The following is a 72089-nucleotide window of genomic DNA, read 5'->3' on the forward strand; positions in this document are numbered from 1 at the left end:
TAGTGTCTCCCACCCGCCCTCCTCCTCTAACCTAATAATAAAACCCATTGGTCTGAGGTAAGTACCATATTTTATTATATTATTATTATTTTTTATAAAAAATTTAATTTAGTTGTTAGCCAGATCTTGGTAGAAAGTTAGAGGAATGGCAGGGAAGGGAGTGCAATGTTCCTCCTGCAGGATGTTTGAGGTGAGGGATGCAGTTAGTGTCCCTGCTGATTTTACCTGCAGGAAGTGCTGCCATCTCCAGCTCCTCCAAGACCGAGTTAGGGAACTGGAGCTGGAGTTGGAAGAACTTTGGATCATTCGGGAGGCAGAAGGGGTCATGGATAGCAGCTTCAGGGAATTAGTTACACCAAAGATTGGAGATAGGTGGGTAACTGTAAGAGGGACTGGGAAAAAGCAGTCAGTGCAGGGATCCCCTGCGGTTGTTCCCCTGAGAAACAAGTATACCGCTTTGGATACTTGTGGGGGGGACGACTTACCAGGGGTAAGCCATGGGGTACAGGCCTCTGGCACGGAGTCTGTCCCTGTTGCTCAGAAGGGAAGGGGGGAGAAGAGCAGAACATTAGTAATTGGGGACTCTATAGTCAGGGGCACAGATAGGAGATTTTGTGGGAGCGTGAGAGACTCACGTTTGGTATGTTGCCTCCCAGGTGCAAGGGTACGTGATGTCTCGGATCGTGTTTTCCGGGTCCTTAGGGGGAGGGGGAGCAGCCCCAAGTCGTGGTCCACATTGGCACTAACGACATAGGTAGGAAAGGGGACAAGGATGTCAGGCAGGCTTTCAGGGAGCTAGGATGGAAGCTCAGAACTAGAACAAACAGAGTTGTTATCTCTGGGTTGTTGCCCGTGCCACGTGATAGTGAGATGAGGAATAGGGAGAGAGAGCATTTAAACACGTGGCTACAGGGATGGTGCAGTCGGGAGGGATTCAGATTTCTGGATAACTGGGGCTCTTTCTGGGGAAGGTGGGACCTCTACAGACAGGATGGTCTACATCTGAACCTGAGGGGCACAAATATCCTGGGGGCGAGATTTGTTAGTGCTCTTTGGGGGGGTTTAAACTAATGCAGCAGGGGCATGGGAACCTGGATTGTAGTTTTAGGGTAAGGGAGAATGAGAGTATAGAGGTCAGGAGCACAGATTTGACGTCGCAGGAGGGGGCCAGTGTTCAGGTAGGTGGTTTGAAGTGTGTCTACTTCAATGCCAGGAGTATACGAAACAAGGTAGGGGAACTGGCAGCATGGGTTGGTACCTGGGACTTTGATGTTTTGGCCATTTCGGAGACATGGATAGAGCAGGGACAGGAATGGATGTTGCAGGTTCCGGGGTTTAGGTGTTTTAGTAAGCTCAGAGAAGGAGGCAAAAGAGGGGGAGGTGTGGCGCTGCTAGTCAAGAGCAGTATTACGGTGGCTGAGAGGATGCTAGATGGGGACTCATCTTCCGAGGTAGTATGGGCTGAGGTTAGAAACATGAAAGGAGAGGTCACACTGTTGGGAGTCTTCTATAGGCCTCCAAATAGTTCTAGGGATGTAGAGGAAAGGATGGCGAAGATGATTCTGGATAAGAGCGAAACTAACAGGGTAGTTATTATGGGAGACTTTAACTTTCCAAGTATTGACTGGAAAAGATATAGTTCGAGTACAATAGATGGGTCGTTTTTTGTACAGTGTGTGCAGGAGGGTTTCCTGAAACAATATGTTGACAGGCCAACAAGAGGCGAGGCCACGTTGGATTTGGTTTTGGGTAATGAACCAGGCCAGGTGTTGGATTTGGAGGTAGGAGAGCACTTTGGGGACAGTGACCACAATTCGGTGACGTTTACGTTAATGATGGAAAGGGATAAGTATACACCGCAGGGCAAGAGTTATAGCTGGGGGAAGGGCAATTATGATGCCATCAGACGTGACTTGGGGGGGATAAGGTGGAGAAGTAGGCTGCAAGTGTTGGGCACACTGGATAAGTGGGGCTTGTTCAAGGATCAGCAACTGCGTGTTCTTGATAAGTATGTACTGGTCAGGCAGGGAGGAAGGCGTCGAGCGAGGGAACCGTGGTTTACCAAGGAAGTGGAATCTCTTGTTAAGAGGAAGAAGGAGGCCTATGTGAAGATGAGGTGTGAAGTTTCAGTTGGGGCGATGGATAGTTACAAGGTAGCGAGGAAGGATCTAAAGAGAGAGCTAAGACGAGCAAGGAGGGGACATGAGAAGTATTTGGCAGGAAGGATCAAGGAAAACCCAAAAGCTTTCTATAGGTATGTCAGGAATAAGCGAATGACTAGGGAAAGAGTAGGACCAGTCAAGGACAGGGATGGGAAATTGTGTGTGGAGTCTGAAGAGATAGGCGAGATACTAAATGAATATTTTTCGTCAGTATTCACTCAGGAAAAAGATAATGTTGTGGAGGAGAATGCTGAGCCCCAGGCTAATAGAATAGATGGCATTGAGGTACGTAGGGAAGAGGTGTTGGCAATTCTGGACAGGCTGAAAATAGATAAGTCCCCGGGACCTGATGGGACTTATCCTAGGATTCTCTGAGAGGCTAGGGAAGAGATTGCTGGACCTTTGGCTTTGATTTTTATGTCATCATTGGCTACAGGAATAGTGCCAGAGGACTGGAGGACAGCAAATGTGGTCCCTTTGTTCAAAAAGGGGAGCAGAGACAACCCCGGCAACTATAGACCGGTGAGCCTCACGTCTATAGTGGGTAAAGTCTTGGAGGGGATTATAAGAGACAAGATTTATAATCATCTAGATAGGAATAATATGATCAGGGATAGTCAGCATGGCTTTGTGAAGGGTAGGTCATGCCTCACAAACCTTATTGAGTTATTTGAGAAGGTGACTGAACAGGTAGATGAGGGTAGAGCAGTTGATGTGGTGTATATGGATTTCAGCAAAGCGTTTGATAAGGTTCCCCACGGTAGGCTATTGCAGAAAATACGGAGGCTGGGGATTGAGGGTGATTTAGAGATGTGGATCAGAAATTGGCTAGCTGAAAGAAGACAGAGGGTGGTGGTTGATGGGAAATGTTCAGAATGGAGTACAGTCACAAGTGGAGTACCACAAGGATCTGTTCTGGGGCCGTTGCTATTTGTCATTTTTATCAATGACCTAGAGGAAGGCGCAGAAGGGTGGGTGAGTAAATTTGCAGACGATACTAAAGTCGGTGGTGTTGTCGATAGTGTGGAAGGATGTAGCAGGTTACAGAGGGATATAGATAAGCTGCAGAGCTGGGCTGAGAGGTGGCAAATGGAGTTTAATGTAGAGAAGTGTGAGGTGATTCACTTTGGAAGGAATAACAGGAATGCGGAATATTTGGCTAATGGTAAAGTTCTTGAAAGTGTGGATGAGCAGAGGGATCTAGGTGTCCATGTACATAGATCCCTGAAAGTTGCCACCCAGGTTGATAGGGTTGTGAAGAAGGCCTATGGAGTGTTGGCCTTTATTGGTAGAGGGATTGAGTTCCGGAGTCGGGAGGTCATGTTGCAGCTGTACAGAACTCTGGTACGGCTGCATTTGGAGTATTGCGTACAGTTCTGGTCACCGCATTATAGGAAGGACGTGGAGGCTTTGGAGCGGGTGCAGAGGAGATTTACCAGGATGTTGCCTGGTATGGAGGGAAAATCTTATGAGGAAAGGCTGATGGACTTGAGGTTGTTTTCGTTGGAGAGAAGAAGGTTAAGAGGAGACTTAATAGAGGCATACAAAATGATCAGGGGGTTGGATAGGGTGGACAGTGAGAGCCTTCTCCCGCGGATGGAAATGGCTGGCACGAGGGGACATAACTTTAAACTGAGGGGTAATAGATATAGGACAGAGGTCAGAGGTAGGTTCTTTACGCAAAGAGTAGTGAGGCCGTGGAATGCCCTACCTGCTACAGTAGTGAACTCGCCAACATTGAGGGCATTTAAAAGTTTATTGGCTAAACATATGGATGATAATGGCATAGTGTAGGTTGGATGGCTTTTGTTTCGGTGCAACATTGTGGGCTGAAGGGCCTGTACTGCGCTGTATTGTTCTATGTTCTATGTTCTATGTTCTTTTCCGATTGAATTTATATCCGGAAAAGGAGCCAAAGCACCTCAGTTGTTCCATTATAACACCCATAGTGGGGACCAGTTCCGTCAGGTAAAGTAAAACCCATTCAGAACTTCACACGTTTCGCTGAAATCGGCTCCCGTTTTCTCTATCGCGTCTTGAGTGTATTGGCACAATTTACTCAGCCTCTCATCATAAGACAAACTTCACATCCCAGGAACAAATTTGGTGAACTTTCGCTGCGCTGTCTCCAAGGTAAGTATATCCTTACTTAGATGTGGAGAGACCAAAACTGTGCACAGGACTCCAGGTATAATCTCACCAAAGCCCTGTACAATTATAGCAAAACTTCCCCGTTTTTGTTCTTCAATCGCCTTGCAATAAAGGTCAACATGCTATTTGCCTTCATAATTGCTTGCTGTACTTGCATGCTAATTTTCTGTTTCATGAGTACTCACAAGTCTCTTTTAGCATCAACATCTAGGAGTTTCATAGCTTGAAAAAATATTCTGCTTTTCTGTTCTTGCAAAGTGAATAAACTCACACTTCCTCCCCGCATCATATTCCATCTGCCACCTTGTTGTTTGCTCACTTAATCTGTGTGTATTTCCCTCACAGCCTTTTTGTGTCCATCTCACAGCTTATGTTCCCACCTAGTTTTGTATCATTAGTTGGATATGTTACTCTGGTCTGTCTGTCTTAGTTATTAATATGGATGGTAAATAGCTGAGGACGCAGCACTGATTCTTGTGACATTCCACTAGTTACAGATTGCCAACTTGAAACTGGCCCATTTATACCACTCTCTGCTTCCTGTCAGTTAACCAATCCCTATTTGTGTTGATATCTTACCCCGAACTTCATGAGACCTTATCTTGCATATTAATCTTTTATCTGATGACTTGTCAAATGTCTTTTGGAAATCTATGTATACTACATCTACTGGCTTCATTTTATCTACCCTACTACATCCCCTTCCTTTTCTTCCTTCCTCTGCACACAGCTTCTACTCTCTGCCTGTGCTCCATTTCAGGAATGGATGGCAGGAAATTGCTATATCCCAGTGGTCACTGCAGAAGATCCTCCAGTCTGTCCATGGTGATCTGGAATGAGGTGGCAGCGGAGGTTAGCATCCCTGGGGACCAGCAGTGCAGCAATAGGGGGCAGGATTCTCTGATCCTGAGGCTAAGTGTTGACGCCGTCGTAAACAGTGTCTGGTTTCTCGACGGTGTCAACATGGCCTCAGGAGCAACAATTCTGACCCCTAGAGTGGGCCAGCATGGCACTGGCGTGACCCACGCCGCTCCAGCTGCCGATCCCCGGCATCAGATGCATGCGCAGTGGGGTCAGCGGCAATGCACGCATGCGTAGTGGGACCGGCGCAAATGCGCGCGCAGTGGCTCCGTTCTCCGCGCTGACCCCGACGCCACATGGCGTAGGGCTACAGGGGCCGGCGCAGAACGAAAGAGGCCCTCAGTCCGAGAGGCTGGCCCGCCGATCGGTAGGCACCGATCGCGGGCCAGGCTACAGCGGAGGCCCCCCGGGGATCGGACCGCCCTCTCCTCCCACCAGGCCGCCCCCAGATGCATCCACGCCGAGGTCCCATCGGGTAAGAGCAGGTGTGGCCGGCGCCGGCGGGACTCGGCTTTTTTAGCGTGACTGCTCTGCCCATCCCGAGCCGAGAATCACCGGGGGGGGAGCCCTGTAGAGCAGCCCCCGACCAGCGCCGCGTCAACTGCGCCGGCGCCAATTCTCCACTATCCGGAGAATCGGCAGACCGGCATCGGGGCAGTGTGGCACGATTGCCGCCGGTCCCAGTGATCCTCCGGCCGGGCCCCGGGGTGAGAGAATCCCGCCCAGGATGAATGATCAGCCAGAATAAGTGGCACGATCAACTCACTGCAAAGTGACAATCACATGGGCATCAGGCAGTGTAAGCCTGCAAGAGCAGGGGGTGTCAGGCAGGAGTTTGGGTTGCAGGACCCAGCAGCAGATGAGACATGTGCACTGACTGTGTGGCAGCCACTTGATGCTTTCAAGTTTCTATCAGTTGCAGGATATTCTGCTTGTTCATCACTTACTTGGGAGGGTGCAGCAACTGCCATAGTCATAGAAACATAGAAAATAGGAGCAGGAAGAGACCATTTGGTCCTTCGAGCCTTCTCCGCTATTCATTATGATCATTGCTGCTCATCCAACTCAATAGCCTAAACTTGCTTTCCCCCCAGATCCTTTGATCCCCTTCGCCCCAAGTGCTGCATTTAATTGCTTCTTGAAAAAATACAGGGCTGGATTCTCCGATTCTGCGGCTATGTCTGCAGGATCCGTCTGGTCTTACGACCAAATAGTCGGCAACGCCCCGCATCGATTCTCCGCCCGTGGGGGGTTGGTAGCCGCACCACATCAAGCTCCCGGCTTTACCTGCCGATACAGATGCAGAATTGCCGGGTCCGTGGCTGCACATGCGCACAGCGGTGGCCTGTGGCAGCTGCGCCGTACAGCACGGCGCCGGCCGCACGCGGACCAGGCCTGCCAAAAACTGCCCCCCTGTAACCCCCCTCGGCACCCCGGACCACCTCCGCACCATGTCCTTCCAGCCCCGCCGAAGCCCCTCCTGCCAGCGGAACGGCTCCCCCACTGACTGCGGCGCTGGACACAGTCCGTCCCGCCATGCCAGATTTACGAAAAGTGAGGACATGTGTACCACAAGTCGGCCCATCGACGGCAGAGCATTGGGGGAGGGCCTCAGGTGACGTCCTGAGGGCGTCCTAATGGCGTCCGGCATACTCCTCGAGTACGCCGTTTTTTGAGGGGCGGAGCATCAGAAAACACCTGCGATTTCAGCGTAAAAATGGATTCTTCAGCCGATCGCCGAACGTGATTTCAGTGTCGGCGATCGGAGAATCCCGCCCACAATGTTTTAGCCTCAACTATTTCCTGCGGTGATAAATTCCAGAGACTCATCACTCTCTAGGTGAAGAAATTTCTCCTCATCTCTCTCCTAAATGGTCTACCCCATATCTTCAGACTGTGACCCTCGGTTCTGGACTCACCCACCATCAGGATCATCCTTCCTGCATCTTCCCTGTCCAGTCCTGTTAGAATTTTGTAGGTTTCTATGAGATCCCCCCTCATTCTTCTGAACTCCAGTGAATACAATCCTAACGAATCAATCTCTCCTCACATGTCAGTCCCGCAGTCCCAGGAATCAGTCTGGTAAACCTTCACTGCACTCCCTCTGGAGAAAGAACATCCTTCCTCAGATAGGCAGACCAAAACTGCACACAATATTCTAGGTGTGGCCTCACCAAGGCCCTGTATAACTGCAACAAGACATCCCTGCTCCGGACTCTGATCCTCTCGCTATGAATGCTAACATACCATTTGCCTCCTTTAACGCCTGTTGTACCTGCATGCTTACCTTCAGTGACTGGTATACGAGGACACACAGGTCTCATTGCACATTCCCCTCTCCTAATTTATGGCTATTCAGATAATAGCCTGCCTTCTTGTTTTTGCTACCAAAGTGGAAAACCTCACATTTCTCCAAATTATACTGCATCTGCCATTCATTTGCCCACTCACTCAATTTGTGCAAATCACACTGAAGGATCTCTGCATCCTGCTCACACCCTGCCACCCAACCTGGTGCCATCTACAAATTTGGAGATATTACATTTTGTTCCTTCATCGAAATAATTAATATATATTTCGAACAGCTGGGGTCCCAGCACCAATCTCTGCGATACCACAGTGGTTACTGCCTGTCAATTTGAAAAAGACCTGTTTAATCCTACTCTTTCTTTCCTCTCTGCCAACCAACTTTCTGTCACCGCCACGAAGAGTCATGCATGCCCATGCATCTATTGGGTTCGAAACCCACTTCTTCCATCTGTCTGCAGGACAAAAACTCTCACAAAAAAAGGGAGTAGGCCAATACCAAAGTGGTATTCCAGACATTCAACTTCTCACCAATATTGAGGAAGATGCCATTAAGCTTGCCAGGGTGGAGCAGGACAGTGCCTGTGCTGAGGGAGAGATAGGGGCGGAGTTCTCTGAAAATGGGGCTATGTCCCCACGCTGGCGGGATAACCTGCGCCAATGACTCCGGCGTCAATGGCCCCCCAAGGTGAGGAATTCCCACCTTTCTAGGGGGCTAGGTTGCCGCGGAACGGCCAGCGTGGTCTCGCGCATTTCCGCGCATGCGCGGGGGTTCTCTTCTACGCGCCGGCCCCTGGGTAATATGGCGGAGGCCCCACAGGGGCCCGGCGTGGAGAAAAAAGGCCCCCATGGAAACAGCCCGCCCGCAGGATCGGTAGGCCCCAATCGCGGGCTAGGCCACCGTGCCCCCCCCCCCCCAGGGATCGGATCCCCCTGTGCCACCCCCAGGACTGCCCCCGCATACTCATCTGCCAGGTCCCGCCGTGCGTGAGGTGAGTAATTCATGCCGGACTGCCACTCGGCCCATCGTGGCCCGGAGAATTGCCAGGGGGGGGCCCACTCTCAACGGCCCCCGATCGGCGTGGCGAGAAACATGTCACCGCCCGAAAAACGGCACTGGGGAATGGGCAGCTGGCAGCGGGGCAGGATTCGCGCCTCCCCCTGGGATTCACAGACCCAACGGGGAGGTCGGAGAATCCTGGCCAGGATTCCTCAGGAAGCCAGTGAGGATAATTGCAGTCTACAGATGTCAGCTGCGCTCATAGAGTGAAGCATTGGTTTAAATAAGGAGCCTGCTGAGGCAATCACTATATCTTTTTTTTCTCAACTCCAGGTGCCAACAACAAAAAAAACAACGTAGACCACACACAGTCCATGTCGAATCCCACCTTTGAGGAGGATGCCTCAGAAGCTTCAGAAGAGTCACCATCACAGCATCCACCTCCTCCCTTCACCAGCCCAGAGACATTCACTGCAGTGGGTCTAAGTTTTAGAATACGCTTGGGGTTACAATCTGGTGAGCACACTGACAGGGGTCCTCAGCTGGCAGAGGCAGTGACAGTCGCGGTATCTGGAAACCAGGCCCCTGCTCAGCCACATGCAGATGACAAGACTTTGGACTCGGTCATAAGAGTCCAGTTGGAGTTCACGAAATAAGCAAAGGAACATCAGGTAGAGATGTCAGGGGCCATGCACAGAGTGGAATAAAGACTGGACTGCTCTGTTCACATTCTTTCTGCTGTAGTGGCTCTGGCATGCAAGAGTTGGTTGCCTCCTTGGAAAGGGCGGTGACCGTCATCAAGACCCAGGTCAAGCCAGGACACACAGTGGTTGCCAGATATCTGCTCAGATCTGCACTCCATCAATCTAGCCATGTGTGCAGTGTAAAAGTGACTATGCAATAAGAGGATGACGCACCTTGACCTTCCTCCAGGTTCCCCTTCTCCTGAAGGATTCAGGAAGGTGTCACCAGGCATCCACAAGGAGGAAGATTACCAGGAAGGCTCCCTGGGGATTTTATTCCAGGAGTGCCTACTCCTCTACATCCCCTCTGCCAGTGACCCCATTACCTCCAGCAGGTCAGGCGAAGGAGGGAGCAAATGAACTTGAGCAGGAGACCCTTAGCAGGCCAGGGAACTCCAGACCTCAGGTTACCCACCAAAGATCACACAGTCAACAGGGCATAGCAGTCAGTAGGCTGCCTCCACCTCAACTTTCGGAGACAACAGAAAGCTACTAAAAAAGCTATAAAGAAGAGTAAGGTAAACTATGAAAGTAAACTGGCTCAGAACATAAAAGCAGATAGTAAAAGCTTCTACAAATATATAAGACTAAAAAGAGTGGCTAAGGTAAATATTGGTCCTTTGGAAGATGAGAAGGGAGATTTAATAATAGGAGACGGGGAAATGGCTGAGGAGCTGAACAGGTTTTTTGGGTCAGTCTTCACAGTGGAAGACACAAATAACATGTCGGTGACTGATGGAAATAAAGATATGATAGGTGAGGACCTGGAGATGATTGTAATCACTAAGGAGGCAGTATTGGGAAAGCTAATGGGGCTAAAGGTAGACAAGTCTCCTGGCCTTGATAGGATGCATCTCAGAGTGTTAAAAGAGATGGCTAGGGAAATTGTAAACGCACTAGTGATAATTTATCAAAATTCACTAAACTCTGGGGTGGTCCCAGAGGATTGGAAAGTAGCAAACGTGACACCACTGTTTAAAAAAGGAGGTCGGCAGAAAGCGGGTAATTATAGGCCGGTAAGCTTAACTTCGGTTGTAGGGAAAATGCTGGAATCTATCATTAAGGAGGAAATAGCGGGGCACCTGGAGGGAAATTGTCCCATTGGGCAGACGCAGCATGGGTTCACAAAGGGTAGGTCGTTTCTGACTAATTTGGTAGAATTTTTTGAGGACGTTACCAGAGCAGGAGATAACGGGGAGCCAATGGATGTGGTATATCTGGATTTCCAGAAAGCTTTTGACAAGGTGCCACACAAAAGGTTGCTGCATAAACTAAAGATGCATGGCATTGAGGGTAAAGTGGTAGCATGGGTAGAGGATTGGTTAACTAACAGAAAGCAGAGAGTGGGGATAAATGGGTGTTTCTCTGGTTGGCAACCTGTAACTAGTGGGGTCCCTCAAGGATCAGTGTTGGGCCCGCAGTTGTTCACAATTTACATAGATGATTTGGAGTTGGGGACCAAGTGCAATGTGGCAAAGTTTGCAGACGACACTAAGATGTGTGGTAAAGCAAAAAGTGCAGAGGATACCGGAAGTCTGCAGAAGGATTTGGGTAGGTTAGGTAAATGGGCTAGGGTCTGGCAGATGGAATTCAATGTTGCCAAGTGTGACGCTATCCATTTTGGGAGGAATAACAGCAGAATGGATTATTATTTAAACGGTAAGATGTTAAAACATGCTGCTGTGCAGAGGGACCTGGGTGTGCTGGTGCACGAGTCGCAAAATGTTGGTGTGCAGGTGCAACAGGTGATTAAGAAGGCTAATCGAGTTTTGTCTTTCATTGCTAGAGGGATGGAGTTCAAGACTAGGGAGGTTATGCTGCAATTGTATAAGGTGTTGGTGAGGCCACATCTGGAGTATTGTGTTCAGTTTTGGTCTCCTTACCTGAGAAAGGACATCTTGGCACTGGAGGGAGTGCAGAGGAGATTCACTAGGTTGATCCCAGAGTTGAGGGGATTAGATTATGACGAGAGGTTGAGTAGACTGGGACTGTACTCATTGGAGTTTAGAATGATGCAGGGGGATTTTATTGAAACATATATAATTATGAAGGGAATAGATAGGATAGATGCGGGCAGGTTGTTTCCACTGGTCAGGGAAAGCAGAACTAGGGGGCATAGCCTCAAAATAAGGGGAAGTAGATTTAGGACCGAGTTTAGGAGGAACTTCTTCACCCAAAGGGTTGTGAATCTCTGGAATTCCTTGCCCAGTGAAGCAGTTGAGGCTCCTTCTTTAAACGTTTTTAAGAAAAAGATAGATACCTTTCTAAAGAATAAAGGGATTCGGGGATATGATGTACGGGCCGGAGAGTGGGGCTGAGTCCACAAAGATCAGCCATGATCTCATTGAATGGCGGAGCAGGCTCGAGGGGCCAGATGGCCTCCTCCTGTTCCTAGTTCTTATGTTCTTATGTTCAACTGTGGATGTCAGGACTGCACCCAGTAATAGTAATAGAAAAAGAAAGATAAAGAAACAGGAGGCCCATGTGTATAGATACATGGTGGTGAGTGGGTGTTGGCAGGCACGCCGGTGGTGTTAGTGAACATATATGCACCAAATAGGAAGGACACGGACTTTATCAAGAAGGTGTTGACCATTCCCAAGCTAGATTTGCATCAATTGATGATGGGGGGAGATTTCAATTGTGTAGTAGACCCAAGGATGGATAGGTCGAGCCCCAAGTTCTTTGTAACTTTGGAATGTCAAAGGTTTTTTTTGAGCAAGATTGAATTTTTAACATTTAACAAAACATAATAAACATTGGCAAATGGAGTGACCTTTCTGAATCTAACACCATTGTGGTGGTCAAGCTGCCAAGACCCTCAGGACACACCGGCTCGGAGTCGCCGGTCGGTGCTACGTGTGTCCGACGGGGGGTTTCATGGAGCAGATACAGGGTGTGGATCCGTGGAGGTTTAGATACCCGAGGAGAGGGAGTTTTCCTTCTTCTCGCACGTGCACTGGGTCTACTCCCGAATAGATTTTTCTGCGGTGGGGAAATGGTTACTCCCGGGAGTGGTGGGACTGGGTATTCGGTGATTGTGATATCGGACCACGCCCCACACTATGTGGAAATGCGGCTGCAGACCTGCAGCCCCCTCCACCCCCCCCACCACCACCCCCCACCCGTGAATGTTGAGCACGATGCTCCAGCAGATAAGGGGTTTTGTGAAATGGTGGCTTCTGTCATCGGGGACTATGTTGGATTCAATAAGAATGGGGAGGTCTCACCCTCGACGTTCTGGGAAGTGTTGAAAGCGGTGGTCAGGATGGAAATAATTTGGTGGAAAGGCAGAGATTGGTTGACTTCATTCTGGAGGTGGACCGGCAATACTCCACGGCCCTGACGGCGGAGTTGTTGGCGGAGGGCAAGAAGCTACAGATGGAGTTCTATGAGTTCGAGCTTGTTTCGACAGGGAAAGTGGTGAACCAACTCCATTGTTTGTGAGAGGCATTTTATGAGTATGGTGAGAAGGCCAGCCGGTTTTTGGCTTACCAGTTGAGCCGGTAGGCAGCCACACGGGAGATGGTTCAGATTAAGGACCAAGAGGGAGGGCTGGTTACTGCTCCAGATAGGATTAATGGGGCAATTGAGGCTTTCTACCAGGGGCTGTACAAATCTGAGTCTCTGGAGGATGCCTTGGAAATGGGGCAGTTTTTGGACTTTGAAAATGAAATGAAATGAATATCGCTTATTGTCACAAGTAGGCTTCAAATGAAGTTACTGTGAAAAGCCCCTAGTCGCCACATTCCGGCTCCTGTTCGGGGAGGCTGGTACGGGAATTGAACCGTGCTGCTGGCCTGCCTTGGTCTGCTTTAAAAGCCAGCTATTTAGCCCAGTGTGCTAAACCAGCCCCTCAGGACTTTCAGGTGAGGATAGGGAGAGGAGACAGAGACTGGAGGCACTGTTGGGGTTGGAGGAGTTTATGGACTGTATCTGTCCCATGCAGCCAGGAAAAGCACCGGGGCCAGATGGTTTCCCAATGGAATTCTATAAGCAGCTTGTGGCCTTGTTGGCCTTATTGGGGATGTCCTAAGACTCTTTGTCTTCGGAGGCGTTGCAAACCACGCTGGCGTAGGTGTCGTTCTCTTTGATCCCGAAGGAGAAAGATCCCTTGGAAATATGAAAAAATGTGAAAGATCCCTTGGAAAAGTGTGAAACTTACAGGCCTGTCTCACTGTTAAATACTGACGTAAAGGGGCTAGCTAAGGAAATGGCGACGTGTCTGGTGGGATACTTGCTGGAGGCAGTATCTGAGGCCCAGACGGGGTTTGTCAAGGCCCGACCAGTTGTCGGCCGATATCAGGAGACTTTTAAATGTGGTCCTGTCGCCTTCCTTGAGGACTACTCCAGAGGTAACCTTCTCCATGGACTCAGAGAAGGCATTTGATTTGGTGGAGCGGAATTACCTCTTCGAGAATTTGGAACGATTGTGGTTTGGGTCAACATTTATCTCTTGGGCGAAACTGTTGTATAATGTCTCCATGGCTAGTGTCAAAACCAAACGTGGTAAGTTCAGGGTACTTCCCATTGCACAAGGCCGAGATGCCCGCTGTCCCCATTACTGTATGTGCTGCCGATTGAGCCACTGGCCATCATTCTTAGATTGTCAGGTGAGTAGAGGGGTATGGAGAGGGGGGAGGTGGTGAGGAACATAGGGTGCCCTTTTATGGGGACGACTTGCTGCTTTACATTTCAAACCCTCTCTTTCATGTGAGGAAGATAATGGTGCTGCTGAGGAAATTTGGTTCCTTCTCAGAGTACAAACTGAATGCGAGTAAGAGTGCGATCTTCACAGTGAATCCCCTGAGGAAGGAAGCAGATTTAGGGAGGATGCCGTTTAGGCTGGCCAAGACGAGATTCAGGTGTTTAGGGATACTGGTGCCGCATGATTGGACCTTGCTACATAAATTGAACCTGGCTAGTCCGGTGGAGAAGGTGAAGGAGGACTTGAAGAAGTGGAATGTCCTCCCTCATCCGTGGCGGAGAGAGTGCAGAACGTCAAAATGAACAGGCTTCCAAGGTTCTTATTTAAGTTCCAGTGTCTCCTGATCTTTCTCCCTAAATCTTTTTTGGTTAGGGTTGAAAAGTTAATTTCAGCCTTTAGTTGGACGGTTAAGACCCCCAGGATTGAAAAGCCATCCTGCAAAGGGAGAGACAATCGAGAAGGCAGGCGCTCCCGAATCTGATATTTTATTGTTGGGCGGTGAACATAAAGAAAATGTGGGGGGTGGATGAAGGAGCCGGGCCGAGGTGGGGGCCAGTGGAGGTGGCTTCCTGTGTAGATTCATGTCTAAGGGTGCGGGTTACAGCCCCCCCTCTGCTCTCTCCAGCTAGGTTCTCCATGAGCTGGTGCTGGTGACCCGAAGAATTTGAAGCCCAATTCAGGCAACATTTTAAATTGGGAGTGATGTGACTACTGTCACCAACGTGTGGGAATGATAGGTCTGTGCCGTCTGGGACAGATGTAATGTATAGGATTTGGAGGGAGGGAGGGTTCGAAAGACTCAGGGATTTGTTTGTGGAGGGTAGGTCAGCGGGGTGGAGGAGATATTTCACCTCCCGAGGGAGATTTTGTTCAGCTAAATGCAGGTGCAAAGCTTTGTTCATAAGGAACATTTCCTCGACTACTGGGACCTACACTTATGGACAAGGTGCTATCTCTAGATGAAATAGGGGAAGGGAAGATATCCGATATCGATTGGCGGTTGTTGTAGATGGGGAGAGCACCGTTAGAGGGAGTTAAGTGGCAGTGGGAGGCGGAGCTGGGCCTGGGGCGGGAGGGAGGGGTGTGGAGCGAAATCTTGAACAGAGTGAATGCCATCTATTCTTGTGCCAGGCTGAGCTTGATACAGTTCAAAGTAGCTCATAGGGTACACTTAACTAGAGCTCCCATGCGTGGGTTGTTCCCCTGAATGGAAGACAAGCGTGAGCAATGTCTAAGGGGGTCGGTGAACCATTCACACGTTATGGTCCTGCCTGAAATTGTTTGAGTTTTGGTCTCCTTTTTTGGGACTATGGAGCCGTGTCCATTGGTGGTAATCTTTGGGATGTTGGACTTGCCTGTGCTTCTGGAGTGTAAGAAGGCTGATGTCCTGACCTTCGTCCCTCTGATTTCCCGGAGACGAGTCCTGCTTGGATGGAGGTCGCCAACTCCACCAAAGGCCTCGGTGTGGTTGGAGGACTTGTGGGGGGGGAGGGGAGTGGGGTATTCTTGGGGGGGAGGGGGGATTAGGGGCATTATTCCAATTACAAGTAGTATATATTTTGTTGGACTGTTTTGCATGTGATAAACTGATAATTCTTTGAATAAAAATATTTACTAAAAAAATAGTGATTACTCAATAATCTCACATGCACATGGTCAAGCACTGGCTGTCATTTGTGAGTGCGCTGCCTGGCCCCACAACAGGCAAGTTATTACTTTCAGCTCACCATGTTCTGACCTCTGAAAATGTGTCCAATGAGGTCACTCCACCTCCTGCTGTCTTGATGTCAAGTGCATGGACACATGGAGTACTCAAGGAGTTAAACCTGTTCTGTGAGTGTCAAGGAACACTGTAGATACGGTTTCAGGTTTAATCAGTTATCTGAATTTATCAGCAGACTGCAAAGATTGAAAGAAAAAAAGCAGACATCAAAAGGAAGAATATGTTGATTTAAATATCAAGGAGTTGCTCTCTTTACAGCTATTTTGAAGCTCTACACTGTCTTCCCAACAGCAGAAATCCAGGGGCTTCCCTCCATGTCTGGGGGAAGCTGTGTTGGGCACATTCAATTGTTAATGGCCTTCCTTGGTGTTTTGTTATTTTGAGTTCACAAGCAGATGAATGCAGTGAGTAAAGAGGCAAAGGCCAAGTTCGCCTTGACTGCAAGAGAGGCTGAGTGAAGGATTAAAGAGATGTGTGTGCATTTGACTGCTGCCGTTGCCAGACCTCACATGGAGATTTGTTTGGTCTGCTCGTCTCCTCATCGAGGATGACAGTAGGCCTCAGACAAAGGTGTCATGTAAGAGTACCTTTAAGAACTGGATGTTTAAGCAATGTACCTTTAAGAAAACAGTGATGTCATAGAGTGGGTGGAGCTCAGCTCAGTTCAGCCATTTTGAAGTTTCAGTTTGAAAAGTGCCTGGTTGGTTTTGCTGAGAGCAGTTTAAAAGTCGAAAGCCAGTTTGAGACAGGCTCTGCTATTCTACAGAAAAAATATATATCCTTTAACCTGATGTGATACTGTTTAAAGGTGTTAAGTCTCTTGGAAGTTTGAAGGAACATTTTAAGGAATAATTTACTGTTGCAATATTTTCTGAGTTATCTTTGAAGTAAGGGGTGTTAAGAGATCCAATGTTTATTTAAGATATTAAGTTGAGTTCATGGAATAAACAGTGTTTTGTGTTTAAAAACCCACGTGTCCATAATTGTAATCCCACACCTAGGGAAAAGGCCGTGTGCTCGGAAAAGCAACAAATACATTAAAGGGAGAGGTTGGTTGAACTCCATGATACATTGTGGGATTCTGAAAACGCTTCGCCCATAACAAAGGGTTTGCAACCAAAGTGCATCGGGCATCATTGAAGGACTGAGGTCTTAGACCATGAGGTGAGAGAGTAGAATGAGCCTATGTGCTGGATCGTGCTGAGGACTGTGAGGCTATTCATGTGAAGCATCAGCAGCTCCATCAGGGCTCTGCAGGGTCCATACAGGAAATATGTTTACCTCGGCTGAGGTGTCCAGAATGATAGATCATAGTTTCACATTAATACTCAGGTCATCTAGGACTGAGACTTTAGGAGTCTCCATGATTGGAGGATCCAGGGAGTGGTTGCTACTCAGCAGCCCTTAGTGCAGGTGAGGCACTCTCAGTGAGTGGAATCCAAAATGAACTCAAAACCTTTCGGCATGATAAAGATGTTAAGGGCTTTGGGTTTCCAATGGGTGAGTGGTAATTGGGGGTAGGAACACAATCTTCCCTGCTCAATCTGCAGGGAGGAGTGACCTTGAGGAGCCAAATGATTTTCTCATGCTGCTCCTCCCTGTGGACGTATCCATCTGGTTCCGCCTATTGTGTTGTAATGATATGAAGGCACCAATTGCTCACGAGGGATTGTGTAACCATGTTGTGGGTTCATTTTGTGAGATGAGATACATGGAAACAGACATGGGCAGGTATATAGAATTAGGGCACAGATCAGCCATGATCTTATTGAATGGTGGGACAGGCTCGAGAGGTTGAATTGTCTATTCCTGTTCCGACGATTCCTATGATACATGGATATGAAGCCTGAAGACATCAGAGCTGTAAAGCTGTGTGTATGTGCTCTGCTGAAAGTGGACACACTTCCTTTTTAATGAATGGCATACTATCCTTGAAAGGCATATTGCAACGCAGCCTGAAGGAGCTCTCTGCAAGTTCTTGCCCCCATTAGTGAGGAGGACATGAATGTATCCATGCCATGATACAAATTGATATGGTGTCCAAGTTACCACACACACACACAGAGGGCATGGGAAAACACTCAATTCTACTTGCAGATTCTTGGGGTTGCCGGAGAATGGAGTACTTTCAAGTTCCAATACACACATTTAGTGCCAAGGTTCAGTATATCAGCAGTGTGGTGCATGCAAAAGATTAAACCACTAGTAGTGCAATTTAATTCCGCTATCACAAATTAAGATACATTAGAGCAAAATATAATACAAACAAGGAGCGGAGTAGGTCATTCAGCTCCCCGATCGTGCTCCCATTTAATAAAATCATAGCTGAACTGACAATAACCTCAACTCTGCACCCACCTATCCCCCGATAACCTATCACCCCCTTGCTTACCAAGAATCTTTCCACCTCTGCCTTAAAAATATTCATTGATTCTGATTCCACCACATTTTCAGGAAGAGAGTTCGAAAGACTCTGACCTTCTGAGTGAAAGAAATTTGCCTTATCTCATTTTAAATGGGAGGCCCTTTATTTTTAAACGGTGTCCCCTGGTTCTAGATTCTCCTACAAGAGGAACCATTCTCTCCACGTCACCCTGTCAAGACCCCTCAAGATTTTGTATGTTTCAATAAATCCCCTTTTACTCTTCTAAACTCCAGCAATTACAAGCTTAACCTGTCCAACATTCCCTTGATGTGGAGATGCCAGCGTTGGACTGGGGTGAGAACAGTAAGAAGTCTTACAACACCAGGTTTGTTTTGATGTCACTAGCTTTCGGAGCGCTGCTCCTTCCTCAGGTGAATGAAGAGGTATGTTCCAGAAACATACATATAGACACAGTCATAGATGCCAGACAATGCTTGGAATGCGACAACGAATGAACGGACATTGCGCGACAATCACCAGGCAGGAATATTCCCTTCCAGTCGGGGAACACTTCAGCAGTCAAGGGCATTCAGCCTCTGATCTCCGGGTAAGCGTTCTCCAAGGCGGCCTTCAGGACGCGCGACAACGCAGAATCGCCGAGCAGAAACTTATAGCCAAGTTCCGCACATATGAGTGCGGCCTCAACTGGGACCTGGGATTCATGTTGCATTACATTCATCCCCCACCATCTGGCCTGCGAAATCCGACCAACTGTCCTGGCTTGACACAATTCACACCTCTTTAACCTGGGGTTACCCCATCTCTGGATCTGTAAAGATTTAATCACCTGCTAATGCTCGTATTCCAAGCATTGTCTGGCATCTTTGAATCTGTCTATATATATATGTTTCTGGAACATACCTCTTCATTCACCTGAGGAAGGAGCAGCGCTCCGAAAGCTAGTGACATCGAAACAAACCAGTTGGACTTTAACCTGGTGTTGTACAACATTCCCTTGTAAGACAATCCACACATTCCAGGTAATTATTATTATGGGCGGCATGGTAGCACAGTGGTTAGCACAGTTGCTTCACAGCAAAGAGTCCCAGGTTCGATTTCCGGCTTGGGTCACTGTCTGTGCGGAGTCTGCACGTTCTCCCCATGTCTGTGTGGGTTCCCTCTGGGTGCTCTGGTTTCCTCACACAGTCCAAAGATGTGCAGGTTAGGTGGATTGGCAATGCTAAATTGCCCTTAGTGTCCAAAAAGGTTCGGTGGGGTTACTGGGTTACGAGGATAGGGTTGAGGTGTGGGCGTGGGTAGTGTGCTCTTTTCGGGGGCTGGTGCAGACTAGATGGGCCGAATGGCCTCCTTCTGCACTGTAAGTTCTATGATTCTATGATTATTCTGGTAAGTCTTTTGTGAACTGCTTCCAACACATGTATATCTTTCCTTCAATAAGGTGGCCATATACTGTACACAGTACTCTAAATGTGACCTCACTAGTGCCCGATACAGCAGAAGCAGAGTCACCCTACTTTTATATTCAATATCTATAACCAAAATGAAGCTCGGGGGCACTGCCAGGGTGCCTGCGGAACTGCCACAGTGCCAGGCTGGTAATGACATGTGCCTGGGTGCCGGGTTGGCACTGCCAGGAGTTGGGCCGAGGCCCAGGGGGGCCTTTCTCATTAGAGGGGGAGTGAGGGAAGGGGTCTCCAGGGGCCTCGAGAAGGTGGGGGGGGGGGTTAAGGAGGGCTTCCAGAAAGTGTGAGGGTGGCCTGATGGGGGGGCGGTGTGGAGATCGGGGCTGCCGATCAAATTGCGCCCCGATCTGAAAGGAGCCAATCCTGTTGGTGAGCGCATGCCTCTGCAGTGGCCTCTGCATGTGGCTCCAGGACATCCTGGTCCACATCATCACCAATGCCTTCATCATCCACGTCATCAGAGGAGACTCTAAGTTCTCCACGTTTTCCTCAGCCACGACATCCCTTTATTTGGGTGAGAGTTTACAGGGCACAGCTGACAATGAGGATCTGGGGCACTCTCTGTGATGACTATTGGAAAGCCTCACCTGAGTAGTCTAAACATCTGAACCTCATCTTCAAGAGGCCTATTATCTACTCAATCGAATGTTGTGGCGGCATGGCACCTCTCCTCAACAGCTCTCTGTGGATGATGAACTGGATTGATCTGCCATGTCTTTGTGGGTTATCCCTTGTCCCCAAGGAGTCAGCCTGGCCATCGCTGAGGCCCATCAAACGCCTGTTGCACCCAGGAATGGGTCTGAATGTCGGCATCATGAGAATTTCCTGGGAACCGACCACAAACATGAAGGATTTTCCTTCTGTGATCACATATCAGCTGCATTTTCAAAGAATGGATTCCTTTCCTAATGATAAATATGACTGACTGTTACCAGAAAGCTCTCAAGGCCACATTTGTACAGTCAATGCGCCTTGCACTCACAGGAAACTTTTTGGGATAGAAGAATTGGACAAATTGATCCGTTCTCCTGAACGGGGCATCTGTCACCCCCTAGATGCACTTGTGTCTTGCTGACTGTGAGATGCTGCGCAGGTCCTCAGTGGAACCCTGGAACAAGCCATTGACAAAGAAGTTTAAGGCAGCAGCAACTTTTAATGCCACTAGCGTAAGATTGCCTCCAAGTTCTTGTGGCGTCAGGTCATAGAATCATAGAATACCAACAGTGCAGAAGGAGGCCATTCAGCCAATTGAGTCTGCACCGACCCTCTGAAAGAGCACCCTACCGAGGCCTGCTCCTCTATTCAATCCCCGTAACTCTACCTAATCGCTGAACACTAAGGGGCAATTTAGCATGGACAATCTACCTGACCTGCACATCTCTGAACTGTGGGAGGAAGCCGGAGCTCCCGGAGGAAACCCACACAGACATGGGGAGAACATGCAAACTCCTCACAGACCGTCACCCAAGGACAGAATTGAATCCGGGCCCCTGGCGCTGTGAGCTAGAAGTGTTAACCATTGTGTCACCATGCTGCCCATCATGGTCATCATGGAGAAGCTGCCGGATGTGAGTAAACAAATTCCAATACATTCTAGGGTGCTTTCGACATTGTCTTTCATTCATCTGCAGACAGCTACACTGCCTGCGATGGCTCAGTGGTGAGGCCAATGCTGGCTGTTGCAAAGGCTCTGGTTGCCAGCACCATGACCTTCTTGAGTTCCTGCTGCCCCTTGTTGCAAGTCCCATTTCCGAGATTTGAGCACCAAAATTTAAGCTGTCATTTCAGTGTAATAATGATAGAGTGCTGCATGGTCTCAGGTACCATTTTTCAGATGAGATATTAAACTGTGGCTCTATCTGCCCCTTCAGGTAGATGGTAATGATCTCTTGATCCTACATTGAGGAAAAGTAACTGAATTATCCCCAGTGTCTTGACCAATAGGAGTGCAAATTGGACTGCTGCGTTTTCTACATTAAAACAGTGACTACATGTTAAAAAATTGCCATCGGCTGTAAGGTGCTTGGGGATGATGTGAGGTTCTGAAAGGTCCTATACAAATGTAAGTCTGTCTTTCTTTATCCTCACAGCCAGAGATATTTCACTAAACCTTCTGAAACTTTGGTGGCAAGCTGGAATAGAGGAGGTCATTGCTTCCCTTTGGAAAACATTCCTGGTTCTCCTGACCCACTAGGAAATATGACTTTCAAAAAAGCTTACCTTGTTGGCCTCTTCTCACCCTTGCTGCTATTTCCGGCGTAGTTTTTCAAGCAGAGAAGCCACAACATAATTTGAGAATATTTAAAGAGGACCTTGCTGGCTTAGGGCTGGTTTCGTACAATTTAAAACGCAAATCCAGGTAGAAAAAGAGTGACCAAGTGCCTCGCTTCATCTTAGTTACCCATTTCCCTTTTGCTTGAACAAAATTTAACATTTTTTTTCTTAAATTGAGATGGTTGGAGAATCGCCGGGCCCCATGTTGCACATGCGCAGGGCTGAGGAGCTGCAACCACGTGTCCGCCTGCACCCCCTACATATGCACCAATCGCACCGGACAGGTGCCCACCCCGATCCCACAGCCCACCTCCTGGCCACCCCCCATCATTCCCCCAACCCTGGAAGTGGTCTCCTGGCCAGCAGCACTGTCCGCACGCCCTCTCTCTCTCTCCGCAGCTGGCACACCAGGCTCCCAACCGCTGAGACCACACGTGGCCCGCGCCATCGGGAACTCGGGCCATCGAAGGCGGAGCATAGTGGGCAGGCCGGCCAAGGACATTCCAACAGGGTTACGACTGCGCACGGCAAGCGGCCTGATGCCGCCGATTTGGAGGGTGGAGGAGCAGCACGATCAGGCTTCAAACTGCTACCTTCCCCGATTTCGACGTCGGGAACCATTCTCAGTCCGATCGCCATTCCTGATTTCGCCATCGGGCAACAGAGAATCCCACCCAATATCTATAACAAAATCAAGAAATATCTTTCCTGTAAATTTCAGGCATTATATTGTATTGCAACAGGGCTTGCAAAAGACCCCAGCAACAACATACTTATTTTAACAATGCTTCCTCCATGAATGTTTAATAAAAGGAAAGATGTGTTACAAGAAACAAAAGGTTATAGCAGAAATTAATGTATTTTCTTTCATTTGTTTGTTTTCAACTAAAACTTCCAAATCATATGGTAGACTAATTAGATCTGCTGGGTGACAGCACAATGATTGCTCAACAAAACAGGTAGCACAAATGTTGCTTATGGCAATTATATTCTCCCTGTGACAGTGCTTTCTATGCAGTGGAAGTGTGATAGAGCTACTTTACATATACAGTATTTTCACCACCTTGATCATCTTCAGCTTTGCTGCATGTCACTTTTCAACAGTCCCCATGCACCTTCAGTTTTCTGGAGTTTAGAACACCTAGTCAGGTCCTAAATGCATATTTTTTTCACTTTCAAGAAACAACAGCAATTTCATTACCCTTTACATATAAAATGGAGAGAAAATAAATCCCTGTGCTTGTCTCATCTTGGCTGCCTTTCTGAAGGATCTGGTGTGAAAGTATGCATGCAGCATAAACAGACTTTTAGCTACTAAACTGACAACAAAGAATGTTGATGTTTTAAAATTATGGGCATTGCTGGGCTTTCTAAAGTCGTATTTCTAAACAGAATTATTTATGAAGGATAAAATGAGCACTTAATGCTGTAATATTACACAGCATAAGAGATGTTGATGAATGGCAAAACTGATCATTTGTTTTTGATTCTCTCACACAATGTTTGCCCATTAGCAAGTGTCCGTCGATCGATGATTTAGGGAAACTACCAGACAAGAATATATTGTTATTGGAAAACAAAAACAAAATCAGAATGTATCACTTAAATTTTAAGGTTAATTATATTTTAATACAAAATGAAATTGTAAGAATAAAATCCTGAATTTATCAAGGGCACTGCACTGTCCTTAACTTGTTTACTATATGTAGCATTTTCCTAAATCAGGATTACAGCGACACTTTAGCAAAGGATCTGTTTTCGTTTTTGCACTACTTCTTACGGAGACAAACTCGAATAACTGTCATGTTTATTTTGTCAATTCCATATTATGTTAGCAAGTAGAGAATTTAATCTGGGGCCCAGAATGAACAATTGTATGTTACACTTAAATGTCTAAGCATTCAATGAATCAATGTCATGCTTCAATCATGAATTTTACATACAGGTACGCTAGTCTTTGTAATTCTTTTCCATCATTTTTTTGAACAACTTCTCTGGGCTATAAGAACATTGCAGAAGCTTCTTATTGTTGAATTCTTTGACAGCTGTTGCATGATAAATCAGTGTAATAAATCTTTCCCACTCCAGTTTCATCTCTAGACTCTGGGAATCATGTTAGGTTTTTTTCATTTTATATTTTACTGTTTCCTTTCTCCCTGTGCATGTCTTTGTACTGTATATTTACATGTATTTTGTAACAGCGATTGTGTCAAGGGAACACAATTTTTGCAGTCTGAGTGTTTTCTGTAAACAGCTGGTTCGAAGTATTTTTTTCAAGAGCTGATCTTTTCTCCTTCTTCATAAATGTCTCTTCATCAGTTAAACAACTAAATTGCGTTTTGCTTTATCCATATTAGCAACTTTAACTATTTCCATTGCACTATAGCAAGCATTAATTCATATAGCTTGAGCCGCTGCCTTGTTAATCTGAGCATTGGCTTTACCAATGATTTCAATTATCTTCCAGTTGCCTCTTTCCTTTTGAGATAATTGGTTTTAACCAAAAATAAAACTTAGTGATCAAGATTTTCTGCATATTCCTGTTGATTAGCAACCTGTGCTTGTGCCCTCTATGTTTAATCAGGTGTTTGCATGTAATCATTGTTTAAACATTTCAGAAAATTGCTCAATACACTTTTTGTGTTCTGCTTGACATACTGACAGATTTCCAATCAGTAACAGATGCTTTTTCACACAGATATTAGTGACACTGGCATCACAATAATGTAGAAATGTCTTCCTTCTACTGTAGTAAAGCTGCCAACCCTCAACCTACAATTTTTTATAGAGTTCCTCTATGACCTCACCTGAGCCAATGTGCACCCTTAGAACTATGAGCTACACCTAGAGGGGTAATATATTGAGTTTAATAGGAAGACAGTTAATAACCTTTTTTTCCCTCGTGAACTATCAATCATGGCTGTCACCAGTCTGCTGAATCAAAGCAAAAGTGTTCTTCACAGATGACTGATTAGAAACGCAAAATCACAAGATCCATCTTCATGGTCACTTTTATTATAGTCATTTTTAAACTGACAGCAACCTGCTCTGTTTCAGCAGAGTGGGCATCACAAATAGTGTCACTCAGTGCAGCTGAGCATAGGAAGATGTGTTTCGGTTAATGCTAAAAAATAATTGGGCCTGCAGCCCTTCACAGGCCCATTCAAGAGTTTTCCGCATTCAACATATTTTCATTACACTCTGCTGACTGCCATTTTTATAGTGCAATAGTGACTGGAATCTGCTCTTCTATCTTCTATTTTCAATTGTTTACTTTCAGTTTGACTAAATCCACAGTCACAGCATTCCGCACTACTGTAGAAAAATGTTATCGACATGGAAATAATAACAATGACCCATGGCATAGGGTTAACTAAAATAAGGGAAGAAAGGAATATTTTTTCTTTTTTGTACCCAACGTTGGTGTTCAGAACGTTTCTCTAGTTTCTCATTATCTTAGAGCAAGTTCATAATATAACAGTTCCCACTTCAAAACAAAACAAAAACTATTTCCGCACAAGTCAATAATCCTTTCATTTGCCATTTAAAAAATATACTATTAAACAGTGCTCCTGTGAGAAGTCTCCTTTGTTCTCTCTATGAAATTCATGACCATGAGGATTTTCATAAAGGCATTTAAAGGTTCAGGCTATGTCATTGCAAATCATATTCAGCGCACGGTGAAGTGGAAACCCTTTCTACGCCCCAGCACAATAGTAAGCCACAAAAATCAGCAGCAACAGAAATCAATAAATACCAAAAAAAAAATAGAGATAACATGACTATTTTAACGATAAACAGCGTGAATTAAGAACAGTTCCCTTGAGTTTTCAGTAAGCCTGATTGTTAACATACTTATGCTGCGGAGTATATTTTAACTCTGAAAGGAATATGAAGTATAATTAGGGAATAGGTTAAATAAACTGGACAAACTGCTGATAAGCATGAGCTAGAACAAACAAGTAGGCAGGACCTTGCATATCTAATCAAGGTCCAGCTCTCTCATAAGCTGTTATAATTTCCCAAAACAACGTTCAGTCTAATCTTAGCTGAAGATAATCGGTGCCTGATGATAAAGGATGACAGCAGTGCTCCTTTTTCCAAAGAGAATGTGCAGCATCCATGGCTTTTTTTTTTCACTGGCTTCGCAGGATCATTGATATGCTAATAGTAATTGACATTGGTTCAAAAATCACCTGAGGTTGTGCGGGTCTCAGAATAAAATTATATGCATAAGAAAAATATGCAGCAAAAAGCAAGCAGAATTTTACTTCCTCAGCTAGTAATTTAAGATTTTAACAATTATTGTAAAAAGATCTGAAATCCTTTTGAAATCAGCGGTCTCAGATGCTAATACTAGATTAAAAGCTTAAATGATGGCTTTTTGTCTGTTGCTGGCCTCATTCAAATCTTTTGTTTTAATGGCGATCATTAATATACAAGGCTTGAAATAAGGATAAGCATAAAAAGGATAAAGCCTTCTGTGACTTTTACAACAAGTCTTGCACCCACGTTTTGAAAAAACAATTTGAAATTATGAAATTAGTGTTTCTTGTGAAGAATGTTATTTAGTCATAGTTATGTTTTCTCATTCTGAAACTCTATACCATTGGATATAGCAGCAATCTGCAGATGAGATATATAGGTGTACTGAATCTAATGGAGCTAACTTATATGCGTTTGGACTCCATGAGGTACTACTCAAGTTCAAAACAAAAGCACTTATCCTTTATTGGGTTATTGGCCTCTCACAGTTTATTGTAAAATTTATAATTGATGTCGCAATGGCTGAATTATAAGGCTATAATTCAATTGAAGGGTTTTGAAAATATCAGAAATTGTGAGAGCAGAGCAGAAATTCTTTCTATAAACCTCAACAGTAGCATACGATCGGATTACTCACAATAAGCTATTTTTTATTTCATACTATACTTTCACATTTTTTATTTTATACTATACTGTTTTTCTGATATTTTTCACCATATCCACAGCAGACATGTTATGTGTGAGTATGTGATGAAGGGGTGTAATAGTAGCAAGAGATCTTTAACATTCTCTTCAGCAGATTTCACACCCTGCAGCCACATTGCCAGGCTACCAGAGGATAAAGGAGCTGAAGAGTAAAAGTCTGGCAAGTAGGAGATTGGGAGGGGGGAATTGCATGAGTGTGACTGATTTGGATATCAGGGAGTAGGGAGAATTTGGATATTGTGAGTAGGGGGTGAAAAATCAGAGATTAAAGGTAGGAGGAGTTGAAAATCAAGGCCCGAATATGGGGTCTCTTGGGAAATTAAATTGGTGGATTTGGAAGAAATACTTCTGCTCTTCTTGGCCCACAAGCAGTGCTGCAAATATATTTACTTAATTAATCTGGCCCTTCTTGTCCTCTTTTATCTGTTTGGGATTCCTGGTCTTGGAAACCCAGTTCCATGAGTTACAAATAATTATTCTATTATAATGGAGGTACATTTCACAAGGAGGCCTCCTTTCAAAAATTCAGTGACCGGACCACCTGAGATCAGATTGGTTACCTCCCCCCACACCCCTTTTCCCACTCCATTAAAACAGGAACTGGACACTTTGGGGATGGGTTGGGGTCAGGTTTGAGGTTTTTATCTCAAAAACCACAGTGGTTAGCACTGTTGCTTCACAGCGCCTGGGTCCCAGTTTCGATTCCCGGCTTGGGTCACAGTCTGTGCGGCATCTGCACGTTCTCCCTCTGTGTGTGTAGGTTCCTGGGCCATTGGGGACTGTTCCATTTTATTAGATTTTTCTGCTTCCACTTTGATCTGTCCTGCTCCCAGAACCCTTAGCTTTCACACCTTCTCTGAATTATGTACATCTTTAGTTCCTCTCATTCCGTCACCTATTGCCTCACATTTGTTTCACTTCAACCATTTAACCATCACTCTTTTCCATTCCAGCACATTAAACAACGTTCTACTTCTCCATTGGCATATATGCACCTTCCCTTTGTTCTGTTCATTCTTCATTGTTGTCATTCTACAATGTTATCCCAATTTGATGAAAGGTCCACACGTGAAGTGTTAACTCACTTGCTCACCCCACAGGTTCCTGACTGATCCAGTAAATGTTTCTGACATCTTCTGTTTTAGTTTCAGAATTCCAACATCTGTGATTCTTTGCTTTTTGTTTATCGTGTTTAAAATAAACTGTTGTACAGGTGGCTTGATTGTTGTTTCGAGAATAACAAAACAGAATATGATATTTGATGTAAGGCAAAAAAGCATGATGTTCTACCTTTTTAACATCACTGGGCTAGTTATATTATTTATTTCTTACAAATAACCAAAGTAAATTCAGAGTTTTCACAAAATAAAATATGAATTCAGCCACATTCAAGTGAAAATATTTCTTGACACTATTTTGCTTTGTACAATATCCTTTTTATTTTGCACACAATCAATGTGTATGGTTGCTAAGCGTGGTTTCCGGTAGGAAGTGAGGTATGATTCCTGCTGGGTGGTTTGGCTTGATCAAGATTGCAATCCACCCACACTGCGAAATTTCTTTGGCGGTTAGGGTAAACTGCGGCGTTAATGGGACGTGTGGGACCTGAAGACGTCCACAGGTTCAGTTCCTCAGAGTTAGGTCACCCGATCTCAGGATATTGCTCCGGCACCACGCTCCCCTTCTCACTGGCAATGACCCCCGCACTTACTCCGGCAAATCCTCCCCAACTTCTCGCCAGTATCAGGCGCCGCCTCTCCCAAGTGAGTGTCAGCCTGCTGTAGGTTCACCAGATGCCGTCTCCTTTATCCCGCCCCTCTTCATGTCCCCCCTTAATTCCCCTCCCTCCAAGCCCTGCCCCTTCAGACCCCCACCCCTGTTCAGTCCACACCCCCTTCAGACTCATTTAGGCCTCACCCACATCAGACCCCACCCTCTTCAGGCCCCATCCCTTCAGACACTACCCCTTGGCAGTTACAACCTGGCAGTGCCAATCTGGCAGTGTCTTGCTGGCAGTGCCAGGGTGCTAGGTTACCAGGGGGCAGTGCCAGGAAACACTCTGCCGGAGAACCCCACCCCTGATTTCACACTTCTATTAAAATATTAACATGATAACATATGTATTTAAATATACATTACGGCCATGCCATTAAAAGGATGATTTGTTTTCATAATTTCCTTTGATCTGTCTTCTGGAGCAGTTACTCCAAATTTTAAAAAATCGCAGAATCACAGAAGACGACTATTTGGTCCATTGTGTCTGTACCGGCTCTCTAAACGAGCATTATGACTGAGTGCCATTCTCCTGCCTTTTCCTCATACCATTGTTTCTATATAAGCAATCATTCAGACAGAGAGTCCCAACCTCGAGAGCTGCCAGCCAATCCTTAGGCAGCCACTGAGTAGTTCCAGCAGCGCCAGAACACAGCAGTGGCTGCTGCTGCTGCTGGGACTACAAAGAGACCGAAGAAGAATGAAGATGGATATTGGACTTGAAGAGCAAAAATGTAGGGGGTTACCATATAGTGGGGGTCAGGGGACGGGGGCTGCCCTAATGAGAAAAGGGGATCCTCTCCCAAAGGAGGGAGCCCTTTCTTTCCCACCTTTTAGACTGAACTATTAAAGTTTCGGGCTGAACCACCATCCTTTCACCTTCCCCCATCCAACGTATTATGGCAGCAGGGGCAGAATGAGGCCTTTAAGTAGCTTCTATTTGGCAACTTGAAGGTCTCAATAGGCCTAAGCGAGGGTCGAATGCTTGACACCATACATGCCCTCTGTAATATAGGCGAACAGTTTAGGCAGTGGGCTGGCTACCTTCTTTATTTTACGTGCCCCTTTGTCTTCTAACACAGTAGCGGGGGCTGTAAAAGTTCCACATCCTGCCAATATCTTACACCTTTACTACAAGTAGCACTTTAAACACAAAGACCTTCAGCCACTATTACTGGAATATTTCAGGAGTGATGGATGGTTTGCGCACCCTATCCACCCCAGAAGCAACGTTTGCGTGGAGCCAATCCGCTCAACACCAGCCCACCCTGCAGCCATAACACACTGCAGGGCTAAAGAGGGCAGATTGGGACTTCTGGTGCTCAGTAGGGAAAAGCCTCACCCATGGAAACTGTTGGCCAATCGCTTGGCTGGCAGTTACATAACTCCCCACAGTGCCACGAGTGTATTAGTAGATTCTGCTGGGACTGCAATGGTTAAGAAGAAGAAAGCTCAGTAGGTCCCCAGAGATAGGATAGGTAAATCCAGGATCTTGGACAGGGAGGGTTTGGGAAGGTTAGAGAGAAGGGTGGGGGAGTTGGGGATGGTGGGTTTTAGGCAGTAGATGAGCAGGAACAAAAGGGCAGATTGTATATTATGGGGGGGAAGTTGCCAGATCCATGAAAGGCAACCCTTCTCAAACATTGAAGAATTAAGAAGAAAATTGGGTGTCCCATTCCTGCCTGACTGCCCACATCAACCATTTTAGGGCATGGGCAGTGTAAAATTGAGATCAATTGGTTTGGTAATAAGCCTAATTGACCCTTGATTATCTATTTAAGTATGGCAGGTAGGTTGTCAATTTCGACGCCTGCACCCCAACCAGTCCCTACCCGCCCCATCCCTCACTCTTGCTTTAGTGGGGTGAGCATGGGGGTGGTTGGGAAGGTGGCGATGCGGGTGACAACCCCCGCCCACACCCTGCCGAAAACACAGTCAGCATGGGCAGGTAAAGTGCAGGCCACTATCTGACTAACGATGCATTCAAATAAAAAGGGGTTTGGAATATTCAAAATTATAGCCTCTCACTAGCACTGCATCAGTGACATAACTACATTAAGCATATTAAAAATGGCTGTAATGCACATTTGGAAAATGAAACCAACACTGAAAACTCTGCATTTGAAAGGTATGAAAGATGCCCCTACTACACCTGCCTTTCTGTTGGTGTACGGGCTTGTACTTGTCCTCCCATGTGCAGGTTTTCTGAGGAACTCTGAGAATCGTTGGGAAAGCCGCCTCTGAGGTCTTAACACTGAAGATTTGGGAGATCTATGTGTCGGCCAGGACGATTATCTTTTAGCTTATCCCGCTGCTACTGTAGTTCAGAACCTTGGCACACCCTTTGTGATCTTTAGAGGGAAAAAAAGAAAAAAGATTCAAGAGATCATGTAAAATGCATCATGGTGTTTTGGAAAAAAATCTTGCACTTCCACTAAGATTTTATTTTCCATAGCCCTTAATGGAAACAATGCTGGATCTAAACAGTTAAATTTCCCATGGCATTTACTTTATTCAAAGTAAACAAAAATATTGACAGTGTCAAAATAACCATAGTCAGACTTATTAGCTATATTAATAAGGTGAGAGTTGTAAAACATAGCAGCATTAAAGTCTTAAACAATTCACTTGAGCAAAGCAAGGCACTTTCAACACAATAGATATAAAGATAATAAGTAAGATTTTCATTATTAAAATTGCAATATTCCTTTTTACTGGCATTCACAATCAACTTTACAGCCTTCAACATTTTTTTCTTACAAACCAATATATAAGCCTTCAATCAGATTTTGAAAAATTCACTCTGAAGCTAACGGCAGCCTTTTGAGAGGCTGAAATGCCGGTAACCAATGTTTCTCTGGAGATTGCAAAATTTACTTTAAAGTTATCCATTCCAGCTTTTAATAACCACCACAGTGAATACTGTAGCTGGTATAAGTTAGAATATTGATACAGGCAGGACACAAAAATTACATCAAAATATGACTTAAAACAACAAAACTATAAGATGTTTCGATAGTTGCTACATGATCAAGATGGAGTAATTGTCCTACATAACAAAACAATCTAGTTTCTCCAATTGTACAGTATCTCAATCGCAATAAACATGGTTAATTTTGAAATCTGTGTGTCTGTAAAATAAAGTGAGATCTATTGAGTTGGATTATTATTATTTTTACATTTCCCCAAATTGGGTTTTAAAACTTTATTGCCCCCTCCCAGACTTCCTTCAGGAAGACGTAACGACAAAATAATGTTCCATGTTCAGGTTTAGAAGCAAACTATTTCTAGCTAACTGACATTGAAGGAACAATGGCATGAAATTGTTTTATTGAGTTCTTTGGCAACATACTGGTGGTTATTCCTTTCATACCTGCTGTGGCAGCAGTCTAAATATTTAGCCCTTATAATCTCTGAAATAAACATTTTGAAAAGCTAAGATATCACAGAAGAAATTATATTTCTGTATTAAATATACATTATAAGTAGATTCTTTACCGTCTTTATTGTCCAATTCAAGGCTTATAGTACTCCTACTTAAATTCCAAAAGGTATTTTTACTTCACAATATACCAAAAGGCTCAGGAATATAATAAAGCACTAAAGAGATACTTCCGTTAAATCTTCTCTTTCATTCATTTTTTGTAATGATTATTTGTCAAACTAGAAAAGATGCTTGATTCTCAACAATTACAACTTCGTTGTAAGTGCTTTATACTTGAGGGGGGAAGGAGAAAATAATTGATTTTATTAATTATGATAATACTCTTAACATTTTAACGTAAAAGTGAAAGTAAAAACAAATATTGCACTAACAAAATACTCAAGATGAATATTGTGATATTTGATGGCAACAGTAGTGTCAGCAAAAAGCTTGTGATGTGAGACAGAATGGAATACTGTACTACTTTTAGTGCACTGACTAGGACTTGGTCGGCACCTTTAAAGAATAACTTGACACCATGTGCAAACAGTGAAATCTAACAGTATTGACTAAATTAGGTTCACTGATTTGTACTGAGGCTAATATCTTCTTTAAACACTTCCCTGTAAATTGTCCATATAAAGTCATTGAAAGCTATTCCTCAGGACAGTCTTGCTGTCTGGCTACCTGCCGGAGTGAGGAAGGTAATCAATAGAAGGAAATAGAGATGAGCATGAGACTTGAAGGTTTCAGAGCAGTTAGTACTGATAAAAGCAGACGGTGTCAATATTTGGGAATAACATAGCATTGGGATAATAGACAAAAGAGGAGTGCATATGTCGCAGTGTTCAAACAGGGACAGAATTAATGCAGAGGTACCAGATGTTCCCTGAGGCAATGTAAGACTGTAGTGCAGGTAATACAGGAGTTCTGTGAAAAACAGCACCCTTGAACTGTATAGATTTTTCTTTCTAGCAGATATATATGATACCCATTCAGGAATTTAAAATTCAAATCCAATGTAATCTATGATAAGTGGTTTTCTACCATATTGAGCTTGTACTTTTTCCATCTTTATGTTTTTTTGTGGCTGTCATGAAATGTAGGCTGGGCACTCGAAGAATCAAAACTACAATGATTGAAAACAATTTTCTTCAATTAAATAATAATTACCAAAAAGAATTTCAACTGAAATAAACACCTGAAAGATGTTTTAATTTGGGAAAGGTAATCGATGTGATGCTTTTATGAATTTCTAAGGCTGAGAACTGGAACAGCTGACGTTAAATATCTATTAACTTGATTATTTCAGGCAAATTGGAGCAGCAAGTTGAATTCAATAGGGAAATGGTTTCAGTGTTATTGTCAGTTGAAGAAGGTCCTGTCCTACTGTGCCGATCCTATGGTTGATGGAACATGACATCATCTGTCATCAAGAGTAGACACTTGGGTAAAAGATGGGTGTTTGAGATAGCAATACCGTATTCTGTCTTTTAATATATTTTTAGTATTAGAGCTAAATTATACTGGATTAAAGTATTTTCTGTAGGTGTACATTGACGGGATATTTAAACTAAGACATGTATATTGCTAATTTAGGAATAACCAACTTAATACTGGGAAACATCATTTTCTCTTTAAATATATGTAAACCGCACAATCAAATGACAGTGTGTAGAATTTTTATTTCAGAAATTGCTATTAATTCATATTTTCAAAATATAATTACAAGATTTGGAGAAATGTTGCTAGTTATCATGTATAACCAATTATTTTTGTTTAGGAATAAACCAAGAAGTAATATAAGGTGTGCCGGTTTAAAAAACCTTGCATGATTCTAATTGCACAAAGAATCTTAAGTATAAGCAGGTACCCTAAGTGTCTTTACTGTTGGAGGGATATTAATATTTACAATGCAACATCTTATTTTGCAGCTTATGTTAACCGTACAACATCAACTTCTCATAAAAAGCTCATTCATTATCAAGTACTTTACTTAAATCTGAGGAAAAGGTCTTTCAAAAGCACTCCACAATTTCATTTAGATTTTTTTTCAGATCTGTACTGCAAATAATTTGCTAATATTATGCCACTTCTATCTTTTGTCACACTTATATACCAGAAAATTGGTTCCATTTCATATCTGGTCTCTGTTGAATTAATACCACCCAGTGCAAAGGATGAGTACGATGTTGAGGGAGAGTGAACTTGAGGTCTTTTGTAGAAAATGAACATACACTTCCAGATATTCGAACATTCGAAAGTGACTTATTATGCATTTAATGCAGAAAATAGGTTTGAATAAAAAAATCTCTGTATAATTGCCACTGATTTTTTTTGTTTAAGGATAGTAGCATTCCTCTTCTAATGGGTTGAAGGCTTTTTATCATTCTTTTTGCTTGGAGAAGTGACAAGCATCTTTCAAATTATTTATACATCTTTCTTTTTAAATAATCACAATTTTTTAACCTGATGAAAAAAACTTTGAAAAGTAAATTTATTATATGCTTGTGTGAATTGAATATAGTACACTTTTATTTATAGTTCTCTTGCTTTATTGGGAGCCTAAAGAATAAACCAGAAAGGAATCAAAATTGGGTGTATTACAAGTTAGGATTCTGTACCATTGCAATTAAACACTATGCTTTGATGTGACTGTGGGTACTTATTTGTTCACTTGTGATTTCTACACAGGTATTATAGGATAGTAACGACACAAAGCCCAGTAATACTAGAACACAAGAGGAATAAACATGAAAGCTACTGCTGACTAAAAAGCAGCATTGAGCGATCTGGCCCAGCTAATGTGCTGAACAAAAGTTAATGCATATTTCACGGTGGAAATACTAAATGCCTCTCAATAATTACATTAGGTGTAATCATGAAACTGCTTCTACACATGTTTTATGTATGGCTCAGGACAAGTGAAAAATAAAAAAGCAAAGAGTTTTTCTGATTTGGGGTGGAATGTGAAGAGACAGCCTGATAGGGTAGATTTATGGCAGCTGGTAAGAAATGGGGCTTGCAAAGGTTATGGCATGCATAGAAAAAAAACTACGCGCTGTAAGCTGCTGATTTACGTTGACACATATCCAGATGAAATTCTTGTTTGTAAATTGCCTGGAGTGGTCATTTTGAGGCTGTACTTTATGAAGTGTTTGACATCTTAGACTATATACATAACTGCTCCATGAACGAGTATGCAAAGATAATGTTAAATACATTTACTGGTGCATGTCTGCATATTCACCTTTATAACTGTTGGATATATTGATTGAACATTGAGAGAACTTTCCTAATTAGGTTGTAGTTTTATGGCTGCCTCGACTACAGCTTTCATTTTTCCATCAGGTTCCTTATACCCACATCTGCTGATCCATACTTAAATATATCAGAACGTATAATACATGCATGTTCAATGTCATAGCGTTTTATTGCAAGTGACATAGATTAAAAAAGGCAGACAGTATTCTGAGGTTGGGGTTTGGGCTACTTTGTCAAAGCAATGGGAGGGTACTTAATTTTTCGACTGACCCAAATCATGGCTTAGTACTGTCACTCGATACAAACCTGAAAAATAGGACTTTATTAGGGAGTATATTTGAAGATGCACTGCAATTTACATGCAATGTTTAATCTGTTCAAGTATGGAAGTAATGATGTTCAACATAACAAAGTAATAGACTTTGATGTTTACACCATTTGGATTTATTTCTCCTTTTGTAACACTGGATTGGATTCTCCGGCCCCTCAATCACGTGTTTCTCAGCCACACGTCGTTTGCTGGCGGCGGCATTCTACCTTCCCACTGCTTGTCGATGGGATTTCCCATTGTAACCACCCCACGCTGCCGGGAAACCTATGGGCAGTGTAGCGTGCTGACTGGAAACGTGGATTGTAACGACTGGAGAATTCCTGCCACTATTTCAATCATATATGCATAGCAGATTGACGCAGCTAATAAAGCTGAAATAACAGAAACCATTGAAAAGCCTTTGCAATATTACCATAATATGCAATGATTAAAGTTCCTTGAAAACCATCAGAACTTTGCACAATGCCTGAGGCAGTTCCAAGTGATGGGTAAATTGTCAAAGTTCCAACCCTTCAGGGGCTGCCCAGTTGTTCAAGCAGTTGAGCATTTGGCTTTCAGCCAGGAGGCCTTTATGTCTGAGTTTCAAGTTACCTGTCATTCAAGCTCACTTCCTACAACTGTGCACGTTTTCTCACTTCTCAGTCAGGCCACTAGATGGGCTGGCATGTGATAGTGAGAAATTCACCTCGGGCTGGGAAATATGACATGGATTGGCTGTTTCAATTTGAATTGCACAAATAAAGAAAAGAGGCAATTCTTTTACTGTCAGTTAAGATATAACCAAGCAAATGTTCATTTTCTTTCAATAAAAGCAGCATATTGATGATGAAAAAGAATGCGGCAAAATAAGTAATATTTACTCACTATTCTGGTCGTGTTCCAGTAAATAAAATATATATTTTTATTTTCTCTTATAAATAACTTACAGGTGCATTTAATTTTAGATAAAAACTGAAAGATTTTTTTAAATGCCTTTGTAATTCTGACCAGATGCTTGAATCCTGACAGATTTCTAATCACACTTGTAATAATACTATGTTTATTCTTTGTTTTATTCTTTAAACTTCTGCACTGCAGGAATAATTTCCATTGAATTCATGTAGTTTACCTCAGGTTCACTGTTAATTAATATGAAAGAGTAACTTTTAAAGTGAGTAAAGTAGGGTAACTACTCTTCTACATTACCTCCTGAAGAATACCACTGTTTCATGTGGACAGAAGGATTGTTTTGCATAAAATGACCCATTGACTGTTCTGCACTTAGAATAACATATTTTTCTTTCATCCTCTTCTTTGGCATTGAGCCTGAATTGCCATTCAGTTGTGGCAATTACAAGCACAATAATTTTTGGGTGTGATAAAACATGTCAGAACCGCTCTGTTAGTGACCTCAAAAAACCTGGATATTATATATTCTTCTACTTGCTATTTTAATATTATAAAAGTATTGGTAATTATTTTCAATCATCGGACAGATGGTATTGCTGAGAAATGGAATACTCTACCATTTTCCATTTATTGACCATATTAAACATTTCACCAACAGATATGGCATGGTGCAGTAACTTTAGATTTGCAATCTTTTCCACAAATAAACGTTTAATGCAGTCATTTGAAATTCATGTGTCCTTTGTTACTGATGGCAAATTGAATGAGGTTAAAATATAATATACTTACTGATGAATCCAAATGCAATCTTACACTGCGGTACCCCTACATGCTAAAACTCAATTGAGAATAGCCTGATGGATTTTACATAGAACTGGTCACAGCGTTAGGTAGGGGAGCCTTTCATTACATTCCTGAGTTGTGTTCGAACTCAGGCCCAGAGGTGAAGGAAAAATGATCAGATATGTATACTTATTCTTCAGGCATTTAGATTACCACATATGTTTTCTTAAAAAACACTCTTCTGTACCAGCAAAACATTGCAATATCAACCGTAGACATTTCTCTTCTTTAAAAAAAAATGGAATTCCAAGAATATCCAATCCAGCTGGACAAATGGAATTGTGTCTAACTGACCAGCTGCTCTGGTTGGGACATTTTTCTTTAAGCCCTCTTTAAGTGGATATAGTCTCATCATTTGAAACCTTGTTTCCACAAATCAGTTGTGTCCAATTCTACATCATACAGAACTGATAAACATGCACAAATCAATAATTATTTTGTTCCCCGTGCAAAAACAGTCTGGCTTATTTGCTTGAAACCTCATTTTGAGAATGTTTCCTAAAGATTCAACATTAAATTATGGAGAACGAATGTTACTTGTAACTCAAACTTCACCGTGCAGTGAAAATAACAATCCTAACTTTGTGAAAGTATTTAAATCCAGTTTCATTATTTTAACTGAAGCAAATTAAGGCAACTTTACCTCAAGGAGTATCCAAAAAGGTAATGATGCTGGGCGAGGCTGACAGTCTGATGGAGATTGGACAACCATTTTCAGTTTGCAGTGATTACTGAAGAAGACACCCATAATATCCTATACTAGTCTCTACCTATCTCAACTAAAAATAGTTGATTAAAACATTTTGAATACAAAAAATAGTTGCACAGAATGGAAATTTGGGTACCGTTAACTTGTTAGAAATATATTTTCAAGTGCTATTAATCAGCTAGTAGCAAATATTTTATACAAATGGAATTGCCTGCTTAATACCACTGTACTGTGTAATTTTACGGTGAATAGTTTTGAGATAAGAAACAGCGATAAGAAAATGAAACTGAACAAGTGGCTTTGCATTTAAATTTGTTACCGTTTGATTTTTGAGAAATATGAGGCAGTTCAGCTGATTCTGTATAAAGCCGTGCAAAAACTTCCAGATGATAACATTTAGGATATTTCCATGCCCAGTAATAATGAAGGCATCATTGATTAACTAATGGCATAACTGAACTGAACAAAACCTTTAGTTGTTTTAATGTCTCACTGCATTTAAGACAGGTGCTTGATGCAACATTCATTTATTGTAACATTCAAGACATAAATAAATAATGAGAAAGTATATGTGTAATTTTCTTTAGTTTAAAATATTTTTGATACAATTATTTCAAATTTCTTTTATTTAAGGAAAAGGCAAATCCTTTAACTATAATTCATAACGATATTTATAAAAATCATAAGCATGAGTTTAAAAAAATGAAAATAATGAGTTGCCAATTAGTTATTACACAAACCAGCTCTACCAATCACACACACACTTTGTGGAACTTTATAATGTTCCATAAGTGAGAAACAACCTTGTAATATTCAACTTATATCACCTTCTTACACAAAGTATTTCATTTGAACAGCTCTCCAGACACTCAAATAACTGAAATGCATGATATTAGGATTTGGTCGACTACCAAATGATTGGTCTTCCAAACGGGAAATGCTGTGTATGAATCTCTATTAACTAAATGGTATATCTGATAGTCGTAAAATTCTGACTATGATGTGGAGTTATTGGGATTACAGTTTTATTTTCTGAATAAATAATTTTACCAAGAGAACAGGGATGTAAACAGTTATGGCTGACCTCATTTACTTTTCTATTTAAAAGTACAATTTTTCAAAGATGTTGTCTGAAATAATATGAAATAACTTCTATTTTCTTTGATAAGCATCTCCGATTTCTCGCTAAAGGACTAGCTGCAATGTGCCTTAATGTTGGTGATATATTTTGAATGCACATAGAACATAATTCCAAAAGACAAAAATTATGTCTTAGCTGAAACAGTGAAGTCAAAGATTGACTGAGTACATTTTTCTGCTTTTGTGCAAAAGAATCAGTAGGTTTTAAATTACAGAATCTCAAGCCTTTGCTCTTCAATCCCTTAATCCGATGGAGCAGAGGTTTCAGTTCAAGATAACTTCACGCAGAACATTAAAAAAAAGACTCAAGTGAGCCTACCTCAAGTATGCTGATGATTTTTTTCAGCTGCAATCTATCATTTGTGTCCTGCGGTATAAATGACTTCAAGGGAAAACCAGTGTCAAATAATTAACGTAGTTTCACTGAAAACAATCAGCACCAAAAATAGGGCTCCATCCTATTTTTTTGTAAGGTTGCATGAAAAGCAATAAACGCGTTCACATGAGACACCGCAGCCATTTGTACCTGTGGTTTTCATCACTTTTGACTTGGGTTCCTTACATGAGTGAGTCTATCTGAACTGCATGACTTCAAATGAAGAGGGAAGCAAGACTGACAGCTTTTACATCTGGTAGCCACCATGCTGCCTCTCATTCAGTCAAATAAGTTACGTCAGGTTTCAAAAAGTTAGAGGGCTGAATTAAAGCAATTATGTCTGCAAAATGTTACTGCCTGACATTGAACATATGTACTTTTATATCAATCATTGCCATATGTTTTTAATTAAAAAAATACTTTGTGTATCTACAATTAATCTTGTTCTGTTAATTGTGCCTTGCCAAAATATTCCGCACCTAAACATGTCTAATTTTACCTGAATAACAGAAACACATCAGAAAGTGTACATAATTACTAAAATTGCTCAATTCCAGCTATACTGTATATTCATGTTTCATGTCCATCGTCTATTGTAATAATCTCCAGGTGCTGTACTTATTGAATGATCAAAGAATAGCAAGCATGGTTGGTGATATGGGGAATTAATTCTGGTTTCAGCTCTTTTAATTAAAAATATTCAATGGTATTTACACATTGAGTTAATCAAACAGAAACCTCGAGCACACTGAAATGTGTACACATTTCATAATAGATTAATCAGAAGTACACTAACTTGTGTTTCTGAGATGGACTATAACATTTCTTCAAAGTTGTTGAATTTCAGGACGATCTATTCATAATATCTGCTTACTCAACTGATTAATGTCATTTATCCTCTTTGTTTTCCCCAGAAAAAAACCCACTGAAGTGAGCTTTTTGTTGTAAAAAGTCTCATGTGAGGCCAAAAGGTTAAGATATGTGTGCAACAGTATATAAAGCCTACAAATAATTGCAGTTAATTTTACATCTGGCTGCAGGAGAAATAATAGGCTAAACAATCCAGTCTGAATAGTTTTAAGTTTAACTCTCCTCCATTTACAACAGTCAAATGCAAGTTTCACACATTACAGTTAAAAATGTGCCAACTATTAAGCTAACAGTTTTGTCAACAACTAGAAAAACAGATTAACTTGGCCTACTTGAGTTTCTTACCTTATATGACTGCAAGCCTCATCAACATTTATTTGACCTTAATCATTGTTTCCATCAGTTTTACTGTGATGTGAAAACCTCTTCAAAACACTGTTTTCTCTTTTGCTACATGGTCCTAAATCTAAGCAACTGCTTCTGCTGCTACGACAACCACATCCCGAGTCCTGCTTTGGAATGAAGAAGGTGTAATTATGTCCTCTTTGCAATCTTTTTTAGATTTCTACTGATGCTAGGGAGTCTAATCGCATTCTCGCTTCTGCACCGCAGACCACAGCCTGTTTTGAGCCGCCTGGAAATCTCTTACATCTGGAGAAGCAATAATTCATAGGATTTTACTTGACAGCCATGACAGGCAGCGGGGCAGCCAGAAACAACTGTCTCTTATGTTGGACTATTTGCAAAAAGTCAGGAAAGGAGGAGCAGGCAAAGGACCACATCCTTTTGCAGCATATACTGGCGGATGGAGCTCTTTCATTGTCTGCCAATTGGTCTGCAAAAAGGCCTTAAATATCACATTGACAGTAGCTATCACTTCCAAACAAAATTCCTTGCAGTTTGCTGAGCTGCAGAACACACGAAGCTCTATTGTCTGGTGTGAGTCATGATGCATATGACTGGGATTTAAAAAATAAATTGCGTGCCCTTTTTCTCGCATGCTATAATTGGATTTGTGGACAACTATACACCTGCATTGTGGATATATTATCTTTTCCGTTAGATATTCACGGGGGAATCAGACCCAGTGGCTACAACTGACCAGCCAGCAGTGGCTAGTAAAGTGCAGGAATTCACTGTGGCACAGCTTATACAGACAGCGTTGTGGCTGGTGTTTATGATTTCAGTAGAAACAGAAATAAACAACTTCCCTTTCATGGGTCCGTTCCTTATGTGTAGGTAGCGGAAGCCCTATCTGCTTTGAGTCAGATCCAATGGTAGCCGATGAGATGACTTGCCACAGATCATGTGGAACCAATGTCCAAAGATTTGCATTTCTTCCCTCCCCAGCTGCCTGTAGTAGCAGTAGGTCACTGATTAATCATGTGTGAAGGTTTAGCTGGGTAGTGTTTCATCACACCTCCCCATTCATAGCCAAGGCTGATTTCTGACCTAAGGGCAGAAGGGCCTAAGAAGGGATTGGGTTCCCCCACACACCCATTATCAGCTGCATTCACTCAGTGCCATCAGCTGAGACTGTCTAAACGGGAACAGCTGATCTTTACACACACACAAAAAAAATCTAAAACGTTTTCTAGTAAGTGATTTCCAGCTGGCTTTCTCCGTGCAGCACTTTAAGAGTAACTCAAGAACGGTGCACTCATGGGCAGACGGAAAAGAGAAATGTTCAAAACTGGACCAAGTGCTGCACGCCAAAGAAAAACAAATCCGATGCCAAACTACACATCGTTAGCTCAAATCTGTTCCATGTGGAAATCAGAATAATAACGTGAGGGAAAATGACTAGTGATCTTGAAGTGATTTGGCTTGCTGCCTGTCAAATATTCACTTTTGCTTCCACTTCTGCAATTACTAGAGGAAATACATTTTCATTCATTTTCCCTTATCCAAGAACAACCCCCCCCCCCAGCCGCCGACTCACCCTCCCCCCTTCTAGCTTGAGATTGGAATAATTATCTGATTCACTGCTTCCATGAATGTTAACATTTTGAGCCACGCTTTCCAAGATGTTCTGTTTTCCCTCCCCGCATTTTTGCCTGCTGCCAACTAGCCTCATGAGTCCAAGGATTTAAGGCTTGTAATTAAACAGAATAACCAGCGCAGTCTCTGTCTGAACACTGCCACCAATCCCCCCCCCCCCCCCCGCCCCCCCAATTCCCCCATCCCATCTCAATTTCAGTTACAGATGTATTTCATTCAGCTAGGTTTTATTTATGATACTGGATTTTAGTTTTTTTTTCTCCCTCCTGTTGCACAGCACAACATTCCATCCTGGTTTAGCACAATGTATTTAATAACTATGTTGACTGTCTTAATTACCCTATAAAGCTGGATTCCATTGGCATTTGACCCTCCTCAGCATTCCACAGAAACTGCAGGACTATGATAATTACCAACTGACTGTGAGAAAATTAAACAAAAAAGATTCAACATTCCCAACACTCTTAAACAACCTGTAACAGTGTGCAGATAAATCATTGATGAAACAACACACTTGGCTAGTGAATGGCCTTTCAATGCTGAAGTATTTTACCTTGTGTAATCAGGAAAGGAACAGGAAATATGTTTAGTCGTAGCTTTCAACTTCTCTTTACTTACTACCAATGAAGCATTATCACATACTCTGCAGGAAATGATCTCTTGAATAAATGTTTTTAAAATACGTTTCTAAGATACGATTATACGGTGCGTTTTGCAGTGCCACAAAGCTTTGCAGTCGCACTGAAGTGACAGTATAACTGTGAGGTAAAGACTCAATCGTCAATGTTGTGACTGCTCCCTCAGGGAAAATGTCTCATACCCACTAGGGTCTGACACTGGGAACTCTAGAATGCTGTCAGACTGTGTTTAAAATGTGCCCAGGTGGTATATTCAATCTCCCAGGTAGTTTTTAAACATATGCAGAGTTTTTTTTGGTAATGTTTTGAAAAGAGAACACTTATGCCTTCAGTTTTGCAAACCCTTCCATTTCCCCACCTGAGAGCAGAGCTCTGTGTACGTCAGTGACTGTAGGAATGCAATGTCTCAGATCAGTAGTGCAGTAAAATGGCAGCCACAAACCACATTCCCTTATCACATACTTACTTAACATTACTCGGTTAAGTATAAACTGAACTTATAGTAAGTGAATTTCTTGCAATTTGAAATCTTTTTTGTGCACCATCCTGGTGTGTTTGTTGCTTCTGTCCTTAACTCAAAGCCAGGACATTGCATTTTCTTCAAGTATCAACTTACCCATCAATGGAATTGATCAGGCTCTCCATTCATTTACTTATTTCTGATTGGCTGAAAGCTGACACCTGCTGATAAGCTCATTAATGGCCAACGTGGACTTCAGGTAATGCTAAAATTACGCTTTGTGTATGCATTTCATGATGTAGCTTCACATTAAAAACAATCTGTAGAAGAATGGAACCTCTGTGAAAACAATTTTCATCCGATAAAGGGATTCTGGACCAAGACTTTGCAGAATCAAGCGAAGTCAAACTATTAGATAAATGTATGTTTCCACCAATTGAATGAGGAGAAAAACAATGCATGTGATGTTTTAGCTTTTTTCTCTAATATATGCTTATTTTATAAAACAGAAATATTGGTCTTAATGAGTCCCCCACAAGCACATGTTAGAATTGGCAAAAACCTATATTAATCACTGACAGAAAACAATTTTTCTTGTTGTCCAGTTTATTTATTTCCCTCTGTGCTGCTGTCCGCTTATGAGCAGGTGCATAACTAAGAAACTAATACTAATCGCTTATTGTCACAAGTAGGCTTCAGTGAAGTTACTGTGAAAAGCCCCTAGTCGCCACATTCCAGCACCTGTTCGGGGAGGCTGGTACAGGAATTGAACCCGCGCTGCTGGCATTGTTCCGCATTACAAGCCAGCTGTTTAATCCACTGTGCTAAACCAGCCCCAACACTTATCCATCAGCAGAAAGAGAAATGAAAATTTAGCAGAAAAGTTAGTTACTCCATTTATCATTAATACTGGGTAGAGAAAGTTTTAGGGAGGATTTATTCCCAAAAGAATCCCATTTGCATTCCATAATTAATTTCATATTTCAAATGCTACTGACCATGTTATTTTACTGACTGACCAGGGAAATGATAGAATATGTACAGAAATCGTGTTAACATTCACAATCCCGCGGTGCCACTGAAAATTCCTCTAATTGGTGTGTTTTTAAAAATAAAGTGGTGTTTAAAGAAATGAATGATGTCAGCAGATATAAAACAAATCTTTGAGAACTGGGGAAACATTTTAGCTCCTACAATTAAAATATTGCGACCTCTGTGGTTGTGTATATTCCTTTAGTTTTGACCAATGGCGCATGACATTGCGCAAAATGTCACTGTTACAGTTTAAAGAAAGAACATTTTGACACAGCAAAAGACGTGCAGCATGTCACAAGTTAACAAGTGAGATATTTCCCTATATTCAACAATAAATACTTATCTTTTACTCTTAACAGATGATGTGGAGTTTTGATGAAGGATTGAATAAAATTAATTTACAGGATGCAATTATTTCCATTTGTTTGCATTATTTTGTTAATGCACTCTTAATATCACAGTTTAGAACCAAAGCTTATGTCGATCTTGTGGGGTGAAATTTGCTTCCAGTGCAGGACAAGCTTTGTTAGCAGCTTTCCAATTTGTTCTATGTGTTTTCTATCTTCTTTCCACTGTGCCTTCTTCAGCTCTATTATACTCTGGGTGCTGCCCTGTTTTCTTATAGCAGCTCCCACTACTTGATCCCTGCTTCATCTACTCTGCAGGCCCAGACATTTGTTGGCACTATTAGCACAGCAGGAACCTTATCATATTTTCTATCTGTGGCTGTTGGAGATGTCAAGAGATGGAAAATGCTGTGCAGGCTTTCATCCTCCCTCCCTGTACTTCCTCCATAACCACACGCTGCATTTGTGTCAATGCCCTCCCACTACTAGCTGCTGGAATCTCCTTAAATGTGTCTAGGTTTGCCATCTGTACGAATAACGCTGCTAAGACTTAGCCATGATTAAGCTGTCAAGATTTATTACGTTAAAAAGTATCAAAGTTTTTTCACTGCAACCCTTGACCTCTATAGGTTCCACCTCCTCTCCAGTTCCTTCCCCTCCCCCAAAGTATCACAAGCAGAGTGCTTCAGTTGACCTTGACCAATATGTGTGCCCGGGGAACACTAATGAATTTTGGCTGATTCATCATCAAACTCCAAATTTAATCAAGCCAACATGGCAGAGAAAGCTAGCTGTGATTAACTCTTAAATTTATGATAATCTGCTAATTTTAGGAAAGTTGGCATGATCTGGTTGTTAATGCAAAGCTTTTTTGGCTAAAACCCCACCAGCTGGTCATAGTTGTTGCTTTCGGATCCTGAAATTACCTGTTCAATAGCTGCAGTAGTTAATTGCTCTTTGCAGTTAGTTTCTATGAAAATATTATAATAAATCAGATTATTTGTGTCAATAAAATCGTAATATTGACTTTTCTACACGATACCTGCAGCTTATAAATATAGCACAATTTAGCTGATTTATAGCTTAATCAAAACCTAATTAGTGACTATTTTACTCAATACTTTGACAAAATGGATACATTTTGTACAATGAGCATTTGTGTAAATGGTGGGCAGAATCTGATCAGAATTCAGACTCAGGCTGAAAACTGGCGTGTAACTCTCCAGCTGGACAGACCAGTTTTCTCTCCAGATATTGTGGCTCTTGAAAGAAAATAAATGAATGGGAGTGGTTTGCAGCATCACTGTGGTGGGGCGGGGGCCTGATAGAGCAGGCAACCAGCTCCACTGAGATTGGGGTGCCATCTTTAAAGGGCACCCCAAACAGCACTGCAACCTAACAGCCCCCACCGTGGAGGTATTGGAGGCTCCCCCCCCCACCCCCATGATAATCATCACTGGCATCCCCCTCCACCCCCAACAATCATCGGCAGAATTCTCCTCCCCCCGCAACAATCATCGCTGCCCCCCCGCCCCCCCCCCCCCCCCAGCCCCCACCCACCACCACTGTAGTGGTATCGGCAGCATTCCCTGCTCCTCAGTGTCTGATCTTCGCCCCGCACAACCACATATAAATGGACCCCTCCCCCACCTTGGGGCTCTCACTAGGGCCCATCCCTGACAGTGCCCTCCTGGCACAAGTTGGCACTGCCAGCCAACCTGGCAGCACCAGCCAGTGCCAGGCATGTCCCCTGCGCCCCGCCCCAAGGGCTCTACTTACCTTACCTCTGCACCCACAGAGGGATCCCAGCGACTGAATCTCATTTGGCCAAACGGGTTGTAAACCTCACCAAAGTGGCATCATGTCGGTGAGGTATGAATATTTAGTGAGGGAGGATCATGTGGTGAAGGGACCGTTAATGATATTCAAATACATTCAAATGTATTTAAATCAAGTTTATGCCATTTGTGGGTGTGAATCTCGTGACGCTGCCAGTGAGGGTTGGGGAAAAAAACGATTCTCTCTGGATTTTTCAACCCGGGTTGCCAATCCCGTTCACGGCTAGTGCGGGTTAAAACATCACCCCCAATGTACCTGCATTGAATAATCACAACAAAAATACCACAACATCTGCATCCTGTAAAATTGCTCCAGTAACAGGGGATAGGGAATAAACAATGAAGTAGCAAGGCAAGTGGACGAGAGGTGTCAGAAAAATATATATTGTTGGATGATGTTGTGTCACTTAATTCGCAAGTGCCACAACTGCCTCAGGAAGGGAAAAGTTTTTGGGCGTCATTTCTCACAAATCATCTGTTCTGTTTATATTAAGTATGAGGCACCTTGTCCCACTGCATTTCCCCAAAATTATAGATCTGTAAAGTGAACAATCTTGTGTCAGAATCCGCAAATTATTTTCTTGTCATTTATGTCTCTGACAATAAATGCACATTGTGTTATTATACTTCTGAACTTCATACCAATTGTTCTTCGTTCTGAACCACCTCCTTACCTATATATCCAACATAAGTTGAGAAGATGTCAGCCTCTCTTCACAAATAGAAATGAGGGAAATTTAACTAAAAAAGCATCTTCGAGATAAAAATTAGCATTATTTACTGTAAATCCTCATGGACAAACTGGACATACATCTGTGTATAATTAAAGCAAGGTATAAGGAACATCACAATTCTTTGATATAAAGGAAAGAAAAATGTACACAGCAGGAATTGATATCAGAATTGAAAGAGCTGGGCTGTCGGTTTTACTGTGCAAAATAGTAGAGGATTATAAAGCCAAATGCATAAATTTGGGCCTGTATTTATTTGGCCTTGCACTGCATATTGATTGCCCAAGCCAGCTTGGCACTATGTACACATCTACATATTGCTCCTTGCATACCTGTTATTCTGCAGTTATGGCATTTTTGCCGACTCAGACTGTTGAATACGATTTTGTATTTCAGCCTTGTATAGGTGAGGAGGTGGCTCATAATTTGGTCCCCATATAATTTACTAACTTGTTGGTTTTCAGCTAACCATCTGAATGCTCTGAACACAAGAAACCTATTGCCCATTTTGGGAAAAGCACCAATGGGCAGATAATCTTCTCCAAACTCAACTCATTTCTTTGGATCAGGGATCATTACTGATACATGACAGGTGCTGAGTGGCAATCTGCAGCACGAAAGATGTCTTGAAAAATGCAGTAAAATCTTTGAAAATTGTCTGCCTCTGACACCTTGCACCAAGGGGAAGCCTGCAAATCCCTCCAGAACTTCATGCTCGCTTTGCTTGCTGTTCTGAAGACCGGCACATCCAGACATAGGAACAGCTTCTTCCCCACAGCTACAAGACTCCTCAACGACTCCGCCTTAGACTAATCTGTTCCCTGTAAGAACACTATTCACAACGCCCTATGCTGCTCTTCCTCATGTATTTGCTTTGTTTGACCCCTTTATGGACTGTAACCAATCACTGTTTGTCGATGTACCATTTGTCAATGTTCTCTGTTGATTATTCTTTTGTCTACTATGTACGTACTGTGTACGTTCCCTCAGCCGCAGAAAAATACTTTTCACTGTACTTCGGTACATGTGACAATAAATCAAATCAATCAATCAATCTCTGACAAGGGAAAATCCAAAGTTGGTTGCGCTCTTTGAGTATGGGCACTGAGTGATCTTCCTAACGCAGTGAATGCTAAACTTCAAGATCTTGCAAATATCTGCACCAACAATCTAGAAGGAATCAGACACATAAAAAAAAGCTCTTCACGACTATCACCTTCACAGCCATTGACAATGTGGTCCTTATTCTGTTTTAGATATTGTTGTACCTGGGACAGGTGACATATTTCAATGAGGACATACCGATTGAAGCACAGATGTCATATACATTGTTCCTCACTGTCGTTCAGGTCGCGAAGCCCTTCTTAAATACCCTGGATGAATGTGGTCTCCTGCTGAGAGCCCTTCTCTCTGTTGCATGTTGGTCAAGCTAGCTGAGGAATGTTTGATGAGATGTTGGCATGTTCAAACAATAATATTATATTGCTGAACCATGAACATTCTTCCTCTTGACTAGACGGAGCTTGTCAGAGAGTTATGGTGATTATAATGGGGGATTTTAATCTACATATAGACTAAAATAACCTGGTGGGAAAAGGTAGCATAGACGACAAATTAATAGAATGTTTTTGGGATAACTTCTTAGATCAGTTCTGGAGCCAACCAGGGAGCAGGCTATACTAGACCTATATTGTGCAGCGAGATAGGATTAATTAATGAGCCATGATGTGGAGATGCCGGCGTTGGATTGGGGTGGGCACAGTAAGAGGTCTGACAACACCAGGTTAAAGTCCAAAAGGTTGGTTTGGAATCACTAGCTTTGGAAGCGCAGCTCCTTCATCACCCGCATCGATGCTGGCACGCCGCCGACTTTTTCATTGTAAAACTAGACAGTTTCTCTGGACATAGCCTCAAAATCGGAGAATCCAGCCCTACTACTCCCAAAGGGTTGTGAATCTGTGGAATTTGCTACCCCAGTGTACAGTGGATGCTGGGACAGTGAGTAAATTTAAGAGGGGGTTAAACATGTTTTTAATTGGTAATGGGTCAAAGGGTTGTGGAGAATGGGCAGGACGGTGAAGTTGCGGCCATGATGAGATCAGCCATGATTGTATTGAACGGTGGATCAGGCTCGAGAGGCTAAATTGTCGATTCCTGCTTCTAGTTCTAGTGTTCTAAGAAATAACTATTGTGTCTGATTTCACCATCCAGCTCTTGGTCTGGAGCCCTGTAGCCACCTCAAGCGCAAATCTGGTGTTCTTGATTAAGGGGATTTCTTGATTAATATAGAGATATGGGGTTATGGGGAGAAGGCAGGAGAATGGGTATGAGGAACATATCAGCCATTATCAAATGGCGGAGCAGACTCAATGGACCATATGGTCTAATTCTGCTCCTATATCTTACAGTCTAATAATATGATTGAATTTTACATTCAATTTGAGGGAGATAAGTGTGGGTCTAAGACTAGCATTCTAAACATACATAAAAGCAATTATGAGAGTATGAAAACAAAGCTAGCAAAAGTGAATTGGCAATTTAGGTTAAGGGATAGGTCTACAGAGATGCATTTAAGTGGATACTTAAATACACAGAAGGGTTGATTCTCAATTGCCTGAGGCCACAATTGGGATACCTGACCGGGTGGGGAATGAAGAGTCCACTGCGAAACGGGGATCTGGCGCTCAACCTGTTGTGATGCTCTGATCCCCCGCCAGCAGCCTCAACACACGATCCATCCTGTGATCTCTGGTTTGCATCATTTTCAATTTAATTAATGCGCTGGAATCCCTATTCACCTCCCTGTTATGCAATGACTCCCACAGCGGAAAATCCACTGTGCGGGCTTTGGTGCAAGCTTGTCCAAACGTGGCCGTGACTCAGTGGTCCCTGAGCTGATTCAAGGGGGTCAATGCATAACCGACATTCTCCCCAAAGTCCATCGAGAGGACTCCCCCACACTCCCGCTGACAAGAAGGGCATTTATCCCCAGCCACTGGAAAAATGCGTGATTCCCACAGCCCGCACGCATGAGGGTGACCCGACCTCCTCCTGCATCAATCCTCCTGTCTCCATTAGATCCCCCATCAGTTACCCCCATCATTCACCCCCATCAGAACCCACATCTGCTGTGAATAAGAGGAAGTGAAACCATTTAGCTCCTTTTGATGTGGTGAGGAGCTGTCAATCATAGCAAGTGTGTATAAACATTGTGATTAGCATCAAAGTAGGGTACTTGAGATGCATTCAAATGTGAAGGGAAAGATAGATAAACAATCCACCAATCAGCTGTCTCTAGACTAAAAAACTGTCAATCACTGGCTAGTGCGATGTATTACTCTCTGATATTGAATGAGAGTTTTGCATTTCAAAAGGCTACTCGGGGATTTGAAGCCTTTTCAAGTGTACTTAGCTTTTGAGGACGGCTCTGACACTTATAACAACTACTACTTGAAACACTTTTGTCTGAGGCAGCAGATGTTAGGGAAGGGTAAATGAAAATGCAATGTTCTTTCACTGTACTGCCTGGACTGCTCTTAGCTTCCAGCCAGATGTAACTGATGGGGGTCTCTGATGTGGTAACTTATTTGTGGGTCTGATGGTGGGTCTGAGGGGGTCTGCTGGTGGGCTTCTGATGGGGGTCTTTGATGGGGGGTTCTTATGGCGGGCTGGGGGTTGGGACCCATTAGTCTTATGGTGGGGGAGAGGATGCCCCTCCACGTCAGCGAGATGGGGTGCAGGATTAGCATTGTGTGGGGGAGGGATGGGAACCTGCCATCTGACCTCACGGCAATGGAGCAACGTGCCAGGAGGACCAAGGAGGCCCTCATAGTGCTATGTCCAGATGTGTCCTCATGATGCACAACAGAGATGGCGGCAGCCTGCTGCTTTCCATGTCCTGTGGCCTTTGAAGCTCTTGGCGGATGTCCTCTAGAGGGCCTGGAGCCGTAGGACCCCGGCCGACTTACCAGTGTCACAGGCACAGCCATGCCAACCTGTTCTGCCTACAGCCCTTGAGATGCGCCGATGTCAGGAGGGTTGGATTCAGAAAACTGGAACCCGCTTTAGTCTCCTTGGTGGAAAGCCCTGTGATGGCCCCAGTGCTTCCTCTTCCCTGAGGGTGCCCGTTGGACCCTGGGTGACTCCATGGAATGGGGGCAGCTGGAGTTAGCTCCAGATGAGTCCTGAGTCATCTGGTGCTACCAGTCCTGGAGGCTCCCTGTTTTCTGCACCATGCACTCAGCGATGGTCCTCAGTGACTGGGCCATGCTCTGGACTGCCTCGGCAATGCATCTGGGACATGTCCTTCAGTAACTAGGCCATGACGGCAATGCCCTCAGCTATGGTCATCACAGACTGACCAACACCTTGTACACCACCATACAAGACTCGGATACTATGCTCCAGGCTTTCCATTGCAGTCGCCACTCTACTAGTTTTGATCGGGCTGTCACGCAATGCCAGCACCATCTCTTGTGCCCAAAGGCTTTGAGACTCCTCCAATTGGCCTTACAGTCGCTGGAATGTCACTGACACACCCTCCTGAATCTCATGGCTGTATCCTATCATCTGCATCAGCTCTGGGCGACCCTTGTCCAGAGGCTCGGCATCTGGCTGGGATCCAGCAGACCTCCAACTGCTGTCTCCCTTGGGTGCTCCTGCCTCCACCTGGTGTGCATCTGGAACTGTGTAGTGCTCACCAGATTGTGTCCCAAAGGCCTGCCTGCTAATTTCGCCCACCGATGTGTGTGTTTCTGCACTGGTAGAAGATGAGTGTGATATTGTGAGCATTGCCGGTGTTCTCTTGATGACTGGTGGCGACAGGAGGCAGAGACTCCGCATGGCCCGGCCCCATCAGATGGGGATCCTGCAGTGGACATGGGTTTAGTGAAAGGAAAGGATAATTGTGTGGCACATTAACAACTCACTTGTGACATCTGGATGAAGGGGCAGTGGATCCTCATTTCTCTGGTGCAGGCTAACCTTGTTGTCCATCTCTGCTCTCTCCTCGGACCACCCCATGATCTCCAGTGCCCTGTCCTCATAGGGGGTGAGGACTCTGGGGCGTCATTCTCCCCCGGCGGGAGTCTCCGTTTTGCCGGCGCCCGGGGGTTTCCCGACGGTGTGGGGCTGCCCCACAATGGGAAACCCCATTGACCGGCCGGTGTTACGGAGACTCCCGCCGGCCGGTCGGCGCAGAAATGTGGCGGGGCGGGATGGAGAATTTCGCTCCAGATCTCGGGGATTCGGCCTCCCATTTTCACCATTTCCGTCTTATTATGGGCTATCTTCTCCAAGGGAGGACATTGTGAGCTGCACACTTGATAGGTTGCTATCTATAGCAGGTGGCATGTGTGGGTAGCTCACCTAGACGTGAAGGGGTTGTGATGGTGAGTGCCAGGGGATTCTGAGGAACAAGCTTGCAGGTTGGATGTTGGGAGGATGTGAATTGTTAACCAGTGGAATGCTGGGGACGGGGTTGGGGAATTGAAGATTGGCAGGTGTGATTGATGCCAGGGGAGAGGTGGTAACTTACCCTTGCAGCTCGTAGGAGGTCATTCATCTTCTTCCAACATTGGACGGCGGTCCTCCTGATCATGCTGCCCGCACTCACTGCAGCTGCCATTGCCTCCCAGGTGGCATTGCTGACACTGCTGCTGGTTCTCCGACCCCCTTAGGGGAACAGGGTGCCCCATCACTCATCCACTGTGTCGAGAAGTCTGGCCAGGTCTGCACCTCTAAAACGAGGAGCAGTACTGCACACTGCCATCCTTGTGTCTTGACTGAGAGTGAGTGCTGAGGGAGCGTTTAAAAGCAACACCCCCTTGTCAATGGTGAGCTATTGAGGCGCAAGTCGGGCGAATCAGACGGCTGGGGACTGATGAATGGCACTTTTCATGTGGGGGCCCGTTTTTTGCACCAAGTGCGGGGTGAATACAGGTCACAATCGTACCATTACAGCCATCGAACAACAACCTGCCAAACTCGCCCAAAATTACACTTTGTCATTTTTCAGGTGAGTCATGCCCATAAAGACAAATAGTAAGAGTTTCTAGCGATATTTTAAAAAGAAAAGAGAAAAAGAAAAAAGGAAAGAAAGGCTTTCAACAAAGTGGTTAGCATGTAACATTCAAGTAGGTGAGATTGGGGGTAGAGTATTGAAATGGATAGAAAACTGATTGGCAGACAGTAAACAAAGAATATGGTTGGAATTTTCTGGTTGTTGTGATTCACTTTTCCTGTCGGCAGCGTACCTCCGCCAATGTGTTTCCTGGTGGTGTAGGATGGTTGCAATGGGAACCTCATTGAAAAGCAATGGGAAACGCCACCAGCAAACGGTGCGCTGCCAAGGAACACGCAGCTGGGGGGGCCGGAGAATCCAGCCTTGGGAATAAATTAGTCTTTATGGCAGGCAGTGACTAGTGGGGTACCGCAGGGATCAGTGTTTGGACCCCAGCTATTCACAATGTATATTAATGATTTATATGAGGAAACTAAATGTAATAACTCCACGGCTGGGATTCTCCCGAAATTGGCACAACGGCCCGATGCCGGCGCCAAGAGTGGCACGAACCACTCCGGCGTCAGGCCGCCGGGAAGTTGCGGGATGCTCCGCACTTCCGGGGGCTAGGCTGGCGCCGTCTGGGTTGGCGCCGAAGGGCCGGCGCGGGTTGGCGCATGTGCAGAACTGCCAGCGTGGCTTCACCCATGCGCAGAACCGCCGGCGTGTTCCTGCGCATGCGCAGGGGGGTTCTTCTCCGCACCGGCCATGGCGCGGAGGGAAAGAGTGCCCCAATGGCACAGGCCCGCCCGCAGATCGGTGGGCCCTGATCGCAGGCCAGGCTACCCGGGGCCGGATCCCCCCGAGGACTCCGCTAGCTGCCCTCCAAGCCAGGTCCCGCCGGGATGGACCATGTCCATTTGACGCTGGCGGGACTGGCCAGGAACGCGCAGCCGCTCGGCCCATCGGAGCCCGGAGAATTGCCGGGGGGCCGCTGCCAATGGCCCCCGACCGGCGCAGCGTGATCCCCGCCCGAAAACCGGCGCCGGTGAATTCTGCAGCCGGTGTTGGAGCCGCAGGGCGGGATTCACGCCTTCCACCAGCGATTCTCCGACCCAGCGGGGGGTCAGAGAATCCCGCCCCACATTTGCAGATGACACAAAGATGGGTGGGAGGGTGAGCTGTGAGGAGGATACAGAGTGCCTTCAGTGTGAATTGGAGAGGTTGAGTGAGTGGGAAAATGCATGGCAGATGCAGTTTAATGTGGATAAATGTGAGGTTATCCACTTTGGCAGCAAAAACAGGAAGGCAGATTATTATCTGAATGGCAAGAGATTGAGAGAGCGGAATATGGAATGAGACAAACAAGAACAAAGAAATGTACAGCACAGGAACAGGCCCTTCGGCCCTCCAAGCCTGTGCCGACCATGCTGCCCGACTAAACTACAATCTTCTACACTTCCTGGGTCCGTATCCTTCTATTCCCATCCTATTCATGTATTTGTCAAGATGCCCCTTAAATGTCACTATCGTCCCTGCTTCCACCACCTCCTCCGGTAGCGAGTTCCAGGCACCCACTACCCTCTGCGTAAAAAACTTGCCTCGTACATATACTCTAAACCTTGCCCCTCTCACCTTAAACCTATGCCCCCTAGTAATTGATCCCTCTACCCTGGGGAAAAGCCTCTGACTATCCACTCTGTCTATGCCCCTTATAATTTTGTATACCTCTATCAGGTCTCCCCTCAACCTCCTTCGTTCCACTGAGAACAAACCGAGTTTATTCAACCGCTCCTCATAGCTAATGCCCTCCATACCAGGCAACATTCTGGTAAATCTCTTCTGCACCCTCTCTAAAGCCTCCACATCCTTCTGGTAGTGTGGCGACCAGAATTGAACACTATACTCCAAGTGTGGCCTAACTAAGGTTCTATACAGCTGCAACATGACTTGCCAATTCTTATACTCAATGCCCCGGCCAATGAAGGCAAGCATGCCGTATGCCTTCTTGACTACCTTCTCCACCTGTGTTGCCCCTTTCAATGACCTGTGGACCTGTACTCCTAGATGTCTTTGACTTTCAATACTCTTGAGGGTTCTACCATTCACCGTATATTCCCTACCTGCATTAGACCTTCCAAAATGCATTAGTAGAGACCTGAGTGTTCTTGTGTACTAAGCACGCAGGTGCAGCTGGAGGTGAAGAAGACTAATTATATGTTAGCCTTCATAGCGAGAGGATCTGAGTAAAGAAGCAGGGATGGTCTGCTGCAGCTATGGAGGGGCTTGGTGATACCACACGTGGAATATTATGTACAGTTTTGGTCTTCTTTTCTGAGGAAGGATGCTTTTGCTATGGAGGGAGTGTAGTGAAGGTTTACCAGGCTGATTCTTTGGATGGAGGGACTGACGTATGAGGAGAGATCGAGCCGATTAGGATTATATTTGCTGCAGTTTAGAAGAATGAGGGGGGAATCTCATAGAAACTTATACAATTCTAACATGACTAGACAGGGGAGATGCAGAAGGATGTTCCAGGTGGCAGAGGTCTTCAGAACCAGTGGTCGCAGTTCAAGCATATGGTTAAACACTTTACAACTGAGATGAGGAGAAATTTCTTCACCCAGAAAGTGGTGAGCCTGTGGAATTAGCTACTACAAAAAGCAGTTAAGGCAAAAGCTTTGTATGTTTTCAAGAAGGAGTTGGGTATAGCTCTTGGGGCTAAAGGGATCAAAGGGGCAGTACGGTGGCACAGTGATTAACACTGCTGCCTCACAGTGCTTGGGACCCGGGTTCAATTCCGGCCTTGGGTGACTGTCTGTTTGGAGTTTGCACATTCTCCCCGTGCCTGCGTAGGTTTCCTCTGGGTGCTCCAGTTTTCTTCTAAGATGTGCAGGTTATGTGGATTGGCCGTGCTAAATTGGCCTTTAGTGTCCAAAGATGTGTAGGTTAGATGGGGTTACAGGGATAGGGTGGAGAAGAGGTCAGGTTCTCTTTCAGAGGGTCAGTGCAGACGTTATGGGCAGAATGGCCTCCTTCTGCACTGTGGGAATTCTATGTTTCTATGGATATGGGGGGCAAGCGGGAACATGTTACTTACTGGATGATCAGCCATGATCATAATGAATGGGGGAGCAGGCTTATTTTCTATTTTTCTATGTAACAAAATGAGCATTAGTACAATAGGAAGTGAGTCTGGGGAGTTAATAATGGAACATAAGGAGATGGCAGATGAATTGAGCAGGTATTTTTCATCAGTCTTCACAATAGAGTATACCATTACCAGCCCAGAAATTGCTGTAAATCAAGAATTGAAAAGGAGGGAGGAATTTGAGAAAATTACAGTCACCAGGAAGTGATAGTTAGCAAATTGTTGGAACTGTGCGTTGAGAAGTCCCCAGATCCTGATGGTTTTCATCGCAGAGTCTTAAAAGAAGTGGCTAGTGAGATAGTCGATGCTTGGTTTTAAGTTTCCAAAATGCACTAGATTCCATTGGATTGGCAAACAGCAAATGTAATTCCTTTATTTAAAAAGGGAGGGAGACAGAAAGCAGGAAACTGTAGGCAAGTTAGCTTATCATTTGTCACAGGTGTGGCCATCTGGGATGGCTACTTCCAACTAGGTACAGAGCAACTCGCAAAGACTGATGGGTAAAATGGACAAGCTAAGAGTCAGGCAGGTTCTGAGCCTGAAATACATATTTGTCAGCAAAGTCCAGACGGCATCGAAACTCCGTCCCATTAGCATGTTAATCAGGCCAATTAGCAGGTGATGGCCCATCTTCCCCAAAACAAAGGACTGGTACTCCAGCAACCGGGACAGTCCCAGACATTTCGGCGCCACTCCCTGTCCAAGGGAAACGCAAACAACGGGGTCAATGACCGCTTGGGACACGCCCAGCCATCCAGATCCCCGCCCACTTATTGGCTAAGGAATCGAACAGAGTGAGCAGGGATCACCCAATTAGTAAGGCCCAAATTGAAGGACCGCCCAAAAGAGCGCGAAAACCCCCCGAGTATAAAAGATGAATTCGCCATATGTTCACTCTCTTTTGGCCTTGGTATCCCGGTCACGGTCATCACCAATCATAGCAACACCAGAAGCAAGTTCGAGTTCAACACCCGCGACCAGACGGATGAGTGCAGCTGATCAGTCCACTTCGAACCCAAGAGATCCAGAATTGAACAGCGGCTACTGTTTCCTGACCTAAGCCGGGTGCCCGAAGTTAAGTACAGGTTGTCTTAGTAATCGGTGTAGTTGACGAGTAGTGTTTATGTTGCACGACTGATTGTGTGTAAATAAAGTACCCTTGACCTTGAACTAACTAACTGGTGTTTGGCTCTTTGATCGATAGTCGGTTGAAACTTGTGGTGGTATCATTCGATACCTGGCAACTCTAAACATTCGGACATAGACAATATAGAAAGAAGGCAAATTCACTGATTGCCCTAATTGGAACAGAGCCACAGAAAAGACCAAGTAGTAGAGAAAATGTACAACAGTTATTGGCGACATCTGACGGGACTCGACCCAGAAGTGACTGTGTCACTCCGAGAGAACCCACAAAAGCATTTGAATTAGAATCCAAATTGGCAAAGTAAAAGAAACAAAAGAAACCAGTATCGATCAAACCTCCAGAATTCGTAAGTGTGTAATTTGCATGTGTCCTAACAAAAAGATATCAGGTAAACTCGATAGATTTTGTTGCGTGAAACGTTTGGGAGTTGCGTAAACCGGAAAATAGCGTAAGCCATACCCATGTTTGCACCACCGCTTTATTCCCCCTTGTTCCAAATTTCTGGTAAGAGACAGAGTATTTGTAGGGAAGGCCATGAAGGCAATGGAACGCCTTATGCATCCACAAGAGCCCGAGGTCGTAGCAACCAATAGATCAGAACAGTGTTCCGTATGGGAAGAAGAGATTAGGAGATACCTAAAGGGGAAAGAATGGCCCCAATGGTCGGAGTTTTGCTCCAATGAAGAGACAGGTCCTGGCAGCATAGGACAGACTTGGTGGGACAGCCTGACCGAGATCCATAAAAAGAGTTTGACTAAGGTTCGTAAGCCAATGGCAATCATGTCCTGTCTGGCACAATTGCGAGGCACAGAGGAGGTCGTTAGGACGCTCCGCAAGCAGCTAGAGGAGAAGGAGAAAAGTATAGAGGGAGATTTCAGTGAATGCGAGAGATTAAATGTATAGCTCCGGGAACAGTTAGCAGCAAAGGACAAGGAAATGGATGATGTCAAGAGGGCACATCAATCCTATCTCGCCCACCTTAGCAGCTTCCAAATCCAGTACGATAAGGTCTACCAGGACACACAACGTGCTGTAATGGTAAGAGAAGAGACAGAGAATCAGGTACAGCAGTTAAAGAAACAATGCGATGATCTAAAAGCAGCCCTCCGAGCACTCCACAGTTCCACCACGGAACAGAGGCAGAGTTCGGTGGACCACGTCAAATGCAGGCAGCAAATTGCAAGGTTGCAATCCCTGCTATCAGTTCAAAATGGATTTAGAGACACCTTTGGCCCACAGCTAGACCAGGAAGACGGTCCCAATTGGCAGGAACTCAGTGAAATGGCCCACCGGTATGTAAGAGAGACCAAGAATCAAAATAGAGCCCCCAGGCCCTGAAGAGCAAAGCACCCGCACCACCGACTGCACAGGCAGCACCCAACCCAATGAACCCCATTACCACACAGCGCAGGGTTACCACGGAAGGCCAACCCGATGTTGTGTACAGCACGCCATTATCGATCACCCAGTTACGAGATGCCCGCGAGAAGATAGTTACTTTCCACCCCACATTGGACCCACATCACTTTTTCGAGTTAGTAAAACAACAAACCCTGATGTATGGTTTAGACGAGCCGGAGCAGGTTAAGCTCATAATTATGTGCTTAGACCCCTCAGTTAGTTCAGCCCTTCCCGACCCACAAAATGTAGGAGGAGGTAGCCCCCAAGAAATTAAAACGGCCATTTTAGACCCCATAGGGTATAACAGAGGAGACCCGATAGACGGACTGAACTGGTTTAGGCAGAAAAAGGGAGAGCAACCAACAGCGTTTGCTGGACACCTTTGGATCCATTTTACTGCGGTATTCAGTGAGTTAGCCCACGCCCATTTATCAGCAGACAATACGGCCAAATGGACCCGTATGTTAGTGTCCAATGCCACAGAGGCAGGACAGAAGGCATGCACCAGTTACGACCCCTCAGACCCAGCACACAATGAAGTGTGGGTTCTGAAACGATTCTCCAGAGCTTGGGAACAGTCGATACAGAAAAAGACAGAACATGAGAGAGTAGACGCAATAATGAACCCAGTAAGGGCACATCAAGACCCTGCATGGGTAAATGAAGGCAGAGGTACAGCGCAGCACACCAAGACACAGGAATGCTATAATTGCAGACAGAAAGGACATTATGCTTGAGAATGTCAAGCCCCCCCCCGAAGCAGCAAAGGGATCAGCACCCAAACGCCCCCCCCAGAAACAATAGCCGACCCATTCACAGCATTAGCGTCCGACCAGATAATTCGTCCATGAGTGGCACTGATTGACGGTGTTTGGGCTCCCCAACTTGGGTCTGCGATACCCTTTGGGATAAGTTCGGAAGACCGGTAGTTGCAGGCACAGTCTTGGGACACCCCGTGCAGTTACTTTGGTATACAGGAGGGTCCCGAACCACATTAAACTCCTCTATCATGTTCCAGGAAGAGATTTGGCCCACTACAGATACCATTACCCTTAGTGGCTTTACAGGTCACCTCCAGCAGGGTCACATCACAGCCCCTGTGGACATACAGCTCGGTAATATTAGGACAAAACATTTGGTTGTTTTAGTAGACTTGCCCCAGGCACCAGAACACATTCTAGGCATCGATTTCATGAGTACACACAACCTCTCATTCGACCCAGTTAACCGATGCATCTGGAAAATGGCTAGAGCAGCGCGAGCCCCCGCCACGCTCACAGTAGGAGATTATGCCCACAGAATCAGCTCAGTAGGAGATTACTGGTTTGATCCACAAACCATTACCACAGTCAAAGCAGTTAGGGAGGTCTTGAAAAGACATAAGACAGCATTTGCCCAGCACAAGCACGACTGCGGTAAAATCCCAGATGTTGTTAACATTACAGGTCCCGATCCCAAGTCCCAGAAACAGTACGGCTTCCCCCAGCCAGCCGAGCGAGAGATAGCCAAGAGAATTCAAAGCTTATTGAAGCAAAGCGTGATTCGACCCGTTGCATCGACAAATAATGCCCCGATTTGGCCAGTAAGAAAACCCGATGGATCATGGCGACTGACCATCGACTACAGAGAATTGAACAAAGTGACTCCCCTAGCAGCCCCCACCGTTGCCACAAGTCCCAAGACCATGTTAAAACTGGGACTCCAGTCAAAATTCTTTTCGCTATTAGACATCAGTAATGGCTTTTGGTCCATTCCACTGGACAAAGCATGCCAGTATAAATTTGCGTTCACCTTCCAGGGACAGCAGTACACGTGGACGTGCCTTCCACAAGCCTTCCACAACTCCCCCTCCATTTTTCACAGACAATTGGCAAACGGATTATCTAAATTTTCCCGACCTGAATGCCATGTTCAGTATGTGGGTGACTTGCTCCTACAGACTGACACCAAGGAAGAGCACATTTCACTTCTTTCTGAATTATTGGAACTCCTTACAACGATTGGATGTAAAATTAACCCCAAGAAAGCCCAGATTCTTCAGGAAAAGATCACTTATTTAGGTACAGTCATCACGCATGGGAAGCGTGAGATAGAACTCAAACGGATTGATTCCATCGTAAATTTGCCCTTGCCCCAAAACGTTACAGGCCTCCGGTCATTTTTAGGACTGGTTGGTTATTGTCGGAACCATATCGACTGATTCGCCACAAAGGCAGCCCCACTCTCCGATTTATTGAAGAAACAGGCCCCATGGAAATGGCTTCCACAGTACACGGATGCCGTGGATGCATTGAAACGCACCCTGAGCACAGCCCCCGCTTTGCAAGCACCCGATCCCCACTCCCCGTACGCGATAGAGGTAGCGACCACAGATCGCACCCTTTCGGCCATACTCCTGCAGGAAAGGCACGAACGTCTGGGACCCGTAGCTTATGCCTCATGAGTCTTAGATCCGGTCGAACAAGGATTTTCAGCCTGCGAGAGGCACCTATTAGCTGTTTTCTGGGTGGTACAGTACTTCTCGTACATAACCAGACTCAACCCAGGAACCATTTTGACCGGGCACACACCGACACAGCTTTTATTGGATGGCAGACTAAAAGACGGCACAGTAAGCCAAATTCGAGCAGCGTGATAGACCCTACTCCTACAGGGATGCAACATCACTGTAAAACGGACAAAAACGCACATGTCCTGGCCGATAACTTGCGTTATTCAGGGACCCCACATGAGTGCAAGATCATAGCCCCAAAACACACCACAGGATCCTTTGTTCCAAAGTCGGTACCAAGAAAGACAGGTATCGGACCCCAGCCCACAGACAGAGCCCTGAGAATTTATGTAGGTGGATCCTCCACAGTCCTTGAGGGAAAAAGGATAACAGGCTGTGGCATTTATGTCGAGGATGCACAGGGACATGCTTTAGAAGAGATGGCTTTAAAGTTACCTGGACACTTAGGTTCACAGGCAGCCGAGTTAGCGGCCGTTGCTTACATTGTCCAGCACCCCGATTCATTCCCGACCCCTGCAGACATATATTCGGACAGTTTGTATGTCTGCAACAGCCTAACAGAATTCCTACCCCTGTGGGAATCGAGAGGATTTATTTCCGCGGACGGAAAACCTCTACCCTCAGCCCCACTACTAAAACATATCCTTCAGACAGCTAAAGGCAGAGAATACGGCATCATCAAAGTAAGAGGTCACCATCGCTCCTCCCCACCCGGTATTGTGAAAGCTGATGCCCTAGTGAAGGCAGGCTCACGACATGGCCACTTTTGGCAATCCCCCGAGAGTGCCCCAGTACACGCGGTTCAGGTCTCACAGACCAACATCCAAGACCTTGCCCAGGCACAAAAAGAAGACGATGGATTAAAGGAGATTTTAAAAGGAACCTTCCCAGCCCGCTATGAAAAATGTAGAGATTCTTTGACGGTCCATGAGGGAATCGTTCTCAAAGATGGAGTTTATGTAGTCCCCACACATGACGGAAACAAGATAATTTGCAAGTTTCATGACAGACATGGACATCAAGGGATTGAATCCACCCTTGCCCACCTCTGACCCCTCTGCTGGTGGCCCGAGATGAAAACCGACGTGTCGCCCTACGTCGAAAACTGTTTAATTTGTGCTCAAAAAAACCCCGATAGGTATGTGGGAAAAGCCCAGCTACGACACACCCGCCCTGTAAATGGCCGCGGACAAACCTCCAATTGGATTATATTGGTCCCCTCCCCCCCCTGCAGAAATGGTTACAAGTATGTGTTAGTGGTGATAGACATGTTTACGAAATGGGTCGAAGCGTTCCCATTGAGAATAAGCACAGCCAAGGCCACCGCAAAGGTCGTAACAGAACAGATTCCCCCATCGTATTGAATCGGACCAAGTTTCCCACTTTACGGGAAGGGTCATGAAAAATGTGATGACGATATTTGAGATTAAGCAAAAGTTCCACATTGCCTATCACCCGCAGTCCAGCGGCATTGTGGAACGCATGAATCAGACGCTAAAGGCCACACTTAGGAAAATGGTGCAGCAGCACAATACAACATGGGACACAGTGCTCCCATTCGTGCTGATGTTTATCAGGAACACAGTGTCGAACTCTACAGGATATACCCCCCATACCCTCATAACCGGACGATCCATGAAGGGTACCGAATACTTATTCGGGCTTGATTTGGCCAGCCCCGCAGTCACCGCCCTGACCCATGAGAAAGCATCCAGCACATGGTAGAGAATATTAAAGCAGCACAGCTCGCTGCAGCTGTTCGACTGGGCGCTAAACGAAAGCAGAGTAAGGCCTGCTTTGACAAAACAGTACACCCAACAAAGTTTACAGTCGGACAGCAAGTAATTGTCGCGTTGGGTGTTCCGCTATATAGACGAACCAACACGGTTGCAGATGGTACAACTCTGTTTTATTACTATCAATAACAACATCTGTAAACTTATGACTGTGGTTCGTTCTTTACCCTTTAAACTGTGGACCCAACCCTAACACTATCTTAGAGAGGCACTCAGTCCATGGTGAATATCTGAGTGGCTTGCTGTGAGCTCTGTGCCCTGAGCTGTCTCCTGCTGGAATGAGCAGGAACTGTGGTGTTCCCCGTTTTATAGTGCGTGTGCTCTTGCTTGTGATTGGCTGTGATGTTGCGTGTGTGTTGATTGGTCTGTTAATCTGTCCATCAGTGTGTATGTGTGTTTGCACCATGATGTTTATCTGAATATCATGACATCCACCCTTTTTTACAAGAATGTGTGCCTATGTGGTAATAAATATAGATGTGTACTGAGTGCAGCTGAATGTGTGTGTGCAATATCTACAACATGTACATGAGGCTAAACTATATACAGAGGAAGGTGTCAGGTGCAACATAGCAACGAGGTTGTACCATAAAGAAAACAAGTGTAATCATCAAACATCAAAAACGAACTCCTGTAACGACAAAAAGAGAAACATATTAACATTGTGGCATAAAACTTTAGTGAGTCCAATGTTCAAACAGGCTCATAAGTCCAGCCTAATAGGTGGGCGACGAATTTGGGTTGACCGCCTCAAGGGTGGGTCAGGATCCACCGGCTGAGGAATGGGCCTGGCCACAGGCGACAGAGGAATAGGCATGGTGGCTGGAAGCTCCACGAAGTCGACATCAGGAACAACAGGAGGGCGTGGCACCGGTGTTTGATCACGTAGCGAGCGCGGAAGCAGGCGAAGAGCCCGGCGATTACGCCGGCGAATGGAGCCATCAGGCATGCGAACCAGGAACGAGCGGGGAGCCACGCATCAGAGAACTTCGGCAGTTGCCGACCAGCCACCCTCTGGTAGGTGGATGCAGACGTTGTCTCCAGGCGCCAAGGCAGGAAGATCAGTTGCCGAGTGTCATGTGCCACCTTCTGCTGAGCACGCTGCTGTCGCATCCTTTGCAGTACTGGAGTATGGTCGGGTGTAGGAACAAGAATTGAAGGCACAGTGGTCCTGAGGGCGCGACCCATCAATAGATGGGCTGGTGAGAGGCCAGTGGCTAGTGGGGCCGAGCAATAGGCCAGCAGGGCTAAGCAGAAATCCGATCCGGCATCAGCAGCCTTGCAGAGGAGCCGCTTGACGATATGGACGCCATTTTCCGCCTTGCCATTTGACTGGGGATGCAGAGGGCTGGACGTCACGTGTGTGAAGCCATACGAAGCAGCAAAAGAAGACCATTCTTGGCTTGCAAAACAGGGCCCATTGTCCGACATGACAGTAAGCGGAATGCCATGGCGAGCGAAGGTTTCTTTGCATGCCCTGATGACAGCGGACGATATCAAATCGTGCAGGCGTATGACCTCTGGACAATTCGAAAAGTAATCTATAATGATGACGTAGTCCCTGCCGAGCGCATGAAAAAGGTCCACACCCACCTTCGCCCAGGGGGACGTTACCAACTCATGGGGCTGAAGCATCTCAGGGGGTTGTGCCGGCTGAAACCTTTGGCAGGTTGGGCAGTTGAGCACCATGTTGGTAATGTCGTCGCTGATGCCCGGCCAGTACACAGCTTCTCGGGCCCTCCGCCTGCACTTCTCAACCCCGAGATGGCCTTCGTGTAATTTTTCGAGGACCAGCCTGTGCATGCTGTGTGGAATCACAATCCGGTCCAACTTTAGGAGGACACTGTCAATGACGGCCAAGTCGTCCCGGACATTGTAGAATTGTGGGCACTGTCCTTTGAGCCACCCTCCCGTCATGTGGCGCATCACACGTTGTAGAAGGGGGTCAGCCGCAGTCTCCTGGCGAATACGGGCCAGACTTAAATCATTAGCTGGCAGATTGGCCGATGTGAAGGCCACATGCGCTTCGACCTGACATACGAACCCCTCCGAATCGGGCGGTGTGCTCACTGCTCTGGACAGGGCATCCGCGATGATGAGGTCCTTTCCCGGGGTGGAGACCAGTTGGAAGTCGTACCTCCGGAGCTTGAGCAGAATGCGCTGGAGGCGAGGTGTCATCTCATTCAGGTCCTTTTGTATGATGCTGACCCAGGGGCGATGGCCGGTTTCCACGGTGAACTGAGGGAGACCATACACGTAGTCGTGGAACTTATCTATGCCGGTTAACAAACCCAGGCACTCCTTCTCGATCTGCGCATAGCGCTGTTCTGTGGGGGTCATGGCCCGCAAGGCATAGGCGACCGGGGTCCATGATGCGCTGTCGTCCTGTTGCAAGAGTACCGCCCCAATGCCGGACTGGCTGGCATCAGTTGAGATCTTCGTATCTCGAGAGGTGTCGAAGAACGCCAATACTGGGGCTGTGGTGAGCTTAATCTTGAGCTCCTCCCATTCCTTCTGGTGCGCGAGCAGCCACTGGAACTCCGTGGTCTTCTTCACTAGGTGGCGAAGAGCCGTTTTGTGGGAGGCAAGGTTGGGAATGATCTTCCCCAGGAAGTTGACCATCCCGAGAAAGCGTAGCACTGCCTTCTTGTCTGCCGGCTGCGGCATGGCTGTAATGGCGCTCCCTTTGTCTGCATCCGGTCGCACACCTCACCAGGATATGTGGTCCCCCAGAAACTTTAGCTCAGTTTGGCCAAAAGAACACTTGGCTCGGTTGAGGCGCAGGCCGTGCTCTCGTATCTGAGCAAAGACACGCTGGGGACGACTGATGTGCTCCTGTGGTGTGGTGGACCAGATGATGACATCGTCAACATAGACGCGCACCCCTTTGATGCCCTCCATCATCTGTTCCATGATTCTATGAAATACCTCGGATGCCGAGATGATGCCAAACGGCATTCTGTTGTAGCAGTACCTGCCAAAGGGAGTGTTGAAGGTGCATAGCTTCCTGCTGGACTGATCCAGTTGGATCTGCCAAAAACCCTTTGAGGCATCAAACTTTGTAAAAATTTTAGCCCGGGCCATTTCGCTCGTAATCTCTTCCCATTTGGGTATGGGGTAGTGTTCACTCATGATGTTGTTCTTCAGGTCTTTTGGGTTGATGCAGATCCTGAGTTCGCCAGAGGGCTTTTTAAGGCACACCATGGAGCTGACCCATGGCATGTGCTCCGTGACCTGGGAAAGCACTCCTTGGTCCTGGAGATCCTGCAGCTGCTGTTTGAGGCGGTCTTTGAGTGGTGCTGGGACTCTACGAGGTGCGTGAATGACCGGGGTGGCGTCCGGTTTGAGACGTATTCTGTAAGTGTAGGGCAGTGTGCCCATGCCCTCGAAAGCCTCCTGGTTGTGGGCGAGGAGCGAGTGGAGCTGTGCCCTAAATTCTGCATCCGGGAAGTCGGACGTGCCTTCTGGAGACCGAGTGTGTACCCGCTGAACGAGGTGGAGAACCTTGCACACCTGTGCGCCTAGCAGGGAGTCCTTCGATGATCCAACTATCTCAAAGGACAGTGTGGCTGTGTATGCATTGTGTGTGACCTCGAGCTGGCAGGATCCCATGGCCGGGATAACATTTCCGCTGTAATCAACCATCTGACAGCGGGATGGCTGAATCGGTGGTCTGACCTTCAAGGCGCAGAAGGCTGACCATGCTATGAGGTTGGCGAGTCACACATAGTGACCAATTATAAAGGGAGTAATTGGCACTACAGGACAGACACACTATCGTACACGATATTAAACAAAGATAGTTACAGACACTATGCTTGTTTCCACGGAACTCCAGAAGCTCCAGGACCGGTGAAGAGAAGAAAGAAAAGGAAAGAGAAGAGCCATGAGGACTTCCTTCATATGGATCAGCATCATCTTTATGGACATTTGGTTGCGCGTGAATGCGAACCCCATGACTTCAAGCCCCCCAGCCATTAATGTTTCACTTCCCCGCAGTACCCAGAGCCCAGTCACCAGCGACACCACATCATCTTGGTGTGCCAGGTTTATAACCTGGTACTCTCTGTCCTATGTAATAGAAATATTACTGGTATTAGCGATACTCTGCTGCATAGTGCAGACTATGCGTCTACGGAAATGGAGAAGGAGAGCCTACCGCGCTCGAACCCCGTATATAGAATCAGATCCCCATGTTCGGATACGACCAGACCCCCGACCCCCGTGATCTATGATAAAGTGCATTCACTTGCGTTTATTGTAAATAAAAAAATGTAAAGAACTGTTCATTAGCAAATTGTACGATCCTGAGCTTGACTGCCAAGCCAGGAAGACTGATGTATAAAATGCTATGATTTTGTTTGTATGGTTGAGGAAGTTAGGATGATGAAATGTTTAAGTGAGTGTAGTGTATTAAGAATAGTTAGAGGTTCCCAGTTTATTGTTTTGTAACGCATGTCCCTGTTTGACATAGCGCCCTTAGAATTGTTAGTTAAATATGTTTTGCATAGCTATGGTCAGTGCAGACACCATGAAAGAAGTGTTCCCCCCCCCAGGTCAGGGAATGGAAAGAAACATAGTTATGTGATCCTTCACGCTTCGCGTTAGGATCACAAGGAGGGGCTGTAGCCACTTAAAATGGCTAACTCCCGATTTAAAATGGCGAACGGCAAAGGCTGATGGGAAAGTCAGCCAACAGGACACAAACGAGCAGCTGCAGGTTGACTGTGTATTTACCTATGGAAAGGCCAGACAAGATTGATACCAGCAACCATCAGCATAACAAAACACCAGCCATCTGCATACTAATAAGCCATCCCCGGGAACAATGAGCAACATTTAGACACACAAAGCAAAACCAGACTCTTTGGCACCAGCAGAAGCCTACACAAAAGGAGGTGAACGACCACCTCAAGACCGCCCATCGATCAGGGAACCGCTGCAGCATTGGAGAAAATCGAACCAAGAGATTGGGACAAAGTCCAATCACTTGGAACCAGGTACAGGGTCCGCCCCGAAAGGCGGGAAGTCCCTGGGGACTATAAGACTTAAGCCCAAGTTCAAATCGTTCTTCTTGACCGGGTCACTCAGCAATGCGAACCAACCCTTGACAGTGACCGGTTCAGCCGCCGCCGATATCCAGTAAGTCTTACTTCAACGCTCGCTACGAGATAGGTGCTCCTAGCTACCAATCTGTACCAACTTCAAATCCCGCAGGCTCAGAACCCGAACGAAAGGCCATTCGTTTCCCTGACCTGGTGGGCCAGTTCCAAGTTAAGTATTGGCCTGTTACCTGTAGAAGTAGCTTAGACGTAGAATTTGTACATGAGTAGGGATTACTGTGTATAATAAATGTGCTTTGATTTAAATCTTACTAAGCGGTGTATTGGATTATTGATCATTACTCGGACTTGAACCACGTGGCGGTATCATAAAGATACCTGGCGACTAAAGAGCAAAGGTGATAAAACAGCGCAATTAAACTAAGGCAAAAGTTAGCAACAGCAGCCATAATTACTCGTCTGATGCCACGTGGCAGTTAGTGAAACAAGTTTGTCTGGAACCCATATAGTTACAAATTCGTACCGCTCTTGGAAGGTCACTCAGGCAGTGGAGTAACGGCACTGATCCCCGCCCTGCCTGGGGACCCCCTATACATTTGGTCAGCCAAGCTCGGGTAGTGGAGCAATGGCAATGATCATCGCCCTACCCGGGGATCCCACCCATTCTTGCCCTGCCACGGATCATACGCACCACCCCATTCGACTTGGTTTCGAAACTCTTTTTCTGGGTTTTTTTCGAGTCCTGTGGTTTAAAGAATGCTCTTGGCCACTACTTTTGCTCTTCTTGGCAACCCTTCGGTTGCTATCCCCCCACATACTATTTACATGTAAGAAACACTTGGTTGGAAAAACAAGTTTGCAGAAGACGGAGAAATTGTCAGCTCATCGACCACAGGCTGCGAGAGTGCTTGCGCTGTGACGCAGAATTTTTTGGGGGGGATGTCTTGTCTCCGCAAATGGTTGTTTAAAAAGAAAAATGAGGGAGTCACATATGGTGACGATTATAATGGGAAAATTGACGTTAAAGAGACACAGACGGACATACGAGATGTTAAACAACACGATGATAACAGACACTATGCTTGGTCCCTTAGAGAGATACGAAGACATTAGACGGTGAAAGAAAACTGAAACAAGATGAAGACGACCCTGATGATCGGCATCATGATCGTCGCTGGAACAGTCCAGTTGCACGCGTTACCTACTTCTACCCCCCTCACCACACAGGGCCCGAACACGACCACCCAGCACACACACCCAGCCCGGACACTACACCGCACACAAACCCAGCCACTGATACCCCCACATGGTGTGAGAACCTCATCAAGTGGTATTCACTGTCCTACACAGTAGAAGCTTTACTAGTAATAACCATATTGTACAATGCCATTCAGACAATTAGATTGTGGAAATGGAGACGGAGAACCTCCCGCCCCCCCAGTATATACATTCAGAGCCCCTTTCCTTGGCCTCCAGCAAACCCCACACTCCTTCTCAACTTTCTTCTTTAACAAATTCCGCGGTTGTTGTTTTGTTAATAAAGTTTATTTTCTGTGTATGTGAATGTCAGTGATAGGCAGAAATGTGATGCAGCTATCGGATATATTTTGTATTGTCAGATAAGTTCTTTGATTGTAAATAGCAGCATGAGTGTAGTCGAGTTACAGACAGTTTGAGGTTCCCCTTTTACTGAATGTTAAATTGCCCCCTAGAGATTCTTAGACATGTGTCGTTTAGGGAAATTATGTAAATGTTTTAGCACCCATAAGACAGAGTAGAGTAGAACCTGTCCTTGGTTAAGGGTACCCAGCATTGCAAGAGAACACAGAAGACCCAGTATTGTGATCATTCACGCTTCTCGTTGAGGATCAAGAGGACGGAGTGTAGCCATCTGGGATGGCACTTCCAACTAGGTGCAGAGGAACTCGCAAAGCCTGGTGGGTAAAATGGACAAGCCAAGAATCAGGCATGCTCAGAGCCTGAAATGCATATTTGTCAGCAAAGTCCAGACGGCATCGAAACTCCGTCCCAGTAGCATGTTAATCAGGTTGATTAGCAGATGATGGCCCATCTTCCCCAAAACAAAGGACTGGTACTCCAGCAACCGGGACAGTCCCACACATTTTGGCGCCACTCCCTGTCCAAGGGAAATGCAAACAACGGGGTCAATGACCGCTTGGGACACGCCCAGCCATCCAGATCCCCGCCCACTTATTGGTTAAGGAATCGAACAGAGTGATCTGGGATCACCCAATTAGTAAGGCCCAAATCGAAGGACTGCCCAAAAGAACGCGAAAATCCCCCGAGTATAAAAGAAGAGTTTGCCATATGTTCGCACTCTTTTGGCCTTGGTACCCCGGTCACAGTCATCGCCAATTGTACCAACACCAGAAGCAAGTTCGAGTTCAACGCCCACTACCAGATAGATGAGCCCAGCTGAGCTACAGTTACCACTTCGAACCCAAGAGATCCAGAATTGAACAGCGGCTACTGTTTCCTGACCTAAGCCGGGTGCCCGAAGTTAAGTACAGGTTGTCTTAGTAATAGGTGTAGTAGACTAGTAGTGTTTATGTTGCATGACTGATTGTGTGTAAATAAAATACCCTTGACCTTGAACTAACTAACTGGTGTTTGGCTCTTTGATCGATAGCAGGTTGAAACTTGTGGTGGTATCATTCGATACTTGGCGACTCTAAGCATTCGGACATAGACAATATAGAAAGAAGGCAAATTCACTAATTGCCCTAATTGGAACAGAGCCACAGAAAAGACCAAGTAGTAGAGAAAATGCACAACACAGGGAAAAAAGATGCTCTAACAGAGTATGACCTTATTTAATGGTGCAGCAGGTTGGAGGGCCCCATTGGCCTGTTCCTGCTTTGAATTTGTCTGTTTGAGTGCAATTTCAGTATGTTCATAGGTCCAACAGCAACATATGATTGGAGTGTTAAGTATCGTTGGGCTGCTCTTAAATAGAAAATAGACATACAAACTCAAAGAACTGAGAGTTTCTGAAAAGGTATTTATTTTGCCATAATGTTTAATTAACTATGCAGTAAAAGAAAGATAATTTTCAATGCTGACGTTATGTTATTTATCTGTAAACACTGTGGGTTGCAAACTTTGAAAATAAGTATTCGTTAACATCTTTTATAGTCAGTTATTCTGCTCATTTTAAATTTCCCTGATGAAGTGCAACATGTGATACCTGACTGACTGCCTATTGCATGCCCTATCTCAGTTTACTCTTCATTCTCCCTGCATTTGGTGGCTCCTCATGAATTCTTCTTCCCTATCTCAATTGTGCTTCTCATTTCGATCTTCCAAAATAACATCCTATTTGCACGTTGTTCAATGCCACCAGCAGCCAAGAAGAGTTTATCCAAAATGAAAACTAAACATGCTCTCAGCTCCGGACCTCATTTCAGCCTCTGTATGATCATGGGTAAAAGAACTGAATGCAAGAGGTGAGGTGAGAGAAATTGCCCTTGGCATCAAGGCAGCTTTTCACCAAGTGGGGCATCAACAAACTCTAGTAATACTGAAATAAATGGGAGACGGGGGGAAAACTCTCCACTGGTTACAGTCATACCTACCACAA

The sequence above is a fragment of the Scyliorhinus torazame genome, chromosome 11 (assembly GCF_047496885.1).
Source record: "Scyliorhinus torazame isolate Kashiwa2021f chromosome 11, sScyTor2.1, whole genome shotgun sequence".
In the NCBI taxonomy this organism is placed as follows: Eukaryota; Metazoa; Chordata; class Chondrichthyes; order Carcharhiniformes; family Scyliorhinidae; genus Scyliorhinus; species Scyliorhinus torazame.